We start from the raw sequence: 69315 nt of genomic DNA, 5'->3' as shown, positions 1-69315 counted from the left end.
ATTAATGTACACACCACTTTCATGCAGTAATTAATTGCTACATCATCAAAGGAACATTGCAAAAAATGCCTTATACCGAAACTGACTATTGGCCCACCCAGCTCAGTATTACTGTCCACAATGACAGGTGGGAGGTGTCCAGGGGTTCAGACTGGGGTCTCCCCCAGCCCTACCTGGAGATGCCAGGGATTGAACTGGTGGGTGCTGTTACCCTACCACCAAGCTATGGTTCTTCCCATCATCAACATATTCATCATCTCAAGGACATGGGGATTTGCTTACCAGATTCTTTTTTATTAAGAGAGAAGCAGTTCCCAGCACATTTGGGGAGTCTTGAGTTATATATTGTCCTTCAAAATGATATGAGTATGGATTTTTCTGCTGCATAGTAAGTGTGGACAGGAGTTTGGTCTTCAGGACCCGCCCTCTTTTTGGTAATGTGTATTACCGTATTTTTCGCTCTATAAGACGCACCAGACCACAAGACGCACCTAGTTTTTGGAGGAGGAAAACAAGAAAAAAAATATTCTGAATCTCAGAAGCCAGAACAGCAAGAGGGATTGCTGCGCAGTGAAAGCAGCAATCCCTCTTGCTGTTCTGGCTTCTGGGATACCTGCGCAGCCTGCATTCGCTCCATAAGACGCACACACATTTCCCCTTACTTTTTAGGAGGGAAAAAGTGAGTCTTATAGAGCAAAAAATACGGTACCTCATTTCCTGTGTGGTAAATTGGGCCAGTATTCCATTATCCACTCCACAACATCCATAAGACAGCATGTCGTCCATTAGCATGTTCAGTCCTAACTGGGCTGTTTTTGACTCTCTTCCACCAATTTTTATTATTTATTTATTTATTTATTTATTTATTTATTTATTTATTTTACTCCTGCAAAGCTTATGCTTCCCCCAAACTTACTAATACCTCCCTCTAATGTGTAGATGCCCTGACTCCCTCTACATTCCTGGTTGCTATTTATTCTTATTATTTATTTGATTTATATACCACCCTTTATTAAAAGATCCCAAAGCGGTGTACAACATTAAGAACACATTTTATGGAGCATAATAATAAAAACACAACACAAAGCATAATAAAAGACAGGATATTAATACATTAATCATAATAATAGTTGTAGGGTTTGATCTTTGCTTTGAGAATTAAGAAGAGCTGGCAGATGTTGGAGTCAGCAGTGTGAAAATGCAGGCTAGCCTTGTTTTTATGGACCAGGGTATTGCTGGGAGGTGAGCTATTAAGGGGAACAAAGGCTAGTGATGGCCAGCCATCAGCTCATGAGGAAGTCATCAACAGGGCTAAGCCTGTGCGAGACAGGGAGGGGCAGGGCTCACTCTTTAGTGGTGTGTGTTACTGGGCAGGGAAAGAAAGGGTTTAGGGCAGGGGTCAGCAAACTTTTTCAGGAGGGGGCCGGTCCATTGTCCCTCAGACCTTGTGGGGGGCCAGACCCACCATCTCCTGAAAGCACCCCCCGAAAGGACCCTCCCTCTCCCGAAAGGACTCTGCTGATGCCACTCACGCCGCAGCCACTGACGCAACCTCGTCTTTGGCAGCGTCGTTGTTATCCTCTGTCCCGTCCAGGGGTCTGTGGGGCGCAGAGCCCATGCCGCTGGCCTGGGCAGTGGAGGCAGCCTCCCTGCCACTGCTGCTTCCTCCTGCTCGGCTCTTGGCCATATGCGGCTGCTTCAGTGGGAAGGAAGGGGAATTGTCCAGAGGCGTCCGCAGTCTCAGAATGGTCACAGGAGCTTCCTGCAGCCAATCCAAAGCCACGCCAGCATCGCAGAAGTCAGTCCCTGCATGGCGAGGCCTCTGCGCCATGCTGGTTTAGTGTTGGGACTGACCAAGTGGGTGGCAGGGTCTGCAAGGTTCACGGGCCAGATTGATGAGGCCGGTGGGCCACATCCAGCCCCCAGGCCTTAGTTTGCTGACCCCTGGTTTAGGGCAGTGGTTTTCAACAAGGGTGCCATGGCACCTGGGGTTGCTTGAATGATGGTCAGGGGTGCCGTGGGCAACACTGGCCTCCATCTCTCCTTCCTTCCCTCCCTCCTCTGATGCCCTCTTGCGTCTCTGCCTCCCAAAGGCTTGCACAGCTGTTTGTTGCAGCAGCCCTGGCTACAAGCTCCCCAGGTGAATGGCGCCTCTGGGGCTGGCCAGGGGGTCCTTCCCAGGCCCCTGTGGGGCAGTGTGAGGAGGCAGCTCGCTTTGGGGCAGGAGAGGAGAAGCTCAGACACCAGGGATGACAGCAGCAACTGCCTGGAGGACTTCCAAGGAGAGGGGAGAGGAGAGAGGAGAGGGGGCTGAGGGAACACTCCATAAGGGAATGTGTTCAAAAATGGGTGAGAGGCTGCCAGCTCTGCAGGCAAGGGGTGACATAACTGGGCTGCTGAGCCCCACAGGAGTGCCGCAGAAAGAATGTCATTGGTCAAGGGAGCCATGGACTCAAAAAGGTTGAAAACCTCTGGTTTAACAACAGATTTGGATGGCATGCGTATTGGATGGTATAATAAAGGGAAGGTATATAAAGGGTTTCATAACCACATAATTAGGAAATCACTCTTAAAAGTATGGGGAAAATATAAAGATTTATTAGAACAAAAGACCCCATGTTGGGTATCTCCATTAGAAGTAATTCCATTTAAAAAGATAAACAGGGAAAGAGAATGGCCTACATATAAGGACGTATTAGAAGAGAGAGAAGGGAAATTAAAGCTCAAGGAGTTAACGAAATAAAAGATTATGTTTATGATTGGCTGCAACATCGTCAAATAAATGAGGTTTTTAAATAAGATAACAAGAAAGGATTTAGTTATACCATATCTAGATTCCAAAAAGAAATTATAGATGAGAATACTAAACTTCTAAAGAAAATGTATAATTTATTATTAGAATGGGAAACTAAAGATGAGGAGGTGAAAAGTGTAATGATTAAGTGGGCACAATACGCAGGACACAATATACAAATGGGAAAGACTGGGAAAAGTTATGGAAAGTGAATCTTAAATTCACTGACTGTATACTGCTAAAAGAGAATTATATGAAAATGATGTATAGATGGTAGATTACACCTGTAAAGATGGCAAAAATGTTTAAAACAGGTTCCAATAAGTGTTGTAAAGAAAAAGAGGGTACATTCTTTCATATGTGGTGGAATTGTAAAGTAATTAAAAAGTACTGGGAAATGATTTACTGTATAATGAATTGAAGAAAATGTTTAAGTTAACTTTTGTGAAAAATCCAGAAGCTTTCTTGCTAGGCATTTCAGCTCAAGATTTGCCGAAAGAGAAGAAAAACTTTTTATGTATGCTACAACTGTGGCTAGGATTTTGCTAGCACAAAGATGGAAAGAGTGTTGAAATACCAGCTAAGAAGAATGGCAAGAATTGATGGGATGCACTGAAATGGCAAAATTAATGGTAAGACTTCGAGACAAGGAAAATAGAGACTTTAAGAAAGACTGGGAACCAATTATGTTATATCTACAGAATCAATGTAAAGAAATGGACTCACCTGCAGAGTTTGATTAAACACTTGCAACTAACAAAACTAATAAAACAAATGTAGAGATGGAAATACAAGGTTAGAATGATAAGAGAATAATAATAATAATGTTTTAAAAATCTTAAAGAATAAGAAATAACCAATAAGCAGGGAGAGACAACATGCCAAAAAACTCAGAAAAGATAGTTGAGGGAAGTCATGGGGTGTTTTTTTTTGTTTTGTTTTTGTGGGGGCGGGATTTATACTCTATTTTGCTTTCTTACTTGAAATAATGATTGTGGTGATGATAAAATTGTAAAACTCAATAAAATCATTTAAATAAAAAGAAAACCTCTGGTTTAGGGTTTCAGCTTGGCTAAAGGAAAGTTGTGGCATTTTGCAAGAGGCTTGGAAAGTGGTGGAGAAGAGAGGTTGGCAGAACTACTGGAGGGCTGGCTGCAGTGGTGGACTTTGGGCTCTCAGATTTCGGCAGTGTCCTGTGTGACGCTAAAAGTTGGCACGCACACACACACACACACTTCTTGTGGTCCATTCTGCAACATCGTGACATATCCTGCAGCAGACTGCTCAGTGCAGCTGCACCATTCATGCTACCCTAAAACCACCTTTCTTGGCTGGAGCAGGCAGCAACAAAGGGACAGGCAACATGGCTGGTTCCTCTGTTTGAAACCTAATCCTGCTGCTCCTAAGAGAGGGGCAAAGACTCATCTTGAGATGTGAATGCTCTGAACCTTCTCTTCACTGTAGGCACAGGTTGTAAACAAACCATAGATCCTAAAGTCACCATATATCTGCCGTGCCCAGAAACATGAACCCTGGGTAAGCGCCAAGACTCTGAAATCTCACACTACTCTGAGTCTGAAGAGGCATTTTACAATTTCAAAATAGGAGGCCTATGGGAACACTCAGTAACAAAGGGGGTGTTGGGTCCCCACAAAACTTCATTGGAGACCCAAGACCCCAGCAAGGGTTCCTGCCCTTGCTGTAAACAAAACTGAGCTGGAAGCATAAGGCAGGTTCTTATTAGCGGTTGTTCCTAGCTAGAAGCATTTTAAATGTGTGAGTATCTGTATCAGAATGTGAATGCTCCCTCTCATTTTGCACTTCCTTTCCAGTAAAACATGTGCAGCCTCAGTGAGTTTCATTTCTGTCCCTGTACATTGTAATTACGCAGGTGAATTGCTGATGTTGTTTCCCACGCAACAGATTCAAGGAACTTGTATTTTTCTCAACTATTTTCTGCAATGTGGGGAGGTTAACAAAATTTATTGTTGGACACATGGCTGATGCTTTCAGCTAACTTACACAGGGATTCCAGAATTGTTTTAAGGGAGGGTGGTGCAGGCCAATATTAAATTACGAAGGGTGGGGGCTTTGTCCTCTGCTCACACCACTTGTCCACTCCCCCCCAACTCCCTAGAGGTCCCCCTTCCTATCCCTCACAACTACTAACTTCACCTTTCACCCCTCTAACACTATTTTTAAGCCACTCGCTTTTTTATTATTATTCTGCAGCCCTGTTTTGCACCCATTTTCACCTTCATCCCCATGTCCATGCTTTCCCTTCCTTTTTTGAACTGCACTTGCACACAAACCACCCTCCATGGCAACCTCCTGCACCTTTCTCTTCTCACCCATTGCAGCTATGCAACCATTTCACTTTCCATCCAGTTATAGTCATCCTACGACTCCCATATTGCATTGCCATTTTTACCTCCACTTTCATCTTCACCCCATTTCCACAAGTACCACTCTCTCCTTACTTTTGGTAACCCACTTTTGCAACTCTCGTTTTCACTTTCGCCCCATTTCCCCCACCTTTCTCCTGCTTTCATTTTTCAACTCCCTCTTGCACAAATCACCCCATTTTCATGCCACCTGCTCTCGTATTCTGCAGCCCACCTTTGAACACACACTATGTTATCACCTTTGTCCCTTCCCCCTCCGTTTTCCAACTTTCTTTGTGCACAGACCACCTCAATGCTGTCTCCTATTTTGCGGTCCCCTTTGCATGCACGCGCGCGCGCGCACACACACACACACACTATGATGATGTATGTTGTTGCATTTTTAGGATGAATAGAATCTTAAGACCAGGGCTGTTAGTTGGCTTGTTCAATTACGAAAGGTTAATTTCAGTTAATGGATGCTGTACATATAAGGGTCTTTGCTTGTTAATTAAATATTTGTTCTAAATTACTACATTCAATGTGGAACTTCATAGTGAAGAGAACACATGGTACCAGGCGTGAAATGCGTAATGTGAAATATAATGTGGAAGCTGTGCTATTTTTCTAGAAAAAGAGGTGCCGGAGCTCACCACAACTTTCTCCCTTGTTCTCTTAGAATGGCAATGGCGCCCAATTGAGAGGTGCCGGAACTGAGCTCCAGCAAGTTCCAGCTGGAAAAAAGCCCTGTGTGGGTGGCACCATGAAATATTTCAGGACTCCACATCCTTTACTACTCTCACATGAGGCAGCTGAGGAACAGAAGAAGGAGAGTTTCTTTTTTGTGCCCATCTCTCCTATTTCTCCTTGTTAAACCTTTTTTTAAAAAACCAACCAACCTGAGTGTCTCTCGATCCCTCCTTTATTCAGACATCTACCATTGTTTAAAACAACCACTTTTGCCCTCTCAGTGGGGAAGCTGTCACACCCAGAGGGAGATCCTCCCCCCCCCGGCCCCCTTCAAAGCCTTTCCTACCCCCTCAAGTTATTTCCTACAGACATGAGTTCCCTCCTTTTTGTTCCTGTCCCACACCCATTAGTACCTTGGGAAACAACCAATGAAAGCAGCACAGTGACAGACCGGTGTAAACATTGCACAAAGAGAGAAAAATCTAGTGTATTTCCATAAGACATAGTTCATGACTAGTACAAAATAGTAGGGGGGGGGAGCCCTAGAATCTGACTGTTCAGGGCTCAGCTTCACCCGCAACCTCACCCATGTCTCCCTCTTTTCATATCTCTCCATACATTATTTCTCAACTCACCTTGGCTTTCCCTTCCACAGATAAGATATGCTCCATGTTTGCTGAATTGTACCTTTTCCTCAATTAGCTTTGACTACAGCAGTAGGGCTGTTGTGTTTGCCTGATCTTCTCAGGAGGGTGCTTACTTCTCTCTAAGCTCTCTCCAAATGGGGGCTGTAGCCACCTCTGCCCTCCCATTCCAGGGTCTCTTAGACTTATGTTTTGCATGTGAACCAAATTAGACATGAGGATGGTTGACATGTGTTTCTTGTTATGTGTCTTCCCTGGTGAATACTTGACTAGCAAAAGCAATGAGGGCTAACACCAAACCCTCTCAGTTCCATGTACAGTTGTTTTATGTGGTGGACTACTGGACCACTACAGTTTGCACCATGTTACTGGGTAGTGAAGTATTCTTACTGTGGACTGGAATCACCCACCTAGGCCAAATCCTGTCCATCCATGGCCTATCTATCTAGACAGGAATGCCATAAAGAGCTTCCTGTTTGGCTAGGATTTGGCCAAATCAACACTGGTCTTTCTGGCTCTGGTGGGTTTCTTGGCTTTCATTCATTGGTTCACATCCTGGATCATCTCTGGCAACCTTGTGTGGTTCAACACCAACAATGGAAGAGATGTACTGGTCCATCTCTCCAACCCCCCCCCCCCGGTACCTTACCTGTTCTCACTTGATTTCTCCATCCATGTTACTCCATTCCCAGCTTGCTTCTGGTGTTTGGAAGGGAGCCAACTTTGGGTAAGGAAAGCCATCCATATCTGTCCCCTTAAAGGCAATCTTGCCTAATTTGCACTTTCTGAAACAATATGTAAACTGAAACAGAGCCTTCCCTCAAAATTTACACTTCTCCAAATTTTGCAATCTGGTTCCCCATTCAAGTGATATGTGACAAAATGTCTTTATTGGGGCAAAGTGTGCATAAACATGCATATATGGGGGAGGGAATAAAAATTAGAAAAGTCATTGCATTAGGTGAAATTGCTTTGCAAATTTATACATATTAGGCAAAGTTGCATACATAGGAAATTCACACTAAAATACTGATGAATTTTCATGAATACTCTTTTGGGAGGGGGGTGCAATCTGATAAAAAAAATATGGAGAACTGAACTCAAACTGAGAGAAATCCAAACCAACAGATTCAACTTTCTCTTGCCTTCCCTCTTTGGATATTCCAACTCTTGTGTGTTTTGGATAGGGGATACTACCAGCGCTACCTGGAGATGCCAGTGATTGAACCTTTTGCATGTGAAGCAGATGTTCTACCACTGAACTCAGTATGGCTCTTCCCTTGTATCTGATGGAAAAACAGTTACACAGATTTGCTTTTCTTTTGTTCAGTCTGAATGTTGCATCTGTATTAGGTACTTAGGACATAATATATTGGAAATATATAAATGTGCAAATTTGCATGGGCACATTGCCCAGAAATGTGTACCACATACCACTAGATGGCAGGAGCTTTGTTAGGGCAGCAACAATATTATTGGTCTGTAAGGTAGAACATACCTCCTCCCAGGTCTTGGACCACATTTTGGAGAAGAGCAAACAGGGAAATTGACCGCCTTTTATACACGGTATTACAAGAATTGGGAAGGCAATGTGGGGGATACATTTTAGTGCCGTCACAGACACACACTGGACAGCTTATCTCTCCAGCACCACCCACTTCCCCGAAACTATACTGAGAGTGATGCTCCAGGACAGGAGTGAGGATCCTCAGGGCTGGAACCCAAGTGTGGCCTCCCAAGCCTTTCAATCTGGCCCTTGGAAGTCTTCCCAGGCCCCCCTTCCTATCCCCTTACTGACCCTGCTTTGCGCTTTCCTTGAGCATTTACCCTAGTTGGAATGAGTCCTTGCACTCTGATAATGCTTCTTCCTTGCTGCATTGGAAGGTACAGAGGAGTTTACAAGTATGGGGGGAAATTAGCCTTCTTACTGACAACCAGTCCAGGAGGTGGCACTGCCTGTAAGCTTCCACCTCCTTAGTCTTGGTGTGGCCCTACAACTCAGCAGGGAGGAGGAGGGTGGGGAGAAAACTATTGCAAGTTGGCTCTGCTTGTCTTTGGCTCTGGCTTCAGCTACTGTCGGGCTCCCTGTCTTCTGCCCTACCAGTCCCAATGGGCATCAGCCACCACTGCCAGTGTGCAAAGTTAAAATTCACACATTTGCTCTGCCCACTATTGCTCTGGCCCTGCCCACCCCTAGCATGTGGCTCTCAGATGGTTGCTCAGTAAAAAAAATAAATACAATCCCTAGGGTTGGGGGGGGGGAGTTCCCTTTCCCCTGCTCTTAGGACTCCAGGATGCTGCTGTGGTGCATCTGGTTACACTGAGACAGCGATGAAATTAAATGCAGCCTAGAAAAGTTCCCTTCCCCTTTTGTGAAAAGGATGGGAACTTTTCAAGACTGCACTGCATTTAAAAGGGGGTGTTTTTTCTGCCTCATTCTCTGGATACTTTATTATTTCTTTAGAATCACAGTGGCTATGTGGTTGAGCTTGCCTGAGCATTATGAGGTGGCTGTGAGTGGTTTTTCCTCTTTCCATTAATCTCTGCAGTTCCTGATCCCTAAAAGGTCCCATTAAGGGAAAAATTGCTTCATGGCATAATTCTTTGGGTTTCAGTTGAAAAGTGGCAAATGGGATGACCTGATATTGGTGCACTTGCTGATTTTATTTTAAGAGAGAGGTGATTTATTTAAACAAAACAAAACAAAACAAAACAAAACCAACATTTTTAAAAGACCAGGCTTCTTTGGGGGAAGCCATGTACTCTAAATATGCTTTAAGTGTGTGGTGTGGATGTGACCTCTGTCATTTTATGAGTCTTCATCTTCTGAAATATCATTTATCTCTAAAGGCATGGCACATTGTTGTGGCATCTTTCAGAACACTTTCAAAGCTTTGCTAAGTTTTGCATATGTAGTAACCAAGGACAGTTGTACAAACCTCTGGCACTGTTAAAAAAACCCCATTGTTCTGGTTAGTGTATGTAATGTAGATAATTAGACTTTTTTTTTAAAAAAAAAAAAAGGAGCCTGTAGGCGGAAAAACAATGGTACCCTGTCAACCATCAACCGTTAAAAATAACTGACAGGATGCACCTGAATGTATAAGGAGTATGCCCACGCCTTTTGAGAGGAAAGAAAGAAAAATAACAGAAGGGGAAGGGGAAGCCCTGTGCAACGCATTATGCATTCATAATGCATGTGGACTTCCTCACATATTGTTTGTATGTGGGTGAGGAGGTGGGTGGACCGATGGACAGAAAGATACATAGACAGCCAGACAGACAGTCAGATAGATAGATAGAAAGGCAGATAGACAGACAGACAGCAGATAGATAGATAGATAGACAGACAGACAGACAGACAGAGAGACGGAGGCATGATAGAGGTGTAATTAATTTTACATTGTGTGGAGAAAGGGGATAGAGAAAAGTATCTTTCTCTTAACCCTGGAAATTAGGGACATCCAATGAAGATGACAAGATGGTTAGACAGTGTTCTCGAAGCTACCAGCCTGAGTCTGACCAAACTGTGGGAGGCAGTGGAAGACAGGAGTGCCTGGTATGCTCTGGTCCATGGGGTCAGGAAGAGTCGAACATGACTAAATGACTAAACAACAACAATGAAGATGAATCTTGGAAGGCTGAGGACAGACAAAAGGAAGTACTTCTTCACACAGTGCTTAGCTAAGCTATGGATTTTGCTCCCACAAGAGGCAGTGATTGCTACCAGCTTGGAGGGCTTAGACAAATTCATGGCACATGAGTCTACCAGCAGCTACTAATAACAACTACTATGTTCTTCCTCCACTGTCAGAGGCAATATGCCTCTGAATACCAGTTGCTGAGAATCACAAGCTGGGAGAGAACTGTTGTACTTGCAAGTTTGCCATAGGCATCTGGTTGGCCAGTGTGAGAACAGGATGCAGGACCAGAGGCACCTTTGACCTTTGACCTGATCCAGCACATTTTTCTTTTGATTGGACTTCTTCAGGTGCCCTCATGGAATAAAAAAGTGATGAGGCAGGTGAAATCAAAATGTTTTGCTATATCATACCCTCCAACATATCCCAGAGGTAAACCGGGACTCGTGTCTTTCAGGGCCACGATGTTGTGTGAGATCTGTGTGACTTTCACAGAGTCGTTACTTGGTCTCAATTTATTATAAAAAGGTATTTATTGTATACGATGTCCTCAAGGCAGCTTACCAAGATATTCAAAATCAGAACGCAATCAAATTAGGGAAGGCAGGGCTCTCACACGCCTCCCAGTTGTGTAGAGTTTCAGCAAGTGAAGCCTCTGTGTGACTCCTGTTAAAGGTGCAGGATGCCCCTGTCCTCTTTCGCCTCCCCAAATCAAACATTAAAAACCACAGGAAAATAAAAAGGCAATAAATAACAAATAACAAGGCACTCAGATGACAATTAACCACCCCATCCCATATAAAAACAGCAAATCTGTCCATTACAGGGGGATCAAGGCTCCGGAGGGGCCATAAAGGCCATTATTACAAAGATTACTTCCTAAGAGGGAACAAGTTGCCTAAGAGAACTGTAGCTGAGGCAAAGCAAGTGTGGAGCTCATACGAAACCAGGCTGAAAGCCCCCATGATAGAGTGGGGTATATAAAGTATAATAAAAACTAACTGGAAGTAATGGTTTAGTGTGCTTATGGCAAGTTTCTCTTAGTTATTAAAAGCAGTGCTTCTGTGAAGGTACTTTATTTCTGTGGTTAAGGTTAAGTACCGACCTCCAGAACGAATTAAGTACTTAATCCGAGGTACCACTGTACTTTATTTCTGTGGTTAAGGATATATAGGCGGTTGTGGGCATAGGTGCCAACTATAGGGGGCCCTGGGAGCCCAGGCACCTATTTATTTTTGTAGGTGCTCAGCACCCACAGTGCGGGCTCTGATGTGACTTCCAGGCAAAAACATTCCTTTTTAAACAGGCCTTTGGTTGATGATTGACATCTTATGTCCATTTAAAATGTGGAGGTTTTTTGTGGGGGGGGGGGGTGTTACTGTGTTGTTTTTATTTTGATTATATATACAGTGGTACCTTGGGTTACAGACGCTTCAGGTTACAGACTCCAGTAACCCAGAAATAGTGCTTCGGGTTAAGAACTTTGTTTCAGGATGAGAACAGAAATCATGCTCCGGCTGCACGGCAGCAGCAGGAGGCCCCATTAGCTAAAGTGGTACTTCAGGTTAAGAACAGTTTCAGGTTAAGTACCGACCTCCAGAACGAATTAAGTACTTAATCCGAGGTACCACTGTACTTTATTTCTGTGGTTAAGGATATATAGGCTGTTGTGGGCATAGGTGCCAACTATAGGGGGCCCTGGGAGCCCAGGCACCTATATTTTTTTGGTAGGTGCTCAGCACCCACAGTGCGGGCTCTGATATGACTGCCAGGCAAGAACGTTCCTTTTTAAGCAGGCCTTTGGTTGATCTGATTGACATCTTATGTCCATTTAAAATGTGGAGGTTTTTTTGTGGGGGGAGGGGTGTTACAGGGTTGTTGTTTTTATTTTGATTATATATACAGTGGTACCTCAGGTTACAGACACTTCAGGTTACAGACACTTCAGGTTACAGACTCCGCTAACCCAGAAATAGTACCTCGGGGTAAGAACTTTGCTTCAGGATGAGAATAAAAGTGGTACCTCAGGTTAAGAACAGTTTCAGGTTCAGAATGGACCTCCAGAACAAATTAAGTTCTTAACCTGAAGTACCACTATATTGTAGTTTTCATGTTTATCTTTTCTGTGTACAACCCTGAGACCTCCAGGTATAGGGCAGTATATAAATTCAACAAACAAACAAACAAACAAACAAACAAACAAACGCAAACATAACAGGGATGTGACATGGGCAGGGAATGAGGCAGAAATAGTAACCCATGTCCTTCCTCCCCATCATAGCAATCCTTGGGGTGTTGTGAGGATGACGAAATAAGGCTTACGTTTTTGTTGAACAGTGGTGAAGAGAACACAGTGCTCTTGCCTTTTTTCCTTAAAACTGTTATTTTATTCATGTACGTACATGTTTGTGTACACAATTATGCAGATATAATCAACGAATCTACAAATAAAATGCATATGTTTCACAGGGAACATTCCCAATGGAAATCAGTAGGATTTGCTTCTGAGGAAAGGGGCATCTCCTTGGCTGGCATACTTTTTTTTAACTAGGTGACTACCTTATTTATTCTCCAAATGTCATAGTATCATAAGATCATAGAACTGTAGAGTTGGAAGGGACCACAAGGGTCATCTAGTCCAACCCCCTGCAATGTAGGAATATTTTGCCCAATGTGGGGCTTGAACCCACAACCCTGAAATTAAGAGTCTCATGCTCTATCAGCTGAGCTAGTCTCCCTCACAGAGCTGCTGTATAGGGGTTAGCAGGCAATGGGCTGCAGCCTAGTGGTGGAGCCTCAGCTTTGCATATAGAAAACCCCATAAGAAATCCCTGAGCTCTCCGGGTAGGAATGAGAAAGAACTCTGCCTGTAATCCTGGAGAGCTGCTGCTGCCAGTCAGTGTTGATTATCAGGGAAAGCGTCATAGCTGAGTAGCAGAACATATGTTTGGTCACTGGCATCTCCAGATATGAGTTGGAAAAAAGATTCCTGCTTGAGACACTGGGCTGGATGAACCTGCGGTCTGAGTCACTATAAAGACAGCTCTGTCTTTAGACAGTTCTTGTGTTCTTTGGTTGACAAAAACCCTACTTGGCTGTTTTCCCTTAGACAATTAACATTACGTTAGGTGAGGCAGAGAGCCCCCAACATCATAGCCCCACCCACACTTTTCACATACTGGGGACATTCCTGTTGAAATGACACTGTCAAGTTTTGTAGGATCTTCTTCTCTTTCACTCTCCCCCTTGGTGTCAATGGTGTAGCGTGAGTTTCCAGTTCTCATGGCCACGTGGAGGGGGTGGGGGTGGGAAGGGGAGGCAAATGAACGGAGTATGCATGCACATTCAACATAAGGGCATCCGCGTCACCCAGGAGATTGCAGCCACAGAGATAAAAAAAGAAGAGTCATTCTGTTGTCGCTTTCTGGTCGCTTTCTGGTTCACATGGAGAGTTCATTTTCAATGGACCCCAGAGACAGAAGCGCTCACCTGTATTGAGGCAACACCGGGTGTTGAAATTGTGCACTCCTGATAATTTTGAGCCCAGGGTGGTCCTCTCCATTCTATGCGTGGAATCCTGACTGCAAAAGATGATACAAAGTGAGATGGACGAGTCATGTGGCTCTGTATACAGCTTCTGACTATGACTCCTTGAATGATTAGAAGTCCAACTTACTTTATTCCTTAACAGAAGAAGCACTTTCTCTGCTCATCAGACGACTCCTGATGGCCAAGCTGCTGTGTCTTGACACCTGACCCTTGAATTCTGATGTTGTGAAGAAATATAGGACTGGATCTAAGCAGCAGTTAAGACTTGCAAGGCTTAAGCAGAAAGGGTGCAGGTGCAGGATAAACCAGTGTGCGGCGCAGTCTCTGATAACGTCCTCTTTCACCATCATATAGAAGAAAAACACAATGTGATATGGCGTGAAACACACGAAGAAGACAATTGCACACGTAGCAACCATCCGGAGTGCCTTCTGCTTCTCGGTAGTGTTTTGCAGAGGGATATGGCATTCTTGGAGGGAGGCTTTTGTCTTCCAAGTGCAGTAGACAATGGTGACGAGAGGGGTCAAAAACCCAACAATTTCAGCCACCAGAATCAACAGGACTGAGCTGACATGGCTGCCTATTTTCTTGACGCCAAGGTCAGTAAAGCAAGTATCATTGCTGTTTGAACTTCTCATCAATGGAAACGGCAAGCAAGCAGCTCCAACAAAGATCCACACAGCAACACATATGGCCACGTCGTACCTCCGTTTCCACCCTTTGGCCCTGAATGGATGGAGAAGGAAGAGGCACCTTTGAACGCTGATGCACGTAAGGAAGCAAATGCTGGCATACATGTTAAGATACTTCAGATAGAAGCAGAGCTGGCAGAGGAAGGTTCCAAATGGCCACTTGTAGTTGATGTAATAATATATCCGCAGAGGCAAGGAAAGGACTTGAATGAGGTCAGCAGTGGCCAAATTAACCATGAAGATGATGTTTTTGTTTTGCTTGCTGATGAAACGGCATAAAATCCACAGGGCCATGCTGTTGGTCAGGAGGCCTGGGATGAAGACAATGGTGTATGTCGCTGCATAAAGGGAATGCTGGAACTCTTTTCTGGGTTCTGTGCAATTGTCTGTTGCACTAATGCTCTGCAGCAGCAGCACAGCTGCACTCCCATTAGAGGCAAAGTGAGATGAAAGGGACACTTCTTTGGAAATATTTACCCTGTTTTTAAAAAAACAGAAGCAAAAACAAGTAGTGTAAGGTTTCCTGTTTTCATTATTGCGAAAAGACACAGTATTGTCTTTGCTTTGATTTACAATGCTTTAAAAAGCATTGAACTAATACTCAGTCATACTGACCAGGGAAAGTTTGACCACAGTAGATCATACATTGGTTTATTCAAGATTGAATTACTGCAATGAACTTTATGTGGGGATTCCCTTGTATTTGATTCAGAAGCTGCAGTTAGTGTAGAATTCTGCAGCAAAATGACTGGCAGTACATGTGCCCCCTCCCCTGCAGATTCACACAGAAAGGACAAATGAAACTCTGTTTTTTTTGGGGGGGGTAACCTGAGACCAAATTGGTAAAATGGGAGGGGCGTCCCTTGATATTGCTGCAATTTTACTCACCTCTATGTACTGCTGCAAATCTTACTTGCACTGTAAACAAAAATAACTGATTCCTGGTCTGTTTCCACCCACGGAAATAACTCTTGCACATAACCAATTCTCAGCTATTGCCTCCTGCAATTGCTCAACTCATTCCCTCTTAGCCTCTTTCATCACTTTTCCTTTGAATCCTCACCTAGTTGTGTGTTCATATGTTTTCATTAAGTCACTCAGAAATTCAGTAAAAACACACACAACAACAACTGATTTCCAGCTTCAATTTTACATGAAGATGTCTCTGGATAAAATAAAGCTTAATGCAGTTTACAAAAGGACTCTGGGTTTTCTCCATCCTTAGAGAATTAAATCAGTGCTTCTAATGTAATTAGGGTTGGCCCAGAAGATCAATAGAATATGTAGGTTGCTGGCAAAGTAGTTGTGTCAGTGGCTGACACAGGATTGGCCCTACCATTTAGGCAGAGTGAAGAAGCTGCCTCGGGCGGCAGGTGCAGGTGGCAGGTGTAGGGGTGGGGATGGAGCTGTGTGTGCCTTGTGGCTGGCACTGCACCCCCAAAGTTAGCCTCATTTCCTCAGGTGTGGTAGAGGGTGGTGTCTCAGTGCCAGTGCTGAAGGAAGATTCACTTGTCAGTCTGGTCAGCTTCAGTACATGGAATTGTGTACATCAGGCAGCCTAATGTATTGGGCTGATCCTGCTGACCCTTGTTTCTCACTGGGCATTCAGCCTGTTCACATATGAAATGAAGTGAGGTAGGAGGGGCTTCCTTTAGCACAGATGTGAACTGTATCCAGCCTGTGGGCCAGATTCTTACCTTCACTAGCCTGCACAGGCCAAGTTCAACAGATGGGCAGGTTTGCCCTCCTGTCTATCACCTGATGTCACAATAGCATCAGCTGCCTACAGGTAGGCAAACAGCTGCTTACTAGGGCTCGGAAACAAGTCACATATGACACTGTGACAGCCTTAATGGTCAACTGCTTGCTGCTTGCAAAGAGCATTGCATAGAGCTTTTGCAACCACCAACAACCAGCCGGTCGTTATTAGGAATTGCAAAGTTCTGTGTGTAGGGCATTGCACAGAACTATGCAGGTGCTGGTGTTTGGCTGATTGCAAAACATCTGCAGCCAAACCACATCTTCACTTGTTTCATATCTGATTCCTTATATGATGTCAGATATAGGGAAGTTTGGTGTGGCTTTTCAAAAATGACCAGGCAGGCCAAACAAGGAGCCCTAGAGGAGCTAATTAAGGCTGCAGGTTCCCTACTGTTTTAACTGAAAAGGAGCAGATGGAAGAAGTACATTGATCCCCATGCCCACTAACAACTTACCTCCACACAGTTCATTGTACTAGGACCTAGAATTTAGGTACTTTCCCCCCAATCCTCATTCAATTCCAGTACTGGAGTTGAGAAGGGAGAGGAGTGCTTGCAGCAGCGCCCTATAGTAGGATGTGTTGAGGGACAGAGGAGGATTTCCCACTTCCTACCTATGCATTCCTTTTTCTATTATCCATACCCCTTCCTTCCACGTTAAATGTCAGAAGGATGGGCATGTCAATGATGACTTTAGCACAGGTGTTGTTGGGTACCACAAATTCCATCATCTCTGACCATTGGTCATGCTTGTCTAAGCTGATGGGAGTTGAAGTCCAACAATATCTAGAGGAGCACAGGGTGGTTGCTCCTGCCTTATCACATGCCTTCAGATAAGTATGCATGTTTAAACTGAGTGCCCACAGAGTGGAGAAAATGTATAGGTTTAGGAACATTAACAAGTGGCCACAGCATCTGTTTTTCTCTGCGCCTCTCTCTGCTAAGAAAACCACAAGCTGTTCCATGGTTGTTGGATTTATTAGGCAGCCTTCCTATAAATTGTCAAACAGACTCTCTGCACTGTGGACCAACTTTGTTTGTACAGGTTGTTTTTTAAGAGCTTCCTCAGTCTGTGGCTTCCTTTCTCCAGTAAGTGGGCGTAGGTCTTAAAACAGTAAACACAGCACTTGTAACTAGTAGCTTTTTCTGTACAGTGGCAGAAATAAGTCATATCATGTGCCTTGAAGAATAGGGTCTCCTGCCTGTCTTTCCGCTTTGGGTTTTCCACAAGAATTAGGCTTTAACCGGATTCCAACAATGACGGCACAGTCCTGTCGAAGTGTTCTTAGAAATAAGACCTTTTAGCTCAGTTGAATTTACTCTCTAGTAGTAGCTAAAACACATTTATGAAACCTAATTTCTGATGGTGTGTGTGTGTGTGTGTGAGAGAGAGAGAGAGAGAGAGAGAGAGAGAGAGAGAGACTGTGGTGCACATGTGGTTGCAGTGTGCATACTGTTGTGGTGTCTGCATGGTACCCACAATAGTTCCTCCAGGTGCCAAAAATGCTAGTGAGCCAGAAGTGGTTGGCCTAGCAAAATGTAAGTCAGTTTGTGTGGAGGTGTTGTTGTTGTGTGAGGGTATTTTTTTTAAAAAAAATCCACTTCCTTTTCATTGACCCCAGTTTATTGAAAATAAATACTGCAGATCTTATGCATGCTTACTTGGAAGTAATTTCATTGAAATCTGGGGACTTTACTTCAGCGGAGGCACAGGAAAGAATTTCCATTCAGTTTGCATATTAAATATGAATTTATCGAATTATCACGTTATGAAACAACATGAGAAGTGAAACACAACCATCCTTTGAAAATTACACTTATACACACTTTGCAATGCAGTTCTCTAACCAACAAAAGTTATTGTTTTTTAAATGCTTATATCAGGAGAAAGTGTGCATCCAAATGCATATATTAGTGAAAATAATATACAAAAATGTATTGTGTAAAGGAACAATGCTTGCAAAAACTTGTTCATTAGTCAAAGCCGCAGACAAATATGAATTTATTAGGAAAAATTCACACTAAATTGCTGCTGAATTTTCATGAGATTTTAAATGAAAATTCACAAACTGATACAGAAATATGGAGAATGGCATTTAAGAAACCAAGACACTGAAAGAACAGAAATAAAAATAACCCGCCCATCTGGCTGGGTTTCCCCAGCCACTCTGGGCAGCTCCCAATAGAATATTAAAAACACGATAAAACATCAAACATTAAAAACTTCCCTAAACAGGGCTGCCTTCAGATGTCTTCTAAAAGTCAGATAGTTGTTTATTTCCTTGACATCTGATTTGAGGGCATTCCACAGGGCGGGTGCCACCACCTAGAAGGCCCTTTGCCTAGTTTGGCAGATCCTTCCATCTCTAATTCAGAGTAAATATGGATGGGCTTGTGCTACTGTTGGATAGAATGTGGGGCCAGCTGAGACAGCAATGGCTCAAGCGTTAATGAAATAATCCTCAAAAGGGCATTTCTAACATTACCCATAACTATTAATCTGGTTTAATTGTTCAAATTCCACCTGGCTGGAAGTGGAGAAATAATGTACTTCAGATTTTAGAAGGCAAAGCTCATTACTCTTCCTGGAGATCCCATGTGTAGTTTTTAGGGAAGGGGCCTTTCTGATGGTGGACTCCCATGAGTCTCAGCTACCAATATTATATCCTACTCTTCCCATTTATGCAGCCATTTTGAATTTTAAAAAAACCCATCAAAACTTTTGTGCATATTTCTCCTAATATCCATATTTGTCCATGCTGTTTTGACTAATGTAAACTTTTTGAAAGTTATATAATGCAGTTTTGTTTGTTACTTTCATGAATATATTTTATGCACACTGTCATCTAAAACGCATTTTTGTAAATATTGTTTGGTTGGAGAATTGCATTGCAAACCTAGGAGAAGTATGAATTTTGAAGGATGTCTGTGTTTTAGTTCTGATAATGTTTAAAAGAGTGCAAATTCAGATGATTCACCTTGAAATGTGAGCTGAATCAAATCTCTCCTCCGTACCTAGTGAAGGCTGCTTTAAGCAGCTGCACATAATGTAGTCGTTCATTTAGGTCGTTACTCACTCTTTCCCAAGGTTTGGCATGGACTGCAACTTCTCCCTCCACTCTCCTCCCCAAAACCACACCCTTTAAGAAGTTTTATAAGCCAAGAAGACAACTCCCTACATTCACCAACTTTTATAATTGAAATTTGGACTGTGGTGGAGCCAGCTGGGGAAAGGGAGAGGGGATAATAAGGGATGGATATGAGATGCATTGGGCAATAAATCTATGCCATAAAAGCATGGAGAGGTGCCCTCAGTCATTTTCACATTGAGAACAGTTTCTGGTTAAGTCCAATTCTCCACATTTCTGTATCAGCTTGCAAAGAAAAACACCCAAAACTTCCTCATGAAAATTCACCAGCATTTTATCTGGTGCAAATTTATCCTAATATAAACATTTTTAGGTCTGGACTTAACCAGAAACTGTTCTCAATGTGAAAATTGATCAAAAAAACTGCAGGACCCAGACCTCTTAGATTTGGAGGGCTATGATAATTGATGGGGATGGCACACATACTTAGCGCAAGGAAAGCAGAAGTTCATAGGAATTTTTCAAACCCTGTTATTAGGAAATCCTTAATGACGGTTTGGGAGAAGTATAAAAACCTGCTTGAACCCATGGTTCCCTGGTGGATCACGCCAAAGGCGGTCAAGAGAAAAAATACCCAGGGACCCTGGCCAACATAAAAAGTACTCCTAAAGGAGGATAATAACCAATTGAAATTAAAAAGCTTTGGGGAAATAAGAGAGTGCCTTTTTGACTGGTTTCAATATCACCAATTATTTGAGACATTCAAAATTGACAAACAAAAGGGTTTTTCCACTGAGACCTCTAGATTTGAATTGGATTTGGTGAACTCCAGAATTAAAACACTTTCTGAAGTATACCCACTCCTCCTTGACTTCCCAGTCAAGGAGGAGGAGGTTACAGCGGCTATGATTAAGTGGTCACAGTATTTTGGGTATTCAGAAACAATGAAGCAGTGGGAAAACTTGTGGTAAACAAACTGGAATTTTACAGCCTGTTACTCTCTGAGAGAGAATTTTCTTAAAATGCAGCATCTGTGGTATTTAACCCCCTGGAAATTGTCCAAGATGTTCAAAAATGTCCCAAATAACTGCTGGAGGTGTAAAGAAAAGCCAGGTACTCTATTCCATATGTGGTGGCAGTGTGAAGAAATCAAGGTGTTTTGGGAGGACATCCACATAGAATTGGGAAAAAAATGTTAAAGATAGGAAACCAGAAGCTTTCCTTTTGGGAATCACAGATTTGGATATTCCTAAAAAAGCTAAAGATATCTTCTTACATGCCACGGTAACAGCAAGAATTCTCATTGTGGCAAATTGGAAAAGTGAAAAGTCCCATCAAGATTAGAATGGATTCAAAAATTGGCTGAATATGCGGAATTAGATAGTATGTCAGAAAAAATAAACCAAAACTTTATTTCAAAATGGGAAGTTTTAAAAATATATTTGAAAAATAATAATTGTAGTCTAAGGTCATTCACAGCGTTCGAATAATTCCAGTAGTAGTATTAAAGGTAAAGGTAAAGGGACCCCTGATCATTAGGTCCAGTAGTGGACAACTCTGGGGTTGCGGCGCTCATCTCACTTTATTGGCCGAGGGAGCCGGCGTACAGCTTCCGGGTCATGTGGCCAGCATGACTAAGCCGCTTCTGGTGAACCAGAGCAGTGCACGGAAACGCCATTTACCTTCCCATAGGAAGTACCTATTTATTTACTTGCATTGCATGCTTTCGAACTGCTAGGTTGGCAGCAGCAGGGATGGAGCAACGGGAGCTCACGCCATTGCGGGGATTCGAACTGCCGATCTTCTGATCGGCAAGCCCTAGGCTCTATGATTTAACCTATGAATGAATCAAAGGATATTAAATTTGAACAAAACTAGTTATGCAATGGCAGGGAACAAATAATACAGAATCTGTCATAAGGAATAGATGGGAAGTCTGGTCGACAGAAAAAGACCACTCTTAGTTTATGTTTTGAAGGTTATTAGTTGATGTATTAATTCTCTTCTTTTTGCTTTGGCCGTGATGCAAATTTATTTTCTTTTTTTGTATGGTGTGTTAATGTGAATGGTACTGTATCAATAAAATCTAATAAAAACAGACAAACAAACAAACATTTTTATAGGCACTTTTGCCAGTTAGACAAGCACCTCTTTATCCTGACTTTTGACATAAGGTGTATATTTTCAGGACCAAACCTTGTTTTTTGTAATTGTAAGTTGTTTTAAACTATTTTAACACTGCATTTTAATGCTGCAACCCACACTGGGATCTTAGGGTAAAGAGTGGTTGATAAACAAACAAACAAGCAAACAATTTATCCTAATACAATGCATTTCTGTATGCCCTTTTCACTAATTTTTATGCACACTCTCTCTCCACCCCCATGCATGTATTTTTCGACATGCTATGCATTTGGAGAACTGCATTGCAATATTTGGAGAAGAATGAATTTTGAAGCACCCCTGTGTTTCAGTTCACATATTGTTTTGGAATGTGTGAATTCAGTAAGCTTGCCTTTAAATGTAAACAAAATCAAATTTCTTCACCATCCTTTCTAAGAACTTTAATAAAACAAAACTGACAAGTAGTACTGCAACATGCCCACTCCATTAAGAACATTGCGCCCATGCAGCCAAGTCATTTTAGAGGCTGGGGTTTTCCAGGCAGCACCTCTCTTGAGACGGTTGTGTGTATTGCTTCACTTACGTCAAAATGAGGTAAGCCAGCCCTGTGGCATTTGGAGACCCTCTTGCTCATTCAGTTGAGCGGGGTTCTGGACATCTGCCTCACACCATCAAATCCTGCTCTGATAGCACCACTGAGTTTGTGTGGTCTTTTAAGATAATTTCACACTTGTTTCTGTGCCGGTGTCTTTTTCTGCTCTCTCTCTATCTCTTCTGTGAACTTCAGTTTTTTTGTTACACTTCAAGTTTTTTGTCACAAGGCTTATGCAGGGGAGGAAATTGAGTGTGGCCCCACTCCAGTCTGGCCCCTGCCACCTTCACATTAGCATTAATGTCTGATGCAGGATAAGCCTAAACACATTTACCTTTTGAAAAAGTGAACCTCAGACCTGGGGTCAAACGCAGCCCTCCAGGCCTCTTTGTCCAGCTCTCAAGACTCATTCTAGACCCACATGCTTCCCCCACACACCCTTCCCAGGTTACATCTCATGCCAGCCCTACCCCACATCCCTTTCAAAGTTTTTCTTAGCAGCTGAAATGTTTCCTTGAACTAGGATAATGCCTCTGGATGGAGGATGGAGAGGCTCTGTGTGTGGCTACAAAGGGTCACTCTTGTTATCCCACCCACTTTTGTTTCTAGCCCCACTTACTGTTGCCCCTGCATTGGCCCACTACTGGCATGTTGCCCCCAGAAAGTTCCCCACAGGAAATGTGGCCTTAGGGCTGAAAAAAGTTCCTGTCTCTAGCATTAAAGCTTCCCCAAATCCTGGAAGCCTGATCAAATATGCTGCAATGCAAATAGCAAGGGCACAGCTGTGGTGCCATGCACCATGGGGCAAGGGCAAAAGCATGGCCCTGTTACCCCTTTCTGCTTGAGTTCCTTCTTTGCACAAGAAGTACATTTAGCTTTGGGGTGTATAGGGTGTTAGAGGAGGTGTAACATCTCTGGTGGGCAACACATCATGTTCCTTCTGGGATAGTTTGCCCACCTTTGGTCCCCACCCTGCACTCTGCTCTCACCTGTGGCTCCTAGAAGCTGTCAGCATGCAACAGCAGCCGCACCCTGGGAATGGCTTCTACTGGCTGGCTAAATCAGGTGAGGATAGCTGGTGCATCTCAAACTCTTGGTAAATTGGGGACTTCCCTGCACGTGAAGACAGACTCTAGCAGACTGAGCAGACAAGACCAATAGTGGGTCCAATGGTCAAGAAGGCAGTTTCTGAACATGTTGTAGCAGGAAGTGAGGGGGAAATGGGGCTCATCAGCCTAGGAAGGTAGCCTGTCCAGGAGCAGAAAACTCTGATCCTAAATCTCTGCTGCCTGGTGGGATATCTTTAAGAGAAGTAAAGGCTTAGGAGTAAACCCTACACAAATCTGGAGTGGAGTCCCCAAGGCAGTGGGATGGGAACTTGTTTGTCTTCTTCCACCAACTCCTGCAGCCAAGCTGGTGCCAAATGTATTGCTCTACTTTTCTGTGGACCACAAAATCAAGGTTGAGAGGGGTTTTTTTGTTGTCTGGTCAGTCCAAAACCTCCATACACACTACCAGGGCTTGCACCCCAAAGAGGTCACTTTGGTGCTGCTAATGCAGTGGTTTGAGTTCACCCCAGAGGCACACTCCATTGTCTCTTGAGATAGATGGATGCCAAAACAACATTTAGCCAGCAATCCTGTACACCCTTACCTAGGAGTAAGTCCCACTGAAGTCAGCAGGATGTTCTTCTGTGGGCAATGGGATTCCTATGCACATATCTGGGAATAAGCCTCATTGAAAATTGTGGGACCCAAATCTGAGTAAACATGCATAAGAGTGCATTGCCAACCTAAAAATCTAACCTTAAAGCCCTCTCAGCAGTTAGATGGTAGATTTGACCGTTATTTGATCAATACCAGCCGTGAAATGTGAGATAGCTGATAAAAGTGAAGACAAAACAGAATCATTTGCTAATATTTCCCAGCCACAAAAATCTTCAATCTAGCCATGAATATCACAGCATGAACGATGCTGTTCTAAGCTGTTTCTGAAAGATTCTTAGCATTGTAAATTGGCATATTTCCAGTGCAAGGAAAGCACCCTGTTGTAAGCCAACCATACTCAATCAGCTGTGGGAAATCCATGAAAAGGATGTGGGAGATCTATGGCTGGATCTACCATTCTTTTTAGGACTAAAAAGAGCCGTGTGGGAGAGTGGAGAGAGGCAATTTGGATTAGGAATGTGAAGCTACTCTAGGTGATGAAAATTGACTTTTCCATCCTATTTTCCTGATTCAAATCAACACGCATGCACGCACGCACACACAGACACACACACACACAGAGAGAGAGAGAGAGAGAGAGAGAGAGAGAGAGATTGCTCCCTGGAGTTTCAGACTCTGTCCTTTCCCAGCCCTATTTGTAGTTGCTAGGGATTGAACCTAGTGCCTTCTGCATGCAGGACAGATGCTTTACCATTGAGCCACAACCCTTCCCCATATTCTTTAAGGCAGGCCAGCAAAAGTGTATGAGTGTAACCACCAGAAATAAGAATAACTGTTTAAATTTTCAACTGAGGGTGTTGGGATAAAAAAATAAATAGGCCAGTCTCAGTTTGGGAGTCCAAGGGATCTACGTTCAGCCAGCCAGGTAGCACACATGGTAATGGACCAGTTAGGCACCAACACTTATTTCCTATTGTTAAAAAAAGAAGTTTTCTGGGGCAAAACAATGCAGAGCTTGCAGATTCATCATCTAAAGCAGAAATGGGTAGCCTGTGCTCCCCTTAGGTCAGGCACCCCCAAACTTGGTCCTCCAGATGTTTTGGGACTACAATTCCCACCACCCCTGACCACTGGTCCTGTTAGCTAGGAATGATGGGAGTTGTAGTCCCAAAACATCTGGAGGGCCAAGTTTGGGGGTGCCTGCTCTAGGTGTTGCCCCATCACCTAACCCTCTCTGATCATTGGCCCTACAGGCTGGATCTGAAGGAGTCCAACAACATCTGGAGGACCACAGGTTCCCAATCCGTGATCTGAAGTTTAAACTGGATGGAGCGACAGCTCTGGATTCTCTTTTGCTCTGTTACATTGTCGTAGGAGGGTTTTCCAAACACAGAGTGACATCTTTGATTTGTTAAGACCTAAGAGAACCTTACACTGTCACCAGCATGGTCATTTCTCAGTCTGTCACCTATGTTAAAGTTGCATTCAATTCAAGCTTATCCAGCTAATCGGTGGTTTAGAAGGCAGATGATTAAACAACTAATCAATTAACAGTAGGAATGGAAGAGAAATTCAGTTCAGTACATATTTGAAGCCAAATCCATCAGCTTTGCGCTTTCCAAAACAGTACGTGAACTGAAGCACAGCTATCCATCAAAATATGCAATTATTCACATTTTGTGATGCAATTCGCCAAGCAAGCAATGCTTACAAAAATGCATATTTTATGGGGAAATGTGCATAAACATGTCGATATTAGTAAGACTAGCATACAAAAATGCATTGCATTAGGGGAAATTGCTTGCAAAAATGTGGACATTAGTCACAACCACATATGAAAATGTTTTTATTAGAAGATATTTGCACTAAAATGCTGGTGAAGTTTCATGAGTTTAAAAAAAAAATTAAAAAACGCTAAATGTGGAGAACCGAATTTTTGATTGGAAACATTATATATGCATAGAACCAAAATTGGGAGATCTTTCCATCCCTAATCAACAGCTTTAAGTCTTTTCAGAAAAATAATTTATATTAGTCATTTCATGCTTTCTACTGTTTTGCAGGCATACAGACTAGTTGCCCAAAGGGCGATAGAACAATAGAGTTGGAAGTCACCTCAAATCTAAGATAATCTACCCCTGCCCCAGAGTAAAGGAAACCCACAGCTACAGCATCTCTGACAGGTACATATCTAGTCTCTGCTGAAAAACCTTCTGCAAACGTTAACCACCTTCTGAAGAAATTTGAACCCAGCTGATGAGAGATGTTTAGTGAAAACTAGAGACTGGAGAGAAATTTTATTCTGTTACATTTAAAGATGAATCTACTTATTTCACACTTTCTGAAACAATCTGAGAACCAAAACATATCCACCCTTCAAAATTCAAATTTTGTAATGCCATTCTCCAGACAAGCTGCGAATATAAAATTTATATGCCAGGCTAAAGTGTGCACAGAAGTGCATATATTAGTGAAAATAACATGCCTAAAATGCATTACATCAGGGGAACTTGCTCTGCCAAAATGTGCACATTGGGTAAAATTGCATGCAAGCAAAATGTGAATTTTAGAAATTTGCAATAAAATGAATTTTCATGAGGACTGTTTTTTTTAAAAAAAATCACATGCTTCACTGTGGACAATTGAACTTCAGATCAGAAAAATGAGAAACTTAGAGAAACCAAAATCAAAAGATTTTCCCACCCTGTAATTTGAAATCATTGGTTTGGATCGTATCTTCTGGAGTCTGGCTTCAAAAAACATCCTTTTAGCAATCTTTTGCTGGGCAGAAACAGTTCTCCTGAAACTCACAGCGGGTGGTGTGGTGAGAACTTTCCTACAGCATGATTCCAAAGCCTTACCTCATTGGAACGTCCCAGTATTAGCAAAAGTAAGCCCTCTGGGAAACTCAGCGTTCTGGCAGCAGTGTTGCACCTTGTTGCTTTCATGTGTGATTAAAATGGAGAAAGGAAGACAGTAGATAGAACTTGCTACAGCCAGGTTAATGCAACAGGAAGTAAAAGGCGCTGCTACTTCTACCACGGAAGTCTTATTTACATGCAAGAACATCAGTCTGAATCATAGCGTTGCTATGCTGGTTTTCTGTAACCAAACAAAGACTGAGACAGATTCTCACAGCCACAAACCCACCCACCCACATTTATTGTTTGCGACCAATGATTAGGGATGGATGAATTTATTAATCTTGGTTTCTCTCAGTTTCCCAATCTTAAACCCAGTTCTCCACATTTATGCACCAGCTTATTTCCCCCCCCCAAAAAACCATTGCACCCTTGCTTGTGCCACTCACCCCCTGCCATTCCCCCATTAACCCCCAGAGTTTCCCTTCCCACCCCATGCAGCTACTAAGCTTGCTTTCCACTTTCCCAACCCCATTTCCGAAGCCACTTCTCTCTTCTGTTCTGCAGCCCCACTCTGAACCCGTTTTCACCTTCACCACCATGTCCTTGCCTTCCCTCTCCTTGTCTGCAGCCCCCATGGTTACCTCCTGCACCTTGTTCCTCCCCCATTGCATCACAACTATTAAGCTGCCTTTTCACCACCTGCACAATTATGAAGCCCCCACCCCTCCTATTCCTCAGGCCCTTTCATGCACCAGCTTTCATCTTCGACACCATTCACAAGGCTCTTACTCTCCCCTCCCTCTTTTTGCAATCCCTGTTGAAACCGCATTTTCACCTTCACACATTTTCATCCTCCATCCCCTCCTTACTTTTCTCAGCTACTTTCCCCTTACACACAGATCGCCTCTCATTTCCATGCCTTGTATTCTCTTCTATTGCACAGTCTGATTTGTGCATGCACACACCATGATATTGATGATATCTAGGCTGGATTACTGTAATGTACTCTGTGTGGGGCTTGCTCCAGAAACTGTAGTTAGTGCAGAATGCTGCAGCAAGGTTGTTGGCAGGAATAAGATCCTATCAGTGTAAGCATGTTACCTATGCTCAGAGATCTGCACTTGCTTGCTGCCAGGCCATTTGTTTCCAAGCCATGTTCAATGTGCTACTATTAGTGTGGGCAAATAATTTCAGTAGGAATCAATGTATATCCTAATTCTGATTAAATTATGTAACTGCCACTGCTGTAGTCAAAATAGCAACATGCAAGAGGAAGGCATGAGTAGACTTGACGTATCACAGAGATGTGCACAAGTACCAAAAATATATATTGGGAAGTAAAACCTTAGTGGGTAGAGGGAAGTGGAATCCAAAATAGTCCAAAGAGGTCTAAGCTTAGTGCCCACAAAACTTTGTATGACTGTGTTGAGGAAGAAAGAATCCCTCATGGGAGGAGGAATGGAAGGGGAGGTGTTATGTACTGAGTTGAATAAGATCCAAAATGCAGCAGTCTGATTGGTCCTAGAACAATAGCATTCAGAATGCAGCAGTCTGATTGGTCCTGGAACAATAGGATCCAGAATGCAGCAGTCTGATTGGTCCGCAGGAGCCACCCAATCCAGCTCCAGGTGGAAGTGAATCCACAACCTGATTGGCGTACAGGAGAATCCCGGAACTAGCCAATCACGTGGGGCCCATTGTGTAAAAAGCAGACAGTTTGGGGGAACTTTGATTCCTCACTACTACGAGCTGAATAAAGAGCATGAAATCCACACTCGACTCCAAGTATATTTCAGGAGGGTAGAGAAAGGGACCTTGATATACGAAGGTGCCCACCTGGGCACTCACCCTTTTCCCAGCTGTCACCTATTAGCTCACTCACTCTGCGCAGCCAGGGAGATATTTGAAAGTTCTGCCACTTCCCCATCCAGATCCAAACATGTTTTGTTGCTCCCTCTATTGCTGTTGCACAGGGAGGGAGTACTGACTCCACCCACAATCTGCCCCCAACCCAACCTCCTTCAGTAGCTCCAGAAACATGCAATGGTCAATGGTATCAAAAGTTGCCAGAATGTCAAGAAAAACAGGAGGGTCATACTGCCCCCCCCCCATCTCTCTCTCATCAAATGTAATCAACCAGGACAACCAAGGTAGTTTCAGCATCATGACTGGGTCTGAAGTGAGGCTGAAATAAATCCAAGTATTCAGTCTCTGCCAAGGATGCCTGAAGCGAGACCACCGCCACCCTCTCAAGCACCTTGTCTCAAGAGGATATTAACTTGTTTTCATACCTGGGGGGGGGGGGGAGGACATCCCATTTTTTATCGCAAGAGAAAGGTGGCCATTTTGGTTGTCTTGGTCTTGTGTGATTTCACAGTGCGATTTTGCATTTGGGTCGTGGGGAACTGCAGCATAAAATTGCACAAGATCATGGCTACCAAAATGACTGTTGTGCTCTCAATAAAAAAAAAAATTAAAATGGGAAGATGGCATCCAGGAAGATTGTGTCCCAGATTTTGGCTTCAAAGTGTTGAAGGGAATGTGTTTCAATACACACACACTCCTCTCTTCTTTTCCGCCATTCAGGCAAGCAAAAATCTTTATCGGAATTCAGAGGCACATTCCAGCCTGTCAAAAATACTCAAAGAATTGTGAGGTAAGGCTGGTGACAGGGACAGCCTGGGGATTGGAGGTGTGGCTGGGTAGGGGTGCAATGTGGGGAAAGTCCTAAGGGCCAGATTGAGAAACTTGGAGGATTGCATTTGGCCCCTGGGCCTACCCTAGGGTAGACAATTGAGGTAGATAGACCAATGGTCTAATTCAGTAGGTGGCAGCTTCCTACGTCTGGTAGAGTTCCCATAGGTGATGCCAGTTTTTCTTCTTCTTAAGTATTCTTAACTGAATGAATAGCATAGGATGAGTCATCTAGCTTTGTACTTTGTCATCTGTTAAACCTTTGTGGCATTCATTTTCAGGCTTTTTTGGCAATGTCTCATGGGGACTACATGTGCACAGTTGACTAGGTGGTGGTTTGACAGTTTATATGCAGAACGGAATCTTTCATATACATGAGCTCTTCCCCCTCGGTTCCCATCAGGTTTCCCCCGCTAAATGCAAATATCAGAATCTATTAGAAACATAGGTGGCTGCCTAGAAGCACCATTCATCCACCTGGTTCAGTATTGTCCACACTGAGTGGCAGCAGCTCTTTAGGATTTCAGGTAGAAGTCTTTTCTCAGCCCTACCCGAAGATGCTTGGGATTGAACCTGGGACCTTCTGCATGCAAAGCAGATGCTCTAGAACCTAGCTATGGCCGTTCCTCCTACGTTACAGCAAGGGAAGTGCAGACACAGCACAGAGGAGCTGGTCACCCTCTTCCTTTTTGGAATGGAAATAGTGTTTAAAATGCAGTAGTATTGGGAGGGGAAATTAATATGGGGTGGAAGAACTCGGTAGCATTCCTCTGCTCCCACTTCTGCATTGCAGAGTTTTGGATAATGTAATTCTACCACTTTCGGTTTCTGTTCCTCCCTTAGATTGGCGCCTTAAATAATTAGTTCTGTTTTTGCAAAGTGGATAGTTTTCAACAAGCACCAACACTTTGGCTTATTAGTTGTTATCCTATGTAAAAGGCTGGTGCATTGTCATTTTTTAACCTGCAGGGGACTGCCTTGCCTTGATCAATTTTACAGCTGTTTCATTTATTTATTAGAGTTAGGGGCTCAACTATTGCTCATTGTCTAAGGTTACAGTCCTAAGCACCCTTACCTGGGAGTAAGTCCCCTTGGACACAGCATCAGATTGTGCTGCAAGTGTTCCTTGTGAAACTCAGTCATTGCAGATACTTTTTGCAAACTTTTAACAATTCTTTCACACTTTGGATTTACCCAATATATGCCTCTGGATTGTGACTTAACTAATTGTCTATCTAAATGAAAATAACATAAGTAGAGCTTGCCCTGCTGAATCGAGCCAAAGGTCTACCTAGTCCTGCAACTTGTTCTCATAGTGGCCCACCAAATTCCCCAATGGGAAGCCAACGATAAGGACATGAGCATGAGTTCTCTCCCTTTCGGGTTCTCCAGCTAGAGATGGAGGAGCAGTTTGATTCAGATTGCACTTAAAGACCAACCTACCTATTTCTCATTTTTCAAAATAATATGTGAACCGAAACACAGCCATCCTTTGAAATTTACACTTCTCTGAATATTGCAATGCAGTTCTCCAGTCAAGCAATGCATCCAAAATAAATATACCAGGATAACGTGTGCATAAAAATGCATATATCAGTGATGCAACCTATAAAACTGCATTGTATTGGGGAAATTCATTTGCAAAAATGTGCATAGCAGGTAAGATTGCACACAAAAATGTGTATATCAGGGGGGAAATTCATGAGGATTTAAAAAAATAAAAAATACCAAGCTGACGTGAAAGAAACTGAAAGTGGCTGATTCTCACACCCCTGTCTCCAGCAAGGGCTAATCAGAGGAAGACTGATCCTTGAGGTAACCATCATGATTGCAGTCATTAAGGTGCTCAGAGATGCACTTGTTCTACTTCTTCTACTTGCTGAGCAATCCGGCCTTTTCACTTTCATAAGCTTATAGCAACAGAGAAAATATTGCAAAAACACTCTTTCATCATAGCTCCATTGAGTGGTTAGGAAGTACATGAAGCAATCAGTAGACGAAACCAATGTTTTAGGAAGCCATGTGGTCAGAGAGCACACACCCAAGTGTGGATGGATATGATGAAAAGATAACGGTTGCATGAGAGCTTTGTGTGGAACGCAGCTGCAGGCCATCTGCAATACCTGAAAGAAAAAAATAAACCCCAGAGCAACACAGAAGTATAGATACTGCATTTGTATAGTGCTCTGGATGACATTTTAATGCTTGTTGAACCTTCTAAGATTATGAATCTTGCAGATGGATCTTTCAGAAGGATAACTGGAGTTTTCCCACAAAGGCAGCAAGGCAACAGAGTCTCTCACCCATTCCTTTGGTCCTTGGTTCAGAAAAGTGTAGGGTTGACCTTTGAGATTGTTGAGGAGCAAAGAGGTGGTCCTGTTGGAACTGAGAGCTAACTAACTACTGAAAACCTTGGTGTTATGATATACTTTGCCACTAACTTTTATAGAGAGGGGAGGGGGAATTCCTCAGTGAGTTGGATAACATGACACCAAGTCCTTTGAACTGCTGTTTGTTGCTTCTAGTGTACTCTTGTGAGATATGTTTAAAGTGAAGAGGGCTTTAATTTTGGGAAGACCACGGATTTATTTTTACAGTCCATGAATCATAATTTTCGCAGTCCATGAATCATAATTTTACCTTTAAAGAGATGTTCATTATGTGTGAGAGACATCTGCTTCCTGCTCAAGAGGCTGAAAACTATCTCTGGAAAACACAAAGATAACTGCTCTGATCTTTTCTGCAACTATTAGGGTCAGGATGTTAGCTGTTCTTTCACGGTCGTATCTGAGATAGGAGCTTGTAACAGGGTCACAGATAGTTCATGCGGGATATATTTTATATTAAACTTATTCCAGTTGCATTGATGTCATGTAAACTATGTAAAAGTGCAGACTAGCCCTACAGACTGGTTACTACAGATTATTGATAAGTGGGTGGTTCCATCCATCTGTCAGTGTTGGCTCTCCAGGAAATCTGGCCCACCAGGCCCACCATAAAGATCTGGCCCGCTAGGCCAAAAATGTTCCCCACCATTGGCCTTTGATCAGCAGTATATATTTCAGCTGAGCTTTTAATATTTTGGTTTTAAACAACTCCTAAGCATATTGGGATGGGATGCGGGTGGCGCTGTGGGTAAAACCTCAGCGCCTAGGACTTGCCGATCACATGGTTGGCGGTTCGAATCCCCGTGGCGGGGTGCGCTCCCGTCGTTTGGTCCCAGCGCCTACCAACCTAGCAGTTCGAAAGCACCTCTGGGTGCAAGTAGATAAATAGGGACCGCTTACCAGCGGGAAGGTAAACGGCGTTCCGTGTGCTGCGCTGGCTCGCCAGATGCAGCTTGTCACGCTGGCACGTGACCTGGAAGTGTCTGCGGACAGCGCTGGCTCCCGGCCTATAGAGTGAGATGAGCGCACAACCCTAGAGTCTTGCAAGACTGGCCCGTACGGGCAGGGGTACTTTTACCTTTAAGCATATTGGGAGAAATTTCACCATCTTGACTCCCCCCACCCCAGCTGCTGTTGCTGCTGCTTCCAATCCCTCTTCATTTTTTGTTTTAAGCAGTGCTTTTTTTCTTTAAAAAGGTTCACTTAATCTCATCTACTGTTTTGCAGGTAATTTGTATGAAAATTTGCACGAACAAGAGAGGTTTGCTTAGGCTTTCAGAAGTATTGGGATGAAACTCAGCTTGTATTGAAGACTGATGGGTTTGCAAGGGAAGGAAGTAAATTGGAAGATGTAACACTGTGTTTCCTGTGGGATAACCAGCCTCATATAACCAATATGCTTAAGTTTACTTAATGCATGAGGGCATTAATGCCATAGAGTAAGCTGTGCTGCCAGGCTTAGCTAGGTCACTTCCCCTCATCTTGGGAGGAAGTCCAGCCTATTGTTGCCTCATTCTACCATGTGAACCTCTATAAAGAGGTCTGAGGTGGTTGCTCCAAGCTCAGACCACATGGCTTTTCCTACAAAGCTATCTTTATGGTCCTATGATTTGGGAATTTACACCACTTTGGAACTAACCTAAGTTCTGCTCCCCGTGTTTTTTGACTGCTGTATGGAAATGCATGAGTCTGACTTTTGAAGAGTTTGTAAGTAAATCATTTTTAACTAACCAAATGTGTGAGGGTTTTTTCTATGCTAGGGAAAGAGGAGAACTTTGGAAGCAACTTAGAAGAGGATATTTTATAGGTCTACCCACCTTTATTTTCATTTTATAGTTTGCCATATATTTTGTGAATTTAAATCTCTGCTGTGGTTCTCTCACCAAAGAGAACTTGCTCCAAACCTGGATCTTAATCATCCAGGGAATTCTCTTTTTATGCCTAATATTTCTTTCACAACCAACACTTCCTAGACTATCTTTCTGCAGAGGTGAAGCAACCTGCTCTGGTACCCAGAGTGGTGTGCGTCTCAGGGGGCATGGTGTGTGCCCCGGGGGGTGCCGCCGATCAGGGGGTCGCCATTTTGTCATCCCCCCATCACTACCTCGGAATGCCCCTGTCTTTCTGACCTATCCTGTGCTAACATTTCCTCAGGTGCTAGACTGATAGTCTCAGGGTTGCAAATCTTACTTCCTATTTCCTCTTCTTCTTTGCTCCCCCCCCCCCCATAGACTTTTTCCTTTGCCTCTCTTCTGCAGAGATGAAAGACCAAGCATGGCTCTTTGCATCATCATCCTAGTTAGCTAGAACTAGGCTCTTTCCTATCCAACATGCTATTTCCTATAATACAACATAGCTTTCTTAAGAAGTAATGGACAGAACTTCCCTCCCTCTGCTTCCTGCACCCTCCCCATAAGCCCCTTATATCTATTGTGGGTTTTCTCCCCAACCTCCCAGAGCAGATTTAGGGGGCAACTGGGGAGAGGAAAGGGAGGGAAAGTTCCATTGCACAGCTAAAAGTGCTTACATCACCAGAAACACACACACACAAATGCACTCCTGCTTTCCTCTAAGATCTGGATATTTTCAAGCAAGGTATGCACTGCAAATTCTCCTAAGAAAATATGGACTGAGATATCAACCTAAAACAGAAGCAATGCTACATGAACTAGAGGATGGTGGCATGGTTGGTTACATTTATAAATTATTATATGAAACTTAGGGAGGGGGAATTAAAATGTGGAAAATATTTTTGGGTTAACATCCTTCTTTTCTTTTCTAGAAGCGTATTGGAGACAAAACAGGCAAAGCTTCATTCTCGATGAGTCTGAAAGAGATTTATTTTAAGACTGCATGGGTGGTAATTGTCACCTTATAAACAGAAACATATATAAAGGATGTCATAACTCCCATGCAGATTTTTGCATCATCTTTTGGGCAGTGATGTCCTCAGAACACTGAATAGTGGGTATTTGTCCCTCTAGCCTTGCAATGTACATCTTTTTGCCATCATTGGGCTCATCTATTACCATTTTGTTGGCCATCTGTTAGCCCACACACCACAGGAATGTGATTTAAGCATTTGTGAACACCCACAAATATCAAGGATTTATCCAAAACAAAGTTTTAATGCAAACAATAATTTCTGACCAGAAAGAAAACATGACAGGACATGCCTACATCATATGCAGTGGGGGAACCTACATTTTGGGGGCCCTGAAGTGTGAACTGTTATGGGGACCCCTTTGCAGCAAACACTGAGGTCTGAGTACTCACTGTTTTCTTCACTGATGGGATTGTTCCATGACAGATCATCACACCTTTACAACACTGTGCTAGGTAAAGGTAAAGGGACCCCTGACCATTAGGTTCAGTCGTGACGGACTCTGGGGTTGCGGCGCTCATCTCGCTTTATTGGCCGAGGGAGCCAGCACACAGCTTCCGGGTCATGTGGCCAGCATGACTAAGCTGCTTCTGGCAAACCAGAGCAGCGCACGGAAACGCTGTTTACCTTCCCGCCAGAGCGGTACCTATTTATCTACTTGCACTTTGACGTGCTTTCGAACTGCTAGGTTGTCAGGAGCAGGGACCAAGCAATGGGAGCTCACCCCGTTGCGGGGATTTGAGCCACCAACCTTCAGATCAGATCGGCAAACCCTAGGCTCTGTAGTTTAGACCACAACACCACCCGTGTCCTTACAACACTGTGCTACTGACACTCAAACTTTGGGATTGTTGAAATATATGCAACAAAAAATTAACCAATCTGAGTCTTGCAAATCAAACTGGTCCTACTAGACCGAGAAATTTTCAGCAATGTGGACAAAAGCAGCATGTATAGTTCTGTTGGTAGAGCATGAAACTATTATTATTATTATAATTATTAATAACAATATACAGCTGGGGACCCAAGTTTTGGAAGCACTGATCTATCTGAACCAGGCAGGTAGATAACTGGAAGATGGATGGTATTAATCTACTATAACGATTTTAAGAAGTAGAAAGAAAATGACATACATCAAAGAGGTTCTCCTAGGCAAGTAACCAGCCAAATCACAGGTAAATAGATCCAGGGGGTTTTATGCTAGGCATTTTTAAATGTGGTTTCTTTGGGAGGTGGAGCGCATTAAGCCAATGACCCATCCAGCCCAGAAACCTGCGGTCAGCCAGATACCTATGGCAAGCCCCAAAGGAAGACCTGAACGCAACAATGCTCTCCCTGGAGGGCTAGAAAGTTAAGATGAAGGTGGGAGGGGAGGGGAACAGCTCCAGGCTTGGGTTCTGCTCAGCTGGTACCACAAATCCCAGAAGCTAAGATCAAACTGATTTGGCAAGAGTGGAAGTGTGGGCATGTACCAGAGAGGCAGAAGAACGTGGACAGCTATCTTTAGAATCGGCAATCAATATAGTACAGCACTGATGACACCAGGGGGAAAAGACAGAGGGGTGGCACAGAAGGGGCAAAGGATATTTCCGAGGAAAACAACAGTATATGTTAATAACAGGAATTCAGAAATGGGATGGGAGCACATGAGGAAGCAAATTCCTTGCTTGGGGGGTGGGGGTGGGGACTTGCATTCTGCCACCCATTCTGCTGCTGCCTATATGGCACATACAAGAAAAAGTCAATGCAGTACATCAACAATACACACACACACACACACACACACACACACAATGCAAGGAACATTCCCAAATATAATGCATTTCAAAGTTATTTTCGCTAATCCCGTATGTGCATTTTCTGCCCAGTTTTCCTTATTGTGGGCACTTTGGTCCTTTTTAAAAAGAGAGAACGAGCGAGCTGCATCACAAAATGCACACAGCAGAGATTTGCAAGGATAGCTGCATTGATTTCTCTACACATATTTGGGAAGTGCAAATGAGGAAGGTCTGCACTAAAATGGGAATCCTGAGAAATTCCTTCTCCATCGCTAGTTGTGAGGACAGAGCATCGTTGCCTATTTTTGTCTCTCTCCACAATTAGTAATTGCAGAGTGCATGATGCCTACTAATCAGCAACCTGTGCTGCTTTAGGCAATAAAAGGGCGGTAAAGAAATCGGGGTTTCTTTGTCCAGAAGTTGGGTGCCTATTTTGGAGTGTGAACATGGTCCTTTTTAAAAAATAACCTCACCCACTAAATTCTTCTGCTGCTTTTCTCCTGGTAGCCACAAGATGGCAGCATACACCGTAGCAATTGCCTGTAGCTAAATTCCTGTTTTTAAAAAGCGAAAAGCAGATCGAGGCAAAAGGACACGATACTAGACGAGATGGGGTGGTTTTAGCGCCACGGTGGGTAGGATACCCTCCCCTCCCCACCCCCAATTCTTTCTCTCTCCTTTTACTGGAAACCTGAGGTCCGCAAACCACAGCCAGGTGCAACTTAGGAAGCGCAGCTGCTAAGAAATAAGCAACAAGGAACCTCTGAGCATATTCCCAGCCTAGGAACTGATCAGCAACAGAACAAAAACATGCAAGTTCTGTCAGCCCACTCCTGGCAGTGGCAGCTGGTGACCAATGCAACTGGCAGGATGGAAGGTAAGGAAACCCAACAGCAGGTGGCATCAGAGCCAATGCAAAGCCATCCCTGTACAGTGGTACCTCGGGTTAAGAACTTAATTTGTTCCAGAGGTCCGTTCTTAACCTGAAACTCTTCTTAACCTGAGGTACCACTTTAGCTAAAGGGGCCTCCTCCTCCTGCTGCGCCGCCACCGCACGATTTCTGTTTTCATCCTGAAGCAAAGTTCATAACCCGAGGTACTATTTCTGGGTTAGCGGAGTCTGTAACCTGAAGTGTATGTAATCTGAAGCGTATGTAACCCGAGGTACCACTGTACTGGTTTTTAGAAAGAAGACAGTGGGGGCTGACTGAGAGCAGGCTGAGGCTGGTGAGACAGTGCCCGCATTTGCTGGCTGCTGGCTTCCCCAAAAGCATTATTTTTTAGAAACCTATTTTGGGTGTGTATGGACACCACAGAACTGTGGAATTAGAAGGGATCATGAGGGTCATCTAGTCCAACCACCCCCAGTGCAGGAATCCTTCACCCAACATGGGGCTCGAACCCAGGACCCTGAGATTAAGAGTCTCATGCTCTACCACCGGAGCTATCCAGTGTTTCCTGTTGTTAGACAATTGGGGATCAGAAACCCACCCAAAGGTCTACCAGCAGATGCGCATCTACTTTCTGCCCACCCTGTTTCAGACGACATTCAACAAGATTACTTTACTGGTACCAAGGGCCTAAGCCCTAATGGAATCAAAATGACAGACTTCAGTGTAATTCATTTCCCATTCTGCATTTCCTATTTTTGGTGGGGTGGGGTTCCTTCAATAATAGGTCTTTCCATCCTAACGGTTAAACCAAGACCAGCCCAACCCAAGGGGCTGAGCTGATTTCAAAAGGTCCTGGGCAAATTGGGAAAAGCCTCCATGGAAACAGATTCCCTTTCTGAAATCTTGGGAATACAGTGGTACCTCAGGTTAAGAACTTAATTCGTTCCGGAGGCCCGTTGCATAACCTGAAACTGTTCTTAACCTGAGGTACCACTTTAGCTAATGGGGCCTCCTGCTGCCACTGCACTGACGCCGCACAATTTCTGTTCTCATCCTGAAGCAAAGTTCTTAACCTGAAGCACTATTTCTGGGTTAGCGGAGTCTGTAACCTGAAGTGTCTGTAACCTGAAGCGTCTGTGACTTGAGGTAACACTGTAAATACAAATAGACTGGGGAAGGGGATTTGTGCCTTCTCACCCCATAGGAGTTTTCCTGATTGCAGCACTGAGAGGGGTAACTAATGCTGTAGAAGACAGAATCAGAATTCAAAATGACCTTAACGGATTGGAGAACCAGGCCTTAACTAACAAAATGAATTTCAATAGGGACAAATGTAAGGTTCTGCACTTAGGCAGGAAGAACCAGATACACAAATATAAGATGGGGGACACCTGGCTTACTAGCAGTACATGTGAAGAGGATCGAGGGGTCTTGGTGGACCACAAGCTTAACATGAATCAACAGTGCGATGCTGCAGCAAAGAAAGCTAATGCTAATCTATGCTGCATGAACAGAAGTATAGTGTCCAGATCAAGGGAAGTAATAGTACCACTCTATTCTGCCCTGGTCAGACCACACCTGGAATACTGTGTCCAATTCTGGGCACTACAATTTAAGAAGGATGTTGACAAGCTGGAACGTGTGCAGAGGAGGGCAACCAAGATGATCAAGGATCTGGAAACCCAACCTTATGAGGAACGGTTGAAGGAGCTGGGTATGTTTAGCCTGGAAAAGAAGAGACTGAGAGGAGATATGATGGCCATCTTCAAATATCTTAAGGGCTTTCAAATCTAAGAAGCGTGTTTTCTCCTGATCTGGAGGGTAGGACTCGAACTAATGGCTTCAAGTTACAGTGGTACCTCGGGTTAAGAACTTAATTTGTTCCGGAGGCCCGTTCTTAACCTGAAACTGTTATTAGCCTGAAGCACCACTTTAGCTAATGGGGCTTCCTGCTGCCGCTGCGCCACCGGCACACAATTTCTGTTCTCATCCTGAAGCAAAGTTCTTAACCTGAGGTACTATTTCTGGGTTAGCGGAGTCTGTAACCTGAAGTGTCTGTAACCTGAAGCGTCTGTGACCTGAGGTACCACTGTACAAGAAATGAGATTCCAACGAAACATACAGAAAAACTGTCTGATAGTAAGAGCTGTTGTGGACTCTCCTTTCTTGGAGGTTTTTAAGCAGAGGTTGTATGGCCATTTGTCATGGATGCTTTAGCTGAGATACCTGAACTAGATGACCCTTGGATTCCTTACAACTCTACAATTCTATGATTCCATCCATTGAATTGGCACTTTTTTTCATTCACTTGTATGCAGCAGAAGACTGCAGTTCTTTCAGAGAGGAAAAGAAAACATTGCATATAAGGAAGGGATAATTATTTTGATTCAGTTCACATTTAGAAGCTAGCCTACAGAATTTGCACTTTGCAAAGCAAATATGCAAACTGAAACAGAGCAATCCTTCGAAATTTATACTTCTCCAAATTTTGCAATGCTGCTGTCCAGCCAAGTAATGTGCCTATAGTAGGGTAAAGTGTGCATTAAAAATGCACACAAAACACATTATATAAGGGGAAATTGCTGCAGAAATATGGATAACAGAATTTAAGAATGAAAAAAAAAAACAGTAACAAAGAGAACTGAAATACATTTTTGTCCATCCCTCACTTTCTCTCTCTCAGACACATTCCTGCAAAGTGCACCCCCTCCCCCTTAATACTATTGGTTTTCCTTTGATGGATCAGTGAAAAGAGGGAGTGCAATCAGAAAAGTCATGAAGAATGTGAACACGCACACATGCAAATTTCATTCCCCGCCCTCAGCTAGGTAGCAAAAGAGCTTGAGTCAGCCTTGTTTTCAAAGCGAACACAGGCTGTCTGTTTGGGACTCCTACTCCTCTGCTTGTGGTCAGCCTAGAATGTCATGTGTGCAAAAGCGGGTATGTTTTCTTTATAAACTCACAAGGAAGGCAGCTATTTTCTAAGACTGAACTGTTGCTTAGGCTACCAGATACAGATTAGTGCAAACAAGTGCAACCTCTGTATCCATTGGTCCAGGCCTTTTGTATCTTACCTCTCATTTCCTCAATCAGAACAATGTTTTCCAGATAATGAACTTGGGGCAGGGGATTCTTCCTTCCTCGCTTGCTTCCTTCCTTTCTTAAGTGGCTGTAAATAGAATTGCAATAAAAATGGAACTCGACCCCAGGGAGGGGACTCTCCATAGTGAAGTTAGATGCACACACACACACCAAACCCAAGGATTTAATGCTCCAGGCTTGGAGAGATAAGACTGCAGAGGGAAATGTGGATGGGGTCTCAGGCTTGGGATCAGATACCCACACCTGAAGCCACATCTGCACCATACACTTAAGGAAACATTAAACCACTTTCAACAGTCTTGACTTCCCCCAAGAATCCTAGGAACTTTAGTTTATTAAGGCAGCTGAGAGTTGTTAAGAGGCACCATCACACCCATTCCCCTGACAGAGCCACTGAGGGTGCCTCACCTCTAACACCACCACCTGCTATCTTACCACTGACTCTCTGGCACAGCAGCAGTGATGGAGCCAGGGATCTCTACCTCTACCGTAGGGCCTCTGTTGTGGCCTGCCGCAGTTGCCGACAAGCTTCCATGGTGCGTCTGCAGATATGACGGGCCCCAACAGAGGCCCCATGGTAGAGGCAGAAGCCCTGGCCCTGCAGTGGTGCCAGAGAGTGGCAGCGGGAAGGGCGAAGGCCGAGCAGCAGGCGCAGGCGCAATATGACATGACACACACTGCTTGGCACCCATAGCTTGGGGCCCAAGTTGGTGTCTCTGGCAAGTGGGATTGTTAAGTCAATTAGGGAACTGTAGCTCTGTGCAGAGATTAGGGGTTTTCTAACTACTCTCAGCACCCTTATCAAACTACAGCTCCCAGAATTCTCTGGGAGAATCCATGACTGTTTCAAGTGACATCATAGTGCTTTAAATGTATGGTCTGAATGTGGCCTTATTCACCCATGCACAGAGAGAATTTACTGGGGCAGAACCATCCTGCAGAATAACCAAGTGAATCCTTGGGGCAGGGGCACTTTGAAGAGTCCATCAAATGTGGATCATGTTCTCCCACTTTGTCTCTCTTCTTCTTCTTCCTCCTCCTCTCCTCCTCCTCCTCCCTCCCCTTACTTACCTCCTCCTCCTTCTCTTCCTTTTCTTTCCTCCCACATCACTGGGGACTGTTGACAGATGTTCCCTAATCTCTACTGCCATGTCCCCCTATGAAGCCCTGCAAACAAAGCTACTCTGACCTTGTTGCCAACTGCATCTGGAATATCCCAATGTTCTCCTGCCAATCATTTATCTCTCTCAAGCCCTGTATTTCCGACACTGTTTCTTCATTTAAATTGTGTTCTTCCAATGGAAAGGAAGCACAACACAGATGCAGGGGAGGGGCCACAACTCAGAGGTAGAGCATCTGCCAGGCCTCAGGTTGAACCCCCAGCATCTCCAGGTGGGGCTGGGAATGTTCCATCCTTAGAACCCTGTGTAGACAATACTGACCCAGATGGACCATGGTCTGACTCAGTATAAGGCAGCTTCCTATGTTCCTGTGCAGAGGAAGAAGGTGCTATTCATAACTCATTTATTTTGAGGCTGCCACACAAAGCTATAAAAATTATGCCCCCTCCAATCTTGTTTTATGTCTGCTGCTTCCTCAAACAGGATTTTCTTGCTTTTTTAGATACTAATTAGATACTGTGAGTTTAATGCAGGAAATATGACAAGAAATTAGAGTTGGACAGCTGGTGGAAATGCAAACACTTAGGAATACATAGACTGCTATATTCATTCCTATGTGCATGGAAAGAGAGAGAGAGAGGGTGGGTGGGAGAGAGAGGTTGGTTTAGTGTTTGGCATATCTACACAGATGTCTAATGTTGGCAGATGGCTTTTGTTATACCTTGCTGAGCAGTGCCAAGTTGACTCATAAACAGAGGGCCCAGATGTCTTATGACTATCACAGACAGTTTAGGAACAGGAGTTGTCTGTAAAGTATGAATACATCAATAGACAGCCAATGTCAGCATCCAGCATTCTCATGCCACAATCAGGGTCTCGATAAGGCCACATAGAGGAGGGAGAAAGGTTGTTTTCTGCTGCTCCAGAGAAGCGGACACGGAGCAATGGATACAAACTACAAGAAAGAAGATTCCACCTAAACATTAGGAAGAACTTCCTGACAGTAAGAGCTGTTCAACAGTGGAATTTGCTGCCAAGGAGTGTGGTGGAGTCTCCTTCTTTGGAGGTCTTTAAGCAGAGGCTTGACAACCATATGTCAGGAGTGCTCTGATGGTGTTTCCTGCTTGGCAGGGGGTTGGACTCGATGACCCTTGTGGTCTCTTCCAACTCTATGATTCTATGATTCTATGATTCTAAGGCCTCACTGCTAATGCCTGCCCTGGATCCTTGTTCCTTCCAGCTGTCCTTCCTTCCTCTCTCCCACTTTTCATTCTTTCAAACTTATTTAAATTTATTTATTTGATTATTCAGTAGCAACAACCAAATAAAGCATGCATGGTACAACCTAAAACATAATCAGACAGTGCAAGGGTGTTGTGCCTTATTAGCCTAATAAGTCCTTCCAGAGAGTGTTGTAAATCTGTGGTGTCAGATCTGCAATGAACATTCAAACCTATACATCTGCACTTGATACAGGAAGCAGGTGATGGGAGTTCATGAACCTGTATTGCTCTTTTTTTATATATAAAAAAGCATCTCTTAACCTCTCCCAGTCAGCTCACTCTAAACACAAAAACAGACAAACCCACAAAAGTTATGCAAATTGTGGTTTTATACAACCCCAAAATATAATCAGTACCTGCAGTTAGTAACTTCACTGATTAAAAACGTAATATTTGATGTTTTTTAAATTTCTTTTTGCTTTTAATTTGTTTTAACTCTTTAAGATTTTATTGTTTGCTTTTATGGTTTTATATTGTAGTATACCACTGTGATATATCTTTATGATACAGCGGCAGATAAAGATGTAAACAAACAAATAAAACCTAGGAAACTGGTTCCTACCAAGGCCACATCTGCACTATACATTTAAAACACTATAAAACCATGTTAAACAGTCATAGCTTTGCCCATAGAATTATGGGAGTTGCAGAGAGTTGTTAGGAGACCTCTATTTCCTTCACAGAAGTACAGTGCCCAGAGTTTCCCCTGAAGAAGAATGAATTGTTAAACCACTTTTGGAACTGTAGCTCTGTTAGAGGAATAGGGGTCTCCTAACAACACTCAGCACTTGCAACAAACTACAGCTCCCATAAGTCTTTGAGGGAAGACATGATTGTTTAAAGTGGTACCATACTGCTTTAAATATATGGTTCAGATGTGACCAAACTCAATTGGTCCATCTAGTTCAGTATTGTCAATACTGACAGGCAACAGCTATCTAGGATTTCAGACAGGGAGTCTTTCCAAACCCTACTTGAAGATGTCAGGGCCAGCCCACCCGTGAGGAAAGGTGAGGCGAAGTGTGCCTTGGGCTGCAAGATCCGCAGGGGCAGCAGATATGGTCTCCAATTAATGCCTGCTGCTGCTGTTATAGTGGCAGCGATAGCTGCAATGCACTCCTTGAAGATTGGATTTGCCATCTCCTCAGCATTACCCTCAATAAGAAGCACTGCTGGTCTCCTCCCACCTTTGTTCCTAATGTAGATCTTCACTCATCCTTTCTTCCCTGGCAGGAGGTGGGGGTATCATTTTGTGATTTGCCACAGGTGCCATAATGTCTTGAGCCAGCCCTGATTAAACTTGGGACCTTCTGCATTCAGAGCAGTTGCTCCACCACTGAGCTACAGTATGTGGCCCTTCCTTAAGCCCACTGCTGCCTTAAACCAAATCAGTCCATTGGTCCACCTAGCTCTGACTGGCAGCTGCTCTCCAAGGTCTCAGACACACATCTTTCCCAGTCCCATCTGAAGATTCTCAGCTTCTTTTGTTTTTAGAAACAATCAGCTTCTTTACAGCAAAACTTGGAGTGTAAGTTTAAAGGGATGTCACATGAAAGGAGCGGGGGTGGTTATGAAAAGCAAGCAAATATTCCTTATATTCTCATAAAACAATGTACTAAATTATTGTACGATGTTTTGATCAGTAGCTTCCTCCCTGCATTATCACATTATTCCCCTTCCATTAATGCTTGGCATATTATATTAATGAATCCCGGAGCCGTTTCATTCTCTGCCAACCCCCTATTTACAGATAACCCCCATGGTGGGTTGCTAGAGCTTTGAGCTGCAGTGTCTTCCTTTGCAAATATAATTATATATGTACAGTGGTACCTCAGTTTACGAACTTAATCCGTTCCAGAAGTCCGTTCTTAAACCAAAGCCATTTTTAAACCGAGGCGTGATTTTCCTAATGAGGCCTCCCGCCTTCCACTGTTTGGCTTCCTTTCGTAGACCGAAGTAAAGTTCTCTAACTGGAACACTACTTCTGGTTTTGTGGAGTTCATATACCGACTAGTTCGTAAACAGGGCTGTTCTTAAACCGAGGTACCACTGTATTACAAACTGAGAATTCATCTATGAATCTGATGAAAAAATGAATCAGTCTGCTAAGATATCCATAACCATCTTAGGGGTCATTCAAGCACATATTCATGATAAACAAAGCAACTGTCTGGCGTTGGAGATATTTGCCTGCCAAATGGGATTTGCATATCTTTTGAAGTGGTAAAATGGTCCTCACAGCACAGCAGACTCTTGCTCATATTTTCCCTGTAAAATATACTTTTTTTAAAAAAAAGGATGAGGAGGTAAATACATTCTCTCTTCAGCTCCAAGTCCTAATCAATTAAAGCACTGGCTAGCTCATGCTCAGAATGGAATTCACAGTGTATTACAGCTGCATTTTCTGCTTTATCTGAGCCAGGAATAAAAAGTATGTGTTGCTGTGATGAAACTCTCAGTTTTGCAACAGGGTGTTCTGCTGTGACTTTCACATGAACAAAGGCAAACCAAGAGTAAATCGAGTTACATGTGACTTTTGTTAATCCACCTTTTTTCAAGGAAGGGTATGTTATTTTGGAGGAGAAGCATTCACAGTGCCCTAATCTAGAATGTAGGGACGCGGGTGGCGCTGTGGGTAAAACCTCAGTGCCTAGGACTTGCTGATCGTAAGGTCAGCGGTTCGAATCCCTGTGGTGGGGTGAGCTCCCACCGTTCGGTCCCAGCTCCTGCCCACCTAGCAGTTCGAAAGCACCCCTAAGTGCAAGTAGATAAATAGGTACCGCTTTATAGTGGGAAGGTAAACGGCATTTCCGTGTGCGGCACTGGTGCTGGCTCGCCAGTTGCAGCTTCGTCACGCTGGCCACGTGACCCGGAAGTGTCTTCGGACGGCGCTGGCTCCCAGCCTCTTGAGCGAGATGAGCACGCAACCCTAGAGTCGGACACGACCGGCCCGTATGGGCAGGGGTACCTTTACCTTTAATCTAGAATGTTCTCTAGGTCTGGATAGTAGTCCTGTGCTGTTTTTCTGCTGAAGACCACCACCTCCCTGGCTGATATTTGCTTTTGCAGGTACTGTTTGAAGTAAACAGGGCTTTGAAGGGCATAAATGTAAACTTTAAAATTAATAACTTCCCTTTGATACAGGGGTAAGGGACCTTATATGGGGACCTATGGACCTAATGTCCATCTGGGCAAGCTTCTAGGGGCCACATGCCAGGAGTAGGCGGGGCCAGAAGCAAATGTTAGCAGGGAAATGATGCTAATTTTACCACTGAATAGTAGGCTAGCTTTCACATATGCTCTGTCCTCCATCCAGGCACATTTCCCACCCCGTGTCAGGCGACGTCAGAATCCCTGATTTCTATCAACTAACTCAGAGGTCAGCAAACTTTTTCAGCAGGGGGCCACTGTCCTTCAGACCTTATGGGGGGGGCGGACTATATTGGGGGAAGGGAATGAATGAATTCCTATGCCCCACAAATAACCCAGAGGTGCATTTTAAATAAAAGCACACCTTCTACTCATGTAAAAACGCCAGGCAGGCCCCACAAATAACCCAGTAATGCATCTTAAATAAAGGGACACATTCTACTCATGTAAAAACATGCTGATTCCTGAACTGTCCGCGGGCCGGATTGAGAAGGCGATTAGGCCAGATCCAGCCCCTGGGCCTTAGTTTGCCTACCCATGAACTGCACAGCTAAGGATGCCTAAATCATCCCTTTTAGCAAATTGTGGGCCAGCATCTGACATCAGTGTGCAGCACCTGCCTCAAGAAATCCACTCTAAAGACATTGGTATTTAGCTCCTGACATACTACTCATAATAAATAAAGATGTTTCAGGATTGATCCCTGTCATCTCCACAAAGGGCTGGGAAATACCCTTCCCTGGAACCCCAAAGAGCAGCTGCCCAAGGGGTGTGGTGCTCATCTTGCTTTCAGGTTGAGGGAGCCGGTGTTTGTCCACAGACAGCTTTCTGGGTCATGTGGCCAGCATGGCTAAACCACTTTGCCTTACCTATGTACCTTTGAAATCAGGCTCACTCAGAAGAAATTCTGTCTTCCTGCCCCTGTCAACAAGCAAACTGAGAGTGAACGGAGACATGGGTGGTGTGGAACATGTTCTCAGCCTCCTGACCAGGGTGAATATCAAAACAGTCATCTGACTGCTGTGGTCTTATGATGCCTCAGACTGTCAGAAGTGGTCTACTGCATACGAACAACTTCAAAGGAAAGAGTTATGTGATCCTGGAGACCTCTGGTGTGATGTTAATGAAGTGTTTTCAGAAAATGGAACAAGAAAGAAATTGCACCCATGCTTTCCAGGAAATGCTACTCACGCAAATGGAGGGGGGGGGTTGCTTGTGTGTGGTGTGTCTTGCTTGCATTGTTTATGCTGCTGTTTTGGAAACTATCAACAGAACAAGTTCAGGGCCAGCCATTCTGACTAACATCCTCCTTTTGATTCAATTCAAAATGAAGCTTTCAATTCATATCGACACAGTTCTTTGTCCAGAGATTCTGTTCCAATTCTATAATATACATATATGTAACTTCTGAGTAACAGCTAAATGCCATACATGACTAAGACCCAGTTTGTATATTACGAGAGTGGTGACTTCCTCCATCACTACATACCACCTTTCATATCCTTCAGCAAAACACAAATCTGGCCTTGCTTAGCCACCAAATTCCATGGGTATGACCTGCAACAAAATGTTGCAGTATGGAGTGCTCCTGTTCAGGGTTCCAGTCAGACATGTCCTTTTTCAGAATTCTTCATTGAACTTCATCCCTCCCACCCCCACCTTCTCAGTTTGTCATTCCCCTCCAGCCAGAGGTATAGTGGGGGGGGGGGGCTGTGGCGGTGCCCCGGAAACTTTTTTTGGGGGGGAGGGTGCATTCCTCACAATGCCGTGCCAACCCTGCAAAGCTGGCAGGGTGCCATGAGCTGTTGCATCCTTCTCAGGCACCCTCCAGCTGGAAGGTGCTGAGAGGACACAGCAGACATGCACCCTGCCAACCCCTCATCGCTTTTGCAAGTCTTGCAAAGTGGTGCTGGGATTGCCCTCAAAGCAGGGCATCGGCTTGCCAGGCTGCCCACTGCACGGTTGTACCCCTGTGAACCTCGAGATTTCCCTGAGCTTGCTGATACACCTCTTTTGTGCACAAATGGTTCCATTTTGGATAGACAGTAGCCTTGGGTGGGTGGGTGTTCTGGATCCAGCTAAATCTCAGCTCCTGAGTCAAACTGGGCTGATTCGGGTCAACCACCAAGGAGCACCACGCCAGAACTTGTTTTTTCTTGATGTCCTGCCTCTTTCAGGATTCAGCTACACAGAATCAGATTCATTAACTTGTATCTAGTCATCAGAACATCATAAAATAAAAGCTTGTAACAGTGCGAAAGCTACACAGGGTGGCATCAATAGTTATCTCAGAAACATCTTAAGTTTAAGATGTCAATTTTCTTGGCAGACATGTCCCTATAAAAAAAAGGGGGGGGGGAGGAAAATTCCTATTTTAGCAAATATTAAAATAAAGTGAAATGGGATGCAATAAAATGAATTTATGCAAATCTGAATAAAATTATGTAAAACCTTAATGAATAAAAGTATAAAGCAAACAGAATGTTCTGAATCTCCCTGAGCGTTTTCTCTCAGTTTTCTCTTCTCAGCAGTTACAGCAGAACTATATAAACACATCACTCTCACTGTGCACTTGTGCACTTAAACTAATGTTTCTGTTTTTGCCCATTTTGCTAACAATAGTTCTTTGTTAGAGAAAGTGGGGGGACCCAGTTTTCTGTAAGCTGCCCAAAGCGTGAATCCATTTTCCTAAGCTTTCCCCCTCTTGCTATGAATGCATAATTGGTTATTTGTACACACACAAACACACACAGAGCAAACATACATATGCATTCCTCTCAACACACACACACACACACACACACACACACGTCTTGCCATTTGTAAATCTCCATCTTAGCAAATGATCTCTAGATAAATCTATAGAGCAAAGGTGTTAAATTACCTTTTTTAAAAAAAAACAAAAACAAAAAAACCCCACCATCTAGGTTTACAGCTTTTGGCAAACAATGACAGCCTTGCATTTTACGTGAGAAAACTGACCACAGCTCTTGGCTTGCCAAACTGCAAACAGAAAGGTTGTAAGCTTTGGCAGTGAGTTGCCCTCCAAAAGAGAGAGAGGGAGAAAGAGGAAGCATTATGCTCAGGTTAGAGACAGCTTATGTATGAGCATCCTGGAGACGATCCAGTTGCAAACCAATTTTCCTTCCTTACTTTCAACTTTCCATTAAGAAGACTAGACTGTGGTTTGTTCCAAGGGCATGAAAGAAACACACCCCTTTAAAAAACACACACACAAAAAACACCCCCAAACCTGTCAAGGTGTCTGCTAGGAGAACATGAAACTCTCTGGAATCATGTGCAATGCAGACACCCCTCCCTCCCTCCCTCTTCTTTACTTTCAACTTTGGCCTACTAGGCGCTCTGCTTTTTCTGTACATTTAGAGCAGCTTTGCTACTTTCATTAACTCAGAACAGGGTTTTGGCACCAGAAGAGCTCAAGCTTTGGCATGTAACTCAAGAATCACATACGCATGAAAAGAAGAGAGGGGTGTGTGTGGAAAGGCTATTTAACAGTGGGATTTATACACAGAGAGTGGTGGCATCAGGGATGTATCCAGCCAAGCCCTACTCAGAGCAGACCCACTGCAATTAAGTAGACCCACTGATTTAAACTGGTCTACCCTGAGGAGGACTTAGCTGGGTGAAACCCTCAGTCTTTTTGTTTCCTCCCATTCAGGGTTGAACTGCAGTTTCCATTTAGGTTTTGCCTGTGATAAAACCACCAGGGATAATTCTCAAGCTTTTCCTCTCTACAGTAAATCTATAGGCTTCACTGCTGCCAAACACTTTCAAGGCAATTGAGAATGGGAGCAATTGACTTCTGCTTCCAGGCTGCCGAACTTGTTCAGTTCTAGGAATGCGAGGTTAAAATTTGTTGAGCTGACATTCACAGCATACATTTAAAGCACTACAATACTTCTTTAAAAAGGCATGGCTTCCCCCAAAGAATTCTGGGAGCTGTAGTTTGTTAAGGGTGCTGAGAGTTGCTAGGAACTCCCAGAATCCTTTGGGAGAAGCCATGATTGTTTAAAGTGCCACAAGAATGCTTTAAATGTATGGTGCAAATGTAGCCTGAGAGCCAGTAGGGTTTTGTTGTCCTCCTCCAACCTGACACCCTTCAGCTGTTTTAGGTTACAATTCCAATCAGCTGGATGGGGGGGGGGGGGAGTTGCCTTACTACTACTACTACTACTACTACTACTACTACTACTGTCATTATTAATGAATGAACTTGTCCCTCACTTGTGACACAAAAACTCTCCAAGTGACATAGAACCTATTTAAAGCATAAGCATGGCTAAAAATGCATCATCATATGAACACATTCGCATAACATGCACGGCTTTTCTAGCTGGGGGAAAGGGTCTCTTTTTCCCAGGGAAAAGCAGCCGGGCAAACAGCGGTGTGGATAAAACGAAATGCATGCTATTTAAAATAAAATAAAATTCTGTGGTAGTATGCTTTATATGTTGTTCATTTACATATTTTAATTAAAAGTATTACCATGCTGCCCTATAATAATTTTCAGGTTGGTTTGCAACGAAGTAAACACAACATTTAACAACAACTGCATTATTATACTGCTTACTAAACCAGCTGTGCTGGCAAGGCAGGGTAGTTCACTTCGGTGTGAACACAGAGCTCTTTGCTACCGGCAAGGATTCCTTTGTAACTTCAAAGACTGTAATGACAACAGGTATCATATGTGCATCCAGAGTCCCAGCTCCCTGCCTTTGAGGTGATAGGCATAGCTCAGTGATGAAAACACATGCTTTCCATGTACAAATTCTCCCAAATACAGTCTCAGATACCTCCAGTTAAAATTTTTATTTTTGGTTCTCTGTTGTCCCAGGCAGAGATCTGCTCCAGCCCTGCTTCCTGTATGCAGTCATCCCTCCCCCACTTACGCATAGTCGACTCAGTTTTGACTGTGTATATGTGTGGTGCTGGGAGATAATTAAACAATTCATTTCAAATCCAGAAATGTCAGGAGAGATGGAGAGTCCTTGGGGCTCACAAGGAGGCCCTCCCTGGAGCCCAAAGAGGACATCAGAAAGGGTAGAGGAAGCCCTGAAGAGACCTGAGGCACAGCGGAGCTTTCTTTAGGCTGCTTAGCCTCCCCGCCTAACAGCCGATTTGCGGGACAGCACAGCAGCCACCGCCGCCACCGCTTTCCTGCACATCCTCCAGCCTTCTGCCAGTCCCAGAGCTTCAACTCTAGTCATGGATATTTTTTGATACAATATTTTTGGTCTGAAGAGAGCACACCAGAAAGGGTGTTTAAAGGCTATTTAGAGGGTGTTCCCCATTTTATGCAATTTCACTTACACATGCAGGGCCCCGGAACATAGCTCCTGTGTAAGTTGCCGGTATCCTTTAAGATAGGAATGGGGAAACTGCAGCCATCCTGGTGTCAGTGGACTAGGAATTCACCCTAACCATTGGCCATACAGGCTAGGGCTGATGGGAGCTGGAGTCCAAGAACATTTGGAAAGCCGCAGATTCCCCACCCCCACTGCTCTATGGAGCAGGGCTGAGTCATTTCTCAGCCTGGGTTCTGGAGAACCACTGGCTTTCTAGAAGGGGCAGCACCAAAGACAAATGGGTCCTTGGCCTAACTCCGTGCAAAGTATCTTCTTGGGCCTTTCCTCTTGTAAACTAGGCAGTTGTAACATACCGCTAGTTATCACCCGCCTGTTCTGCCATTGAGGACTTCTTGGATCCTTCTTTGTCTAGCTCCTTCCGTTTGACCTTACCACCTTAGAAAAGAAGAAGAAACTAGGCACAATTCATCCTAAATTTAGTACTGTTATTCAGGGCTTTTTTTCAGCTGGAACTCACCAGACCTTGGCACCAGCACCTCTCAGGTGGGTGCCATTGCCATCCTAAGAGAATGAGGGAGGTGTTCATGGTGAGTCCTGGCACCTCTTTTTCTAGAAAAATATAAAAGTATATTAAATTGCAAAATTATTTCACAATAATTTACTTTTGGGATTTAAAACTTTATGACCAGTATGTCCCCAACCAAACTCAGCCAAAGAGAGTGAGAGCGGTAAGGCTTCAAAAATCACAGGAATATGTTCTCACATTGCTCCCAAGCACCCTCAGATTTAACCTCTGTAGGTCGAATGTGAAATGTTCAGGTTTGAGTAAAACAAACAAAGAGATAATTGTAAGAATTTGAGTAATGTGAGCAGAGGGAAGAATTGCTGTTGGGACATGCCCATCCTGGCGATATCTGTATATTCTTGCACCTGCAGTGCAAGAAGACCCTGATTCAAATGCACCATGAGCTCACTTATCCTGCTATAATTATTTTTTGAGTAGCAGGTACTGTTGTTGCTTCTTATGATATGCTATTTGATTATCTGGTTTAGTTATGTCTTTAACTGGTATATGGTTGTCTTTTATTGTTGCTCTTCATGAAATTGTGCTCCAGACTGAAAAAATTAATTAATGTGGAGGTAATAATATACAGACGTACCTTTAATTTTAATGCTTGTGTACTTGTGTTTAATATTTGCAAACCACCAAGAAACCTATTTGGGTCCTTTCATAAACCATTCCGATGCTGAGTAATGACCAGTTCCTCCAACCAACTGGCATTGCTGGGAGAACCTGAAAGACACCTTCCCCCATATATTTCACACTGCCCTTTGATGCCACCAGAGGATGCTTCAGAGCCCTTTCACTAGAGGCAAAATTAGTGGAGATTCAAAGCAAGACTCCTTGGAAGGCAAGAAATACAAAGAAAAATAACTTACTAGAATGCCAAATTTTGGAAATTGTGCATGAACCCCAAATAACAATAAATAATCAGCTGTAGTTTTAAAAAAACAACCCCAAGGCAAAGTGAAATATTTTATTATTTCATAGCTTCAAAAGCAAATCATACAAAAGGACAGTGTTATTTGAGTTAAGATATGATGAGAAGGTTTCCGAAGGCAGAATGAGCACCCAACTGGCTGTGTACATACGCATACACACATATATAAAACTCTTCCCTGTGGTTCTCATCTCTCATCCCCATTCCCTTCACCCAGACAGTGAGTTATGTAGAGTTTCCTCTGAAGTCCAATTCTTGGCCTCCTGTCAGTGCAAAAATCTCAGACTCAGAAATTTGATTCTGATGTCAGCTCTCCCCCCTTAGTAATGGCTTGGTCGCTCATCTCATCCTGCATCACCGGTAGCGCAATCTTTGTTAAGGGAGTTTCAGTTTTGAAAAGAGAGTCAGTTTTGAGGTGGGGGGTTATGTAGAAAGATTTCTGGAAAGACTCTGATGTGAAGTAGTAGATGAAAGGGTCGAAGCAGCAGTTCAGAGTGGCGATGCACAGCGTGATTGGATAGAATGTCCTCGCAAATCTCTCCAAGAAACAATTTGCTATGGCCTGAGAACGCACGAGGGCATACAAGAAAAGGATGGAGTTGTAAGGCACAAAACACACCAGGAAGATGGCCAAATGTACTACAATCATCTTCAGCACTTTCTCTTTGTTGGTGCCAATCTGGGAAAGCGTGGCAGGTTTCCGGAGGGTCCTCAGGACCAGTGATGAACAAATGAGGTTGAGCAGCAAGGGAATAAGAAAGCCAACCACTTCAATAAATATTGTAATTTTGGACAAGTAGGTCTTCCATATGCTTTTGGAGAAGCCTTCAAAGCACGTTGTACTAGTGTTGTAAGTGTTGGTGGTGGAGAACAAGGATGCTGAGATCCCTCCACTGAGGACGAGAATCCACACACCCATGCACACGATCGCTGTATTCTTCCTTGTCCTAATGGTGCGAGATCGGAACGGGTATACGATGGCGAGGAAGCGGTCAACACTGATGCATGTGAGGAACAGCATACTCCCGTAGATGTTGGTCAGGAAGGCTGTCCCTGAGATCCTGCACAAAAGGTCTCCAAAGGGCCAGTGCCTGTTGAAGTTGTAGAAGATCTTGAATGGAAGAGTGAAGACGAAGAGTAAGTCGGAGACCACCAGGTTGGTCATGAAAATGGTGGTCTCAGATCGCATATTGATGCGGCAGCAGAATACGAACAAGGAAGCACAGTTGGTGATCAAGCCAAGGATGAACACCATGCTGTAGACAGCTCCATAGAGGTTGTACTTGAAGGAATCATCCGTCATGCATGTGTGGTTGTTGCTGTGATTCCCCATTACAGCTCTGCACTTTGCAAAGCCAAATTAAGTGGAATCCATGCAATGAAAGTCAGGAAGCCCTGCTCGCCTTAAGGAGCATATTCCAGTGATATTGATTGAATGCTTGTTGCCACATAGGTGTGATGGGTGCCATTCTCCTGGGGAAAGCCAGAAAGGAAAAAGCAATCAGTTCTCAAATACTTAGTCTAAGTACCTCCCAATTTATATAAAACATCCCCCAAATAATCGTGGGAAGTTAGTTACAGGTGCTAAGGAGACTCTCCTCCTCCTCCTCGAAAAGTTCCCTGGTAAGAGGGACTGACTGTTAAACCACTGTGGGATCTGATTCTGTAAGGGGAATAGAGGTCTCCTCACAACTCACAGCACCCTTAGCAAACAACACCTCCCAGGATTCTTTGTGAGGAAGAAGACATGGTTGTTTAAAGTGGCATGATATTGTGCAAATGGGGGCCAGACTCTCTGGACTGAATCCAACTAAGTCATGCTCGGAATAGACCCGCTGAAATTTATGGACTTACATTAGTCGTGTCTATTGATTTCAATGGGTTTTCTCTGTGTATGAGTTGGATTCAAGCATACATGCTGGCTGGGGCCAACAGGTGTTGTGGTCCAGCGATATCTGGAGAACAACAGTGTGAGGAATGATGGAGGAGGGAACCTTGGGCAGGGAACCTAATCAACATTTCTGGTCTCTCTCTCTGGCCCTCAGAAGTCTTCCAACCACATCACCTCAACAAACCACTCCTAATCACCCAGTCCTTCAATGTTGTTTTTCACATGCTCTTGGCTGGAATGTATCCTTGAACTCTGATAATGCCTCTTGCTTGCCTGCATAGAGGATGGAGAGGGGAATGTGAGTTAGCCTATTGTAGAAATATGAAATTTGCATTTGTTGCTCCAATCACTTTTCCCTCTGGCCTTGCCCACTGCTGACTCCTGGGAAGTTGCCCTGAAGGGAATATGGCCCTTGTGCTGTATAGGATGTGTGCATTTTTTAAAAAATCCAGTTATTTCCTGTTTCACCTGTGTGTTCTTTGCCTTCTAAAGCAGTTTCAAAGAACATTTCTAGGTTCTATTACATTTGGTGTCCGACATAGTGCTTGGTTCTATTTGGGGAAGGACCACAGCGAGCCGGAAAGAGCATGTTTTGCAGGTTAAACCTCAAAGTCATCTCCATGTCGTGCCGTCTGACACTGTCTGACAGTGCTGGGAATATTAAGCTGAAAGGATCAATGGTCTGAGTCAGCTTAAAGAAAGCAGGGGACTCATGGAAACTTCAGTTTTGGCAAACGAAAGTATCCAAGGATGCAGAGCTTGATCTTTGGCCCTGGTTTGGACAGGTGAATCACATGTAGATAAAGCATGCAATAGGCATCACTGGCAGAAGTGGTTTGGGGCCCCTGCAGAATGGCTACAGGAGGCAAACATCTGCAGTGGGAGAAACAGCAGACATTCCAGTGGCTTGTGTCCTGTTGTAATACATGATCTAACATCTGACCCAGGATGCTTTTGACAAAAGGAACCATTAGTCAGGAGCCTGGAACCACATCAAATGACAAATTCCTCCTCTTTTTGTATGGCTTCAGAAATAGCAAATCTTAGACAATTTCAAGAGTTCTCTGGAAAAATTTGCACCGTTTTGCTTCAGTTCTGAGGTAAGGTAAAGGTAAAGCGACCCCTGACCATTAGGTCCAGTCGTGACCGACTCTGGGGTTGCAGCGCTCATCTCGCTTTATTGGCCGAGGGAGCCAGCGTACAGCTTCCGGGTCATGTGGCCAGCATGACTAAGCCGCTTCTGGCGAACCAGAGCAGCGCACGGAAACGCCGTTTACCTTCCCGCCGGAGCGGTACCTATAAATATAAAGTAGATGAATCTATAAAGCAGATAAATATCTACTTGCACTTTGTCGTGCTTTCGAACTGCTAGGTTGGCAGGAGCAGGGACCAAGCAACGGGAGCTCACCCCGTTGCGGGGATTCGAACCGCCGACCTTCTGATCGGCAAGTCCTAGGCTCTGTGGTTTAACCCACAGCGCCACCCGCGTCCCTCAGTTCTGAGGTAGGAGGCATATAAAAGGAAAGGTACACACTTGCACTGTCCTCTGACACCTTGCTGCTATTCCCTGTCTCACAGCATCCACTGCATCTCACTCTGCCCAATAGCTTATTTTGCTTCTGTAATTCAGATCCAACATGTTTTCAAGGTACAATTTGTATTAAACTTATATGTGGAGGCAGGAAATAACAAATACAGTGAAACCTTATTTTTTTAACACAATCCGTTCTGAAAGACCGTTCGACTTCCAAAACATTTGAAAACTGAAGCAAGCATTTCCGGAAGCACTTATGTCTGGAAAACTCAAAACGGAAGCCACGTGGCATGTTCAGCTTCCGAAAAGCAGTCAAAACTGAAGCAGTTACTTCCAGGTTTTCGGCATTTAAAAGCCGAAACATTCGACTTTTGAGACGTCCGAAAACCAATATCTTGCACTTATGTCCTCCCCCGTCTTTAAAATTCAAGAACAAGCTAAATCTGATAGAATAACAGCATGCAGTTTGGAATTTATTTCCTAATCAGTTTGCTTAAGATTGCTACAATCTTAAACATGCTGATTTGGAAGGAAATCTTAACTAAGTCCTACCCAGACTTCAATTAGCCATGCCCCTTAATTTCAATGGATTTACTCTAAATAGGGCTAGACTTGGATACAATCCAGTGGACTCAGAGGGACATAAGGTAAAGGGACCCCTGAACATTAGGTCCAGTCGTGGCTGACTCTGGGGTTGCGGTGCTCATCTCGCTTTATTGGCCGAGTGAGCCGGCGTACAGCTTCTGGGTCATGTGGCCAGCATGACTAGCTGCTTCTGGTGAACCAGAGCAGCACACGGAAACGCCGTTTACCTTCCTGCCAGAGCGATACCTATTTATCTACTTGTACTTTGACGTGCTTTCGAACTGCTAGGTTGGCAGGAGCAGGGACCAAGCAACGGGATCTCACCCCGTCGCGGAGTTTCAAACCGCCGACCTTCTGATCGGCAAGCCCTAGGCTCTGTGGTTTAACCCCCAGCGCCACCCGCGTCCCGTCCCTGTTTTTACACAGAGGGACATACCTCTGTGTAAAAACACGCAGCATCGCACTGCATGAGTACGGGTTGTAAACTATGAAGCTGCTCCTCACTTCGGCCTCATTGTCATTAAGGGTTGGGGAACTGGTGACCCTTCGTAAAGTTCCAGCAGCCCCAATGGTCAGAAATGTTGGTGAGACACAGGTTTCCCATCGCTGCATCAAGAACACCAGCCAACCATACAGAGTGCACATTACTGTAATGGTATGTATGACATGCACACTGTACATCTGCATCAAGCATAGGCAAACCCGGCCCTCCAGATGTTTTGGGACTACAACTCCCATCATCCCAAGCTAACAGGACTAGTGGTCAGGGATGCTGGGAGTTGTAGTCCCAAAACATCTGGAGGGTCGAGTTTGCCTATGCCTGATCTGCATCCTCCAACCTTTGGCTATCAGATGTTTTGGACCACAACTCCCATCAGCCCTTGTTAGAATGGCCAATTGTCAGGTGTTATAGGCATTGAGCTCCATAGACCTGTAAAATGTTCATGTCAGTGGAGGGGTGATAGCTCTATACAGGAATAATGATATTAACAGCAATATGGTATAGTATTACAGTATTGGAGAAAACCTAGAAAGACCTGGGTTCAAGCTCAAGCCATGAAGCTTACTGGGTGACCTCAGGGAATTATCTTAGCCGATAAGCTGAGTGATCAGATAATTCAGAGGATCACACAATTGGAAGGAACCACAGGGATCATCTAGTCCCTCCCTACAATGCAGGAATCTTTCACCCAACGTGGGGCTTGGACCCACAACCCTGAGATTAAGCGTCTCGTGCTCTACCAACTAAGCTATCTTTCAATGTATCTCTCAATATAACCCAAGTTCCTTATCATAAGACCCCCCATTGTTGACCGTGGTCCCATCTGCTGTTTACATTTAAAACACTATTATATCCCTTTAAGGGACACAGGTGGCGCTGTGGGTTAAACCAGAGCCTAGGACTTGCTGATCAGAAGGTCGGGGGTTCAAATCTCCATGACGAGGTGAGCTCCCGTTGCTCGGTCCCTGCTCCTGCCAACCTAGCAGTTTGAAAGCATGTCAAAGTTCAAGTAGATAAATAGGTACTGCTCCGGCGGGAAGGTAAACGGTGTTTCCGTGCGCTGCTCTGGTTTGCCAGAAGCGGCTTAGTCATGCTGGCCACATGACTTGGAAGCTGTACGCTGGCTCCCTCGGCCAGTAAAGCGAGATGAGCGCCATAACCCCAGAGTCGGTCACAACTGGACCTAATGGTCAGGGGTCCCTTTACCTTGATATCCCTTTAAACACCCGTGGCTCCTCCGCACCCCACCAAATCCTGGGACCTATATTTCTTAAGGGTGCTGAGAGTTGTTAGGAGATCTGTCTTCACCTCAAAGAGTTGCAATTCACAAAGTTCCCTGGGAAGAGGGATTGACTGTTAAACTCAGTGCTTTTTTCTGGGGGGACACAGGGGGACGCATACCCCTAAACATTTTGTGAATCTAAGTTTGGCCTCATTGAGGGGCATTATTTCAATATGAGTAGAAAAATGAGAGTACCCATAAGCATTTTTTTAGGGGGGTGGTAAAACTACTCTGAAACTGTAGCTCTGTGATTGGAATAGGGGTTTCCTCTAACCACTTTCTTCGCCCTTAAAAAACTGCAGTTCTTTGAACCTACCAGCATGTTATAATACATGCTGCATATGGAGCCTTTATTTCTCCAAAAATCCATAAAGCAACACTGCAACAGTGAGGAATATAGCTTATTGAGATAAAAAAAAAATCACATTTTTTCAGATTAATCAAACTTGTGTGTTCTGATGATCTCAAGATGCTCACTCATTTCCTTGTGACCTTTCAGTCAATCCTTTTAAAAGTACTGTTGCTTTTGTGTGTGTGTATATTCACCCAATGGATCAATGCAGGAACTTGCTATTTTTAATAAAAGAAAAAGAAACCTTTTTATGCATAAGCCTATTTCTTTCTTTTTAACAGCTTCATTTAAAAAAAAAAAGGGGGGGGATTCCCAATCTTGCTGGTTATGAATCTAAATTTGGGCTCAGCTTCATGAGTACTTGCATTTATGCAGACTCAAAACATAAATTTACATATGTCCAGTTGAATAAATATGTGCATTAGTTATATAAAACAAACCCCAGCTGCCCTACAGCTCTTACCTTTTTGGTTTCTGCAGGCTGTGCATTTGAAAGGAAATAAATATTACATTCAAAAGCTGGCTCTCAAAGGACTTGCTGACAATTCATCCTTAGATTTGCCACACACAACTCTCATGTGGACTCTCTTACCCGCAAGAGCACTAATGAAAAAGGCCCATTATTCCATTTGTACTACTTTTGTTAAGGACTTACCTGCACTTGTTTTTATTTCCTTCCAATGAGTGATTGGAAAACTTTTGCCAAGGAAAATCTGCAAATTTGGTGAGCTGGAAATGCAGAGTTTGTGACCTACCAAATCAAACATAACTCTCCTAGCCCACATCTCCCACCCCCAGTTTCAGATAGGACAGAGACACAAACAGGAGATTTCCAAATGTCCAATCACTTCTTCAAATACCAAACTCAAGTAGTTGAGTGACACCAGAAGGGGAGTCAGAGGTCACATCTGCACTATACATTTAAAGCAGTATTATACCATTTCTAACTGGCTGGCTCCTGTGAGAACATAATGCTGGAGTACTAGACGATTCTTTGGTCTGATCCAGCAGGGCTTTTCTTATGTTTTAAAGGGATTTCTTTAAACTAAGGACTCTTTTGTTTGCTAAGGTAATTATGCCATTTGCATTGTTGCGCACATAGAAAATGTGTACATTTTTAAAATATGATTTAACATAGTTGGTAAACAAAATGCAATTCATTTTTGACACTGATACCCCATGAATCCTTCAGATGGCTGACGATTTCCCAAACCTTCCCCCCTACACACACACACTATATATAAAACACACTATATAAACACACACACACCACCATCATCATAAATGTACTGTACATGGTGCTTTACAGAGTACAAGAACAGCAGACCTCTGCCTCAAGGAACTTACAGGGAGGCAAGTGGAGGCAGCATTAAACCAGGGAACAACTATCTCTCTTCTTCCCACAGTTCTGATGCAGCTTGCTTCTATCGCCCCACCCACTCATTTCCAGATAGCTAGGGGAGAAAACAACTATGCAGCACCAGAATACAAGATAAAATTCATGTCTGGTCTGCCCATTACAAGCTGCATCATAGTTCTCAAAACCATTCATTAAGGCCAGCAATTCCAAAGCAAACAGTCCAATATTAATGCCACTCACAGCTATCCTACGAATTCTGTGTGTTGAAGATTAAGGTAATCTGGAATTGGTAACCATCCAGATAGTCAATTCTATGTCCTTAAACCCTTCTGAATTAAAGAAAGTTACAACAGCCAAGTAACCTTACCCATCTTCCACCATTTCCCCTTGCTCAACTACTCACTAGCAAAACTGAATGTTCATAGAAATTCAATACAATATGCCCATTGCAATGGTAACACCCCCCCTTTTTTTCTTAAAGGAAAAGGATAGAGAAAGCATTTGATTCCTCCACCTGAAAGGCAAGCAACTGAGTTTACCAAGTGACTTACAAGCTAGGAACACAGGAAAGCTACCTTATACCATCTAGCTCAGTATTATATAGACAGAATGACAGCTGTTCTCCAAGGCTTCAGTCAAGGGACATACCCAGAAGTACCTGGAGATGCCTGGGATTGAATTTGGGACCCTCTGCATGCAAACCAGATGATCTACCACTGCACTATGGTCCTCCCCCTAGGAAAGAGGTCTGCTTTAGAAGCAGAAGAGGAAACCAAGATATTCTCTGAAATCAATCTGGGTTTCTTGCTCGTTTTTGGCTATTTCTGCAACCTCTGAAATCAATCCAGAGCAATCCAGTTAGCTTCCTGCTTTATTCCCTGCAGTTCACTAACTAAGGAGAAAAGCAATGAAGAATACCCAGACATGAGGATATCCTGAGCAGATTTTGAACTCTGAACTTCCCCATCCTTCTAGTTCCACCATCCATTGTATTTATATACAATGAGAAATTATTTATATTAAACACAACATACTTTGAGCAGAAATAACCCTTCTGATGCTCAGTAGTTTGACAGCATTATAGATAACCAGCTGGTGTCGCTCAGGAATTCTAAGCCAAAAAATCAGTGCAGTTTTGAAAGGTTCAGTCTTAATTCAAATTCATCACCCAACAGCACCCAAAAACAGATGGAAACCTGTGTGCATGTTCTTGTGTTTTGGGAACGGGAGCCTGGCAATGAGGCTATCAATGACCACTAGTCACAATAGTTAAATATAGCCTTTAAGATCCATGTTTCCGAATACCAGGTACTGTGGGTCAACAGTGGGGAGAGAGCTATTGCTCTCAACATGACTTCCTTGTGGGTGTCTGATCAACATCTGGTTGGCTTCTGTGACCATATGACTTCTGGGCCTGATGAACCTTTGGTTTGATCTATCAAGGCTTTGTGCATGTGATGAGGTGCTTTGAGACTACACAGCAGTTCAAGATGGGACACATCTTTGTTCCTTGTATCAGGCACTCAGGACAGCTTTGGGATTCTGGGTTGTATTCTATGTTAGTTATAGAGTGGACAAATTGAAATTAGTAGACCTGACTAGCTTAGGCCAGTTAATTTCAATGGGTCCATTCTGAGCAGAACTTGGTTGGATATAACCTGCTGCTGATATACTTGGCACCTCGTAGCTTAACAGTGAACTGGTGGAGGTAGTCTTGCACTTAGGTTGAACCCACACCATACATTTAAAGCACATGGTTTTCCCCAAAGAATCCCGGGAACTGTAGTTTGTTAAGGGTGCTGAGAACTGTAGCTCTGTAAATTATAGTTTCAAGCTTCATACATAATTACTGTATGCTACATTTACTCACAATCCAGCCATTCATTCATTCATTCATTTCTGGGGTTTGTATCTATCAATATTCGTATTATCAGTGTAATACAATAAAATAATCCACCCATAATACAAACATGGAAAGATACAAATCCCAGAAATGAATGAAGAAATGGGCAGAACTCTGGCTGGATCCTAAGTTAAGCAGTCCTAAACAACTTACTAGGGAATAAAGGAGCATTACATTTCAAAACATGTATTACATTTTATTTTTCTTGTTTTTGCTTCAGTTGTGCTTTATGATACTCTGATTTTATCTGACCATTGGAATGACAACAACTCACTGGATAGCAGCTGTTATCATGCACCTAAATGGAACCACACAGATGAAAGAAAAATCAAGTGTCCAGATCTATTGCCTGTTTAATCATACTTTACACAGAAATAAAGATATGATTTAAAACAAGATAAGTTTTACAATAACAGGAATGTCTTTTGAGTGCTGAAATGTAAAATGCAGACACTCCAAACTACTGTTTAATGTTGACCCATAGAGTTAAAACTAAAATCTGTGCTTTTAGCATTTTAGCTGCAGAGAAGATGACCAAAGAACTATGTAAATGTATGTGTTTGAGCCAACTTACACTAAAAATGCAGAAATGTAAAGCAGTCAACAAGTGGGGGGGGGGGGGCAATACCAAACTTCCATTTTTAAAAAACAGAAAAAGAATATTTAATGGGATTTTAAAGAGAAAGAGGCTATGGGGGTGTGGGAGTGTGGTGTGATGACTGAAGCCCCATTCAATGATCACAATCATAAAATGTGCACTGTGGTATCTTTTTATTGCAAGCAAACACAGATTTGAAGAAACTTTGGAACTAAAAGCACTCTCAAAAGAAAGGCAGTTTTGTTTTGCTACATCAAGGTGAGAAGATTCGTGGGCCTCCTATAAAAACTGTTGCTTAAAAGTCTCAGACATGAAAGCAGAAAGATTACACCCACCACGACCCCTGCCGAAATAAATTAGTCGTCTTATCGGTTTCAGGAGCCTTAGATCAGAATCCTTGGCATGTCTACTCAGAAGTAAGTACCGCCGAGATCAGAGGGGCTTATCTCCAGAAAGGTGTGGCTGGAAATGATCGTCTGATGCCGAACTTACCGTACCTTGTTGCACACCCCATTGAACTCAACAGAACTTACTTCTGAGTAGATATGCCTAGGATCACGCTGTGTGACACACACCGGATCAGGCCTCACTAGGAAATGTTTGAAACCATAGGAAAAGGACAGTGGTGGTGAACAGAGATTTTATTCGTTTGCTTATAGGCGCTTCTTCATCTCTCTAGGCGACGTACTAGAAATCTGGTCACGTTTTTTTTAAAAGGAGAAATTAACAATGAATTCAAAGAAACAAACGGAAAAGTCAACTTACACAGCAAAGACCACCTTCCCAAGGTGGGGTGATCAGCGCCACTGACTACTTCCAGATCCAGTCAGGCTGTAGGTCCGAGTTAGAAGCTTCCTGCCGCCCGGCGTTGCAATACACAGATCTGTTTCATGTTGTTTCGGTGACACTCTGGAGCTGGATCCCAAAAACAAAACTATTTGCGCTTTCTAAAAACGCACAGATTATCCTCAAAAACAGAGAAGCAGGCAGAGGCGCTCGCTGAGCAAACCCTCCAAGCCTTTGTTTAAAGGGCTGGCGGCGGGCGGCGAAACCTCCTCTTTGGAGATGGGCTCTTGCGCCCCGCTTCCAATCCCCGGGCAGGAGTTGTGAGCGTCGTGCGCGCGGAGAAGCAGGGGGAGGGCGGGGGGAACAATCTCCCAATAGAAGGCATTTCTGATTGGATGGCGAGCAGTTCTAAGCAGCCCAGGACTCCGCCCCGTCCTTTGGGTTCCCATGAGGTGGCCAATGGCTGCAAGCGGGTGGGAGCTCTCTCTTTCGGAAAGCCTTTTTGGTCAGAGAAAGGCGGGGGGTTCTGCTTTCCCAGGCAAGGACGAGCTGAGTTTCAAAAGGTCCGATTTTGACAATGGAGGAGGGGTTGCTTCCTGTGCGAAAGGGTGGTGGGCGATGCAGTCGGAGAGAGGGGCTGCTGGCAGGGGAGTCCTTGCTAGAGACTTGAATAACAAAAGAGTCTCATCGGGTTTGATTATTCGAATGTGGAAGGAACGGGTTGTAGGAAACTTACAGAAGAGCAGAATGAAAGAGCGTTTAGAAGAGGATTTGGGCAAATTAATGGAGGTTAAGCCTATCAGTGGCAACTAACCATGGTCGCTCTGAATCCCAGTGGGGAATTGCGAGTGGGAAAGAGAGCTGTGGCGCTCAGGTCCTGCTTTCGGATTTCTCTTGACCACTGCAAGATAGCATGATAGCTGGACTAGATGGGCCTTTGGTCTGATTCAGGAAAGCTCTTCTAATATTCTGAAGCCACTGCATCTTGTCACAGCAAGTTACATAGCTTAACTATGTGCTTGGGGGGGGGGGGGCACTTCCTTTTGTATGTCCTGAATCTTCCCACTGTAGGAGATTCATTGGCTAATACCAGGTTCTAGTATTATGAAAGGCAAAGAAAACCTTCTTTCTGTCTGGCAACTCTGCACTTATACACCTCTCCTCATGTCCAACCCTTTGCAAATGGGTCAACCCACAGACTACAGAGAATGAATGAAAAAACGAGGGCTGTGTGCTCTAATCGGCTGAATCTGTGGTTTAATCAACTGAAACTTCCATTATCCAGAAGGGGTGAATTTTAGCCAATGGGGTCAAATTTTAATAGGAAAAGGAACGCTTTTCTTCTCCCTACAGCTGTCACCCCTCACCCCAGAATGTAAACAACCCACTGAAGATTACTCAGTTCCTTCCACTGTGGGGGCAGGGGGGGGCAGCAGGAGCGCCACACAAGCAAACAAACAGCCCTTTCTGCTTCTCTTCTACAGGCTCTGTGTGCCCTTGCCATGCAGCGCCTAGCTGCAGCCCAGTGGCTCCTATCCAGTGGACTCAAGCAGTTTCCTGAATCTAACAGCAGCATTAGCTCACTTGTAAAAAGAAAGAAAGAAAGAAGGGAAAAACACAACCCCACATAGATTGGCTTGTCCCCTGTGTCTCAATCCCGTAAATGAACATCGTTTTCTATAAACTGTATTAATCATTCATTGATAGCCTGCAAAGAAGTTCTGAGCTTTCCAATCTATAGTGGAGGTTTGGTGAGATTTTGAATACATGGCTGAAGAACGTAGCCTATTCACATGGCATCATGAGCATGGGGAGGCGTACGTTTTCTGGCAAGTTATGAATGGTGACTTTGCTGTGACTGCCACGGCTAGGGACAATAATTTGAACTGCATGGCATTTAACCTCTCCAGACCCATTCACTTTTAGATGGCTGAGTGAACCAGCTGTGTTCACACCCAGGAGGCTGAATCGACCTATGCGAAGTATTGGATATACCACTCGAGACTGCTTGAAGGGAGTTGCATATCTCAAGTGGGTTCTGAAAATACCTAAAATGTGGCATGTTGGTGAGATCATTTCCAGCATCATCTTTTGCCTGTGAGTAGCGGCTGGTGCCTGTTGGGTCTGCTAGGTCAGAAAGCAAGGAGACTGACAGTAGATGGAGCCAGAGAGCCAGAGCCAATAACCAGGGGAAATAATTCTAGCTTTGTCCCCATTCTCCCCCCTGCTGAGCTCTGCTAGGGAATAATGAAAGAATACGAAGGAGAAAGCTGACAGGCAGCACTATTTCTTGGGGTTGTGGCAAGTATGAGAGCCAGACAGGTGGGCTCTAGCTGAGGGCACAGTGAAGTTGGTGGGGCAGCAGCCCATTCACTCTAATAATAATAATAATAATAATAATAATAATAATAATAATAATTTATTATTTATACCCCGCCCATCTGGCTGAGTTTCCCCAGCCACTCTGGGCGGCTCCCAATCGAGTGTTAAAAACAACACAGCATTAATTATTAAAAACTTCCCTGAACAGGGCTGCCTTCAGATGTCTTCTGAATGTCAGGTAGTTGTTTATCTCTTTGTCATCTGATGGGAGGGCATTACACAGGGCGGGTGCCACTACCGAGAAGGCCCTCTGTCTGGTTCCCTGTAGCCTCACTTCTCGCAATGAGGGAACCGCCAGAAGGCCCTCGGTACTGGATCTCAGTGTCCGGGCTGAACGATGGGGGTGGAGACACTCCTTCAGGTATACAGGTCCGAGGCCGTTTAGGGCTTTAAAGGTCAGCACCAACACTTTGAATCGTGCTCAGAAACGTACTGGGAGCCAATGCAGATCTCTCAGAACCGATGTTATGTGGTCCCGGCAGCCACCCCCAGTCACCAGTCTAGCTGCCGCATTCTGGATTAATTGCAGTTTCTGGGTCGCCTTCAAAGATAGCCCCACGTACGACAAGGTTAAAGTGCATAGAATGTTTAAAATTCACATTGTTAGAAAAGCATTGTTTAATGTGTGAAATAGATATAAAGATCTTTTGGAAAACAAAACCCCAAGGTGGTTGTCCCCAATGGAAGCGAAAGCAGTAAAGAGACTCAATATGGAGGCCAACTGGCCAAAATATTGGGAGATTTTAGAACAGGATGGTGACAAATTGAAACTACAGAGTTTTGATAAACTAAAAAGCAAAGTCCGAGATTGGCTTCATTATTATCAAATAATGGAGGCATTTAAAATAGATAGAAAAATTGGCTTCCAGGTGGAAAAATCAAAATTGGAAACAGAATTGTTAGAACCCAAAACAAAAATATTGTCTAGAATGTATAATTTGCTGCTGAAATGGAACACACAGGATGAGGAAGTGAAATCGGCTATGATTAAATGGGCACAAGATGTTGGTCATAACATAATGTTTGCTGACTGGGAAAGGTTGTGGACCACTGGAATAAAGTTTACGGCATGTAATGCCTTAAGAGAGAATATAATGAAAATGATTTACAGATGGTACATGACACCAGTCAAGCTTGCAAAAATGTATCATATGCCTGATAACAAATGCTGGAAATGTAAAGAATCTGAAGGGACTTTCTTTCACCTTTGGTGGACGTGCCCAAGGATTAAGGTCTTCTGGGAAATGATTTATAACGAACTGAAAAAAGTATTTAAATACACATTTAGAAAGAACCCAGAAGCCTTTCTCCTGGGTATGGTAAACCAACAGGTTCAGGTGAAGGACAGAACTTTTTTTATGTACGCTACAACAGCAGCAAGAATACTCATCGCACAATATTGGAAGACGCAAGATCTACCCACGCTGGAAGAATGGCAAATGAAGCTCATTGACTATATGGAACTTGCAGAAATGACTGGCAGAATCAGAGACCAGGGAGAAGAGACGGTGAAGGAAGACTGGAGGAAATTTAAAGACTATTTACAGAAGCACTATAAAATTATGAACGTTTGAGGATATCAGATTGAATGTAAAAGAATGTTATTATAAAAATGATAATGATAAAGAAAGTATATTTTGTAAGACATAGGGAAAGGCAAAGATTATTAAGACAATAACATTAATCTGAACCAAAGATACGCCAGAGGGAAAGAATTTACTATCAGAATATAAGACCTAGAATACAGAGTGGGAAGGCATGGGGAAGTCGCAGACCTAAGTTAATGCTGAAGAACATAAAGACACAATATTTGTTTTTAATTCTTTTATTTTTATCTTTTTCTTTGTCTTTCTTTTTGTCTTGTTGTCTTTTTGTATTGTTTTTTTTCTTTTTTCTTTTTGATGTGTTTGTTGATTTGTATTTTTTGTTCAATGAATGTGGAAAAATAAAATATCATTTAAAAAAAAAAAAAGGGTAGCCCCACGTAGAGCGCATTGCAGTAGTCCAAGTGGGAGATAACTAGAGCATGCACCACTCTGGCGAGACAGTCCGCGGGCAGGTAGGGTCTTAGCCTGCGTACCAGGTGGAGCTGGTAGACAGCTGCCCTGGACACAGAGTTAACCTGCGCCTCCATGGACAGCTGTGAGTCCAAAATGACTCCCAGGCTGCACACCTGGTCCTTCAGGGGCACAGTTACCCCATTCAGGACCAGGGAATCCCCCACCCCCACCCGCTCCCTGTACCCCAAAAACAGTACTTCTGTCTTGTCAGGATTCAACCTCCATCCATCCTCCAACCACCTCCAGGCACTCAACTCACACAGGACCTTCACTGCCTTCACTGGTTCTGATTTAAAGAAGAGGTAGAGCTGAGTGTCATCTGCATACTGATGAACACCCAGCCCAAACCCCCTGATGATCTCTCCCAATGGCTTCATATAGATATTAAAAAGCATGGGGGAGAGGACGGAACCCTGAGGCACCCCACAAGTGAGAGCCCAGGGGTCTGAACACTCATCCCCCAACACCACTTTCTGGACACGGCCCAGGAGAAAGGAGCAGAACCACCGTATAACAGTGCCCCCAGCTCCCAGCCCCTCTAGATGGTCCAGGAGGCTGTTATGGTCGATGGTGTCAAAGGCCGCTGAGAGATCCAGAAGAACTAGGAAACAGCTCTCACCTTTGTCCCTAGCCCGCTGGAGATCATCAACCAGCGCGACCAAGGCAGTTTCAGTCCCATGGTGAGGCCTGAATCCCGATTGGAAGGGATCCAAATGGTCCGCATCCTCCAGGCGTCCTTGGAGTTGTTTGGCAACCACCCACTCAATCACCTTGCCCAAGAATGGAAGATTTGAGACTGGGCGATAGTTGGCCATATTGGCCGGGTCTAAAGATGTTTTTTTAAGAAGCGGTTTAATGACCGCCTCTTTCAGCGGGTCTGGGAAGGCTCCCTCACAGAGGGAAGCATTCACCACCCCGCAGAGCCCATCGCCCAGCCCTTCCCGGCTCGCTTTTATCAGCCAGGATGGGCAAGGATCAAGGAGACAGGTGGTCAGTTTCACTTGTCCAAGCAGCCTGTCCACATCCTCGGAGGTAACAGATTGGAATTGATCCCATGTAACAGGACCAGACAGAACTCTAGCACTCTCTCGCCCTGCTCCCACGGTGGAGTCTACCTCCTTCTGAATCTGAGCGACTTTATCTGCAAAAAAACTTTGCAAAAGCATTGCAGGAGATCTTGAGGTCCCTACCAGGCCCCGGTGGTGCAGGTGGTTCTGATAGATTGCAAACCACCTGAAAAAGTCTCCTGCTGCTGTTTTCTGCAGATGCAATGGAGGCGGCGAAGAAGTCCCTCTTCACCGTCGCCATTGCCACTTGGTAGGCTCGAAGTTGAGCTCTAGCCTGTGTCCGGTCTGGAATGAGTTTTCTGCCACCGGCGCTCTAGCCGTCTCAACGATTGTTTCATCGCCCTCAGCTCCGAAGAAAACCACAGGGCTGTCCGGGCTCCATGCAATCGGAGAGGGTGCTTC

At 43.9% G+C, this 69315-nt stretch overlaps 2 protein-coding genes and 1 long non-coding RNA gene across 4 annotated transcripts; all 3 read right to left on the bottom strand.

Moving 5' to 3' along the window:
* Positions 1–12517: 12517 nt before the first annotated feature.
* On the bottom strand, positions 12518–26634 carry LOC310669582 (putative P2Y purinoceptor 10). The gene is made up of 2 exons (XM_083423943.1): positions 26488–26634; positions 12518–14872 (listed from the first exon to the last, which is right to left on the bottom strand). The coding sequence occupies exons 1-2, from the start codon at positions 26490–26492 to the stop codon at positions 13831–13833; spliced, it is 1047 nt and encodes a 348-aa protein (XP_083280069.1). The 5' UTR covers positions 26493–26634; the 3' UTR covers positions 12518–13830.
* Positions 26635–34337: 7703 nt separating this feature from the next.
* On the bottom strand, positions 34338–40324 carry LOC310669797. The gene is made up of 2 exons (XR_014507399.1): positions 40201–40324; positions 34338–34398 (listed from the first exon to the last, which is right to left on the bottom strand). It is a non-coding gene; the product is annotated as an uncharacterized lncRNA (long non-coding RNA).
* Positions 40325–52633: 12309 nt separating this feature from the next.
* LPAR4 (lysophosphatidic acid receptor 4) lies at positions 52634–63745 on the bottom strand. Of its 2 annotated transcripts, XM_083423942.1 has the most exons (3): positions 63384–63745; positions 59221–59238; positions 52634–54084 (listed from the first exon to the last, which is right to left on the bottom strand). In XM_083423942.1, the coding sequence occupies exon 3, from the start codon at positions 53942–53944 to the stop codon at positions 52898–52900; it is 1047 nt and encodes a 348-aa protein (XP_083280068.1). In that variant the 5' UTR covers positions 53945–54084; positions 59221–59238; positions 63384–63745; the 3' UTR covers positions 52634–52897. The 2 variants fall into 2 exon arrangements, with proteins under 2 accessions (XP_083280068.1, XP_083280067.1); XM_083423941.1 differs by lacking the exon at positions 59221–59238.
* Positions 63746–69315: the final 5570 nt, after the last annotated feature.

This window comes from Podarcis tiliguerta (assembly GCF_965153285.1).
Source record: "Podarcis tiliguerta genome assembly, chromosome: Z".
NCBI lineage: Eukaryota > Metazoa > Chordata > Lepidosauria > Squamata > Lacertidae > Podarcis > Podarcis tiliguerta.
The sequence above is the reverse complement of the archived record's forward strand: the minus strand, read 5'-3'. Positions and strand labels throughout refer to the sequence as shown.

Coding starts and splice junctions, on each gene's coding strand:
- LPAR4 (XM_083423942.1), bottom strand. CDS start 53,944: ATGGGGAATCACAGCAACAACCACACATGCATGACGGATGATTCCTTC.